General features: G+C 59.0%; 6 pseudogenes; all 6 read right to left on the bottom strand.

Annotated features, from left to right (window-relative positions):
* Window positions 1-38663: 38663 nt before the first annotated feature.
* Window positions 38664-38836, bottom strand: LOC143341494 (U2 spliceosomal RNA; annotated as a pseudogene).
* A 6380-nt stretch (window positions 38837-45216) lies between these two features.
* On the bottom strand, window positions 45217-45397 carry LOC143341485 (U2 spliceosomal RNA; annotated as a pseudogene).
* A 5931-nt stretch (window positions 45398-51328) lies between these two features.
* On the bottom strand, window positions 51329-51509 carry LOC143341487 (U2 spliceosomal RNA; annotated as a pseudogene).
* Window positions 51510-57388: 5879 nt separating this feature from the next.
* LOC143341486 (U2 spliceosomal RNA) lies at window positions 57389-57569 on the bottom strand (annotated as a pseudogene).
* A 5901-nt stretch (window positions 57570-63470) lies between these two features.
* LOC143341484 (U2 spliceosomal RNA) lies at window positions 63471-63651 on the bottom strand (annotated as a pseudogene).
* A 5883-nt stretch (window positions 63652-69534) lies between these two features.
* On the bottom strand, window positions 69535-69715 carry LOC143341483 (U2 spliceosomal RNA; annotated as a pseudogene).
* Between the last annotated feature and the right edge of the window lie 321 nt (window positions 69716-70036).

Here is a 70036-nt window from a genome sequence, read left to right as displayed (position 1 = left end):
TCCCTTGTTCACCCCGTCCCCCATTTGGCCCGTTTTCGCTGGACGACCCGCCTTTCCTATTCGCCCCATCTTCGTCATGCCCCTCGTCCCTTGTTCGCCCCGTGTACGTCATTTGCCCCGACCCCTTATTCGACCCGCTTTCGCGGGTCGCCCCGACATTCCTATTCGCCCCATTCTCGTTGTTAGCCCCGTTTTCGTAAATTGCCCCTTCACCCATTCGGCCCGTTTTCTCTGGTCGCCCCGACCCCCATTTGGCCCGTTTTCGCTTGTCGCATCGTCGTTCCTATTCGCCCCATCTTCGTCATGCCCCTTGACCCTTGTTCACCCCGTCTACACCATTTGCCCCGTTCCTTTATTCGACCCGCTTTCGCTGGTCGCCCCGTCCCCCATTTGGCCCGTTTTCGCTGGACGCCACGTCATTCCTATTCGCCCCAATTTCTTTATTCGCCGCATCTTCGTCATGCCCCTCGCCCCTTGTTCACCCCGTCACGCCATTTGTCCCGTCCCTTTATTCGGCCCGTTTTCGCTGGTCGCCCCGTCCCCCCATTCGACCCGCTTTCGCTGGTCGCCCCGACATTCCTATTCGCCCCATTCTCGTTGTTAGCCCCGATTTCGTAAATTGCCCCGTCACCCATTCGGCCCGTTTTCGCTGGTCGCCCCGTCCCCCATTTGGCCCGTTTTTGCTGGACGCCCCGTCTTGCATATTCGCCCCATCTTCGTCATGCCCCTCGTCCCTTGTTCACCCCGTCTACACCATTTGCCCCGTCCCTTTATTCGACCCGCTTTCACTGGTCGCGCCGTCTTGTTTGTTCGCCCCGTCCCCCATTTGGCCCGTTTTCGCTGGACGCACCGTCATTCCTATTCGCCGCAATTTCTTTATTCGCCCCATCTTCGTCATGCCCCTCGTCCCTTGTTCACCCCGTCTACACCATTTGCCCCGTCCCATTATTCGACCCGCTTTCGCAAGTCGTCCCGACATTCCTATTCGCCCCATTTTCATTGTTAGCCCCGTCATTGTCAATCGCCCCGTCACCCATTCGACCCGTTTTCGCTGGTCGCCCCGTCCCCCATTTGGCCCGTTTTCGCTGGACGCCCCGTCATTCCTATTCGCCGCAATTTCTTTATTCGCCCCATCTTCGTCATGCCCCTCGTCCCTTGTTCACCCCGTCTACACCATTTGCCCCGTCCCTTTATTCGATCCGCTTTCGCTGGTCGCCCCGACATTCCTATTCGCCCCATTTTCATTGTTAGCCCCGTCATTGTCAATCGCCCCGTCACCCATTCGGCCCGTTTTCGCTGGTCGCCCCGTCCCCCATTTGGCCCGTTTTCGCTGGACGCCCCGACATTCCTATTCGCCCCATTTTCATTGTTAGCCCCGTCATTGTCAATCGCCCCGTCACCCATTCGGCCCGTTTTCTCTGGTCGCCTCGACCCCCATTTGGCCCGTTTTCGCTGGTCGCACCGTCGTTCCTATTCGCCCCATCTTCGTCATGCCCCTCGTCCTTTGTTCACCCCGTCTACACCATTTGTCCCGTCCCTTTAATCGGCCCGTTTTCGCTGGTCGCCCCGTCCCCCATGTGGCCCGTTTACGCTGTACGCCCCGTCATTCCTATTCGCCCCATCTTCGTCATGCCCCTCGTCGCTTGTTCACCCCGTCACGCCATTTGTCCCGTCCCATTATTCGACCCGCTTTCGTTGGTCGCCCCGACATTCCTATTCGCCCCATTTTCGTTGTTAGCCCCGTCTTTGTCAATCGCCCCGTCACCCATTCGTCCCGTTTTCGCTGGTCGCACCGTCGTTCCTATTCGCCCCATCTTCGTCATGCCCCTCGTCCTTTGTTCACCCCGTCTACACCATTTGTCCCGTCCCATTATTCGACCCGCTTTCGCTGGTCGCCCCGTCTTGTTTGTTCGCACCTTCCCCCATTTGGCCCGTTTTCGCTGGACGCCCCGTCATTCCTATTCGCCGCAATTTCTTTATTCGCCCCATCTTCGTCATGCCCCTCGTCCCTTGTTCACCCCTTCACGCCATTTGTCCCGTCCCATTATTCGACCCGCTTTCGCTGGTCGCCGCGTCATCCTTATTAGCCCCATTTTCGTTGTAAGCCCCGTCTTCGTCAATCGCTCCGTCACCCATTCCGCCCGTTTTCGCTGGTCGCCCCGTCCCCCATTTGGCCCGTTTTCGCTGGACGCCCCGTCATTCCTATTCGCCCCATCTTCGTCATGCCCCTCGACCCTTGTTCACCCCGTCACGCCATTTGTCCCGTCCCATTATTCGACCCGCTTTCGCTGGTCGCCCCGACATTCCTATTCGCCCCGTTTTCGTTGTTAGCCTCGTCTTTGCCAATCGCCCCGTCACCCGTTCGGCCCGTTTTCGCTGGTCGCCCCGTCCCCCATTTGGCCCGTTTTCGCTGGACGCCCCGTCAGTCCTATTCGCCCCATCTTCGTCATGCCCCGCGCCCCTTGTTCACCCCGTCTACACCATTTGCCCCGTCCCTTTATTCGACCCGCTTTCGCTGGTCGCCCCGTCTTGTTTGTTCGCACCGTCCCCCATTTGGCCCGTTTTCGCTGGACGCCCCGTCATTCCTATTCGCCCCATCTTCGTCTTGCCCCTCGTCCCTTGTTCACCCCGTCTACACCATTTGCCCTGTCCCATTATTCGACCCGTTTTCGCTGGTCGCCCCGACATTCCTATTCGCCCCATTTTCGTTGTTAGCCCCGTCTTTGTCAATCGCCCCGTCACCCATTCGTCCCGTTTTCGCTGGTCGCACCGTCGTTCCTATTCGCCCCATCTTCGTCATGCCCCTCGTCCTTTGTTCAACCCGTCTACACCATTTGTCCCGTCCCTTTAATCGGCCCGTTTTCGCTGGTCGCCCCGTCCCCCATGTGGCCCGTTTTCGCTGTACGCCCCGTCATTCCTATTCGCCCCATCTTCGTCATGCCCCTCGTCCCTTGTTCACCCCGTCACGCCATTTGTCCCGTCCCATTATTCGACCCGCTTTCGTTGGTCGCCCCGACATTCCTATTCGCCCCATTTTCGTTGTTAGCCCCGTCTTTGTCAATCGCCCCGTCACCCATTCGGCCCGTTTTCGCTGGTCGGACCGTCGTTCCTATTCGCCCCATCTTCGTCATGCCCCGCGCCCCTTGTTCACCCCGTCTACACCATTTGCCCCGTCCCTTTATTCGACCCGCTTTCGCTGGTCGCCCCGTCTTGTTTGTTCGCACCGTCCCCCATTTGGCCCGTTTTCGCTGGTCGCACCGTCGTTCCTATTCGCCCCATCTTCGTCATGCCCCTCGTCCTTTGTTCAACCCGTCTACACCATTTGTCCCGTCCCTTTAATCGGCCCGTTTTCGCTGGTCGCCCCGTCCCCCATGTGGCCCGTTTTCGCTGTACGCCCCGTCATTCCTATTCGCCCCATCTTCGTCATGCCCCTCGCCCCTTGTTCACCCCGTCTACACCATTTGCCCCGTCCCTTTATTCGACCCGCTTTCGCTGGTCGCCCCGTCTTGTTTGTTCGCACCTTCCCCCATTTGGCCCGTTTTCGCTGGACGCCCCGTCATTCCTATTCGCCCCATCTTCGTCAGGCCCCTCGTCCCTTGTTCACCCCTTCACGCCATTTGTCCCGTCCTATTATTCGACCCGCTTTCGCTGGTCGCCGCGTCATCCTTATTCGCCCCATTTTCGTTGTTAGCCCCGTCTTCGTCAATCGCTCCGTCACCCATTCGGCCCGTTTTCGCTGGTCGCCCCGTCCCCTATTTGGCCCGTTTTCGCTGGACGCCCCGTCATTCCTATTCGCCCCATCTTCGTCATGCCCCTCGTCCCTTGTTCACCCCGTCACGCCATTTGTCCCGTCCCATTATTCGACCCGCTTGCGCTGGTCGCCCCGACATTCCTATTCGCCCCGTTTTCGTTGTTAGCCTCGTCTTTGTCAATCGCCCCGTCACCCATTCGGCCCGTTTTCGCTGGTCGCACCGTCCCCCATTTGGCCCGTTTTCGCTGGACGCCCCGTCATTCCTATTCGCCCCATCTTCGTCATGCCCCTCGCCCCTTGTTCACCCCGTCTACACCATTTGCCCCGTCCCTTTATTCGACCCGCTTTCGCTGGTCGCCCCGTCTTGTTTGTTCGCACCGTCCCCCACTTGGCCCGTTTTCGCTGGACGCCCCGTCATTCCTATTCGCCCCATCTTCGTCATGCCCCTCGTCCCTTGTTCACCCCGTCTACACCATTTGCCCCGTCCCTTTATTCGACCCGCTTTCGCTGGTCGCCCCGTCTTGTTTGTTCGCACCGTCCCCCATTTGGCCCGTTTTCGCTGGACGCCCCCTCATTCCTATTCGCCCCAATTTCTTTATTCGCCCCATCTTCGTCATGCCCCTCGTCCCTTGTTCGCCCCGTCACGCCATTTGTCCCGTCCCATTATTCGACCCGCTTTCGCTGGTCGCCCCGTCTTGTTTGTTCGCACCTTCCCCCATTTGGCCCGTTTTCGCTGGACGCCCCGTCATTCCTATTCGCCCCAATTTCATTATTCGCCCCATCTTCGTCATGCCCCTCGTCCCTTGTTCACCCCGTCTACACCATTTGCCCCGTCCTATTTTTCGACCCGCTTTCGCTCGTCGCCCCGACATTCCTATTCGCCCCATTTTCGTTGTTAGCCCCGTCTTTGTCAATCGCTCCGTCACCCATTCGGCCCGTTTTCGCTGGTCGCCCCGTCCCCCATTTGGCCCGTTTTCGCTGGACGCCCCGTCATTCCTATTCGCCCCATCTTCGTCATGCCCCTCGTCCCTTGTTCACCCCGTCTAGACCATTTGCCCCGTCCCTTTATTCGACCCGCTTTCGCTGGTCGCCCCGTCTTGTTTATTCGCCCCGTCCCCCATTTGGCCCGTTTTCGCTCGTCGCCCCGTCTTTCCTATTCGCCCCAATTTCTTTATTCGCCCCATCTTCGTCATGCCCCTCGACCCTTGTTCACCCCGTCACGCCATTTGTCCCGTCCCTTTATTCGGCCCGTTTTCGCTGGTCGCACCGTCGTTCGTATTCGCCCCATCTTCGTCATGCCCCGCGTCCCTTGTTCACCCCGTCTACACCATTTGCCCCGTCCCTTTATTCGACCCGCTTTCGCTGGTCGCCCCGTCTTGTTTATTCGCCCCGTCCCCCATTTGGCCCGTCTTCGCTGGACGCCCCGTCATTCCTATTCGCCCCATCTTCGTCAGGCCCCTCGTCCCTTGTTCACCCCTTCACGCCATTTGTCCCGTCCCATTATTCGACCCGCTATCGCTGGTCGCGCCGTCTTGTTTGTTCGCCCCGTCCCCCATTTGGCCCGTTTTCGCTGGACGCACCGTCATTCCTATTCGCCGCAATTTCTTTATTCGCCCCATCTTCGTCATGCCCCTCGTCCCTTGTTCACCCCGTCTACACCATTTGCCCCGTCCCATTATTCGACCCGCTTTCGCTGGTCGCCCCGACATTCCTATTCGCCCCATTTTCATTGTTAGCCCCGTCATTGTCAATCGCCCCGTCACCCATTCGACCCGTTTTCGCTGGTCGCCCCGTCCCCCATTTGGCCCGTTTTCGCTGGACGCCCCGTCATTCCTATTCGCCGCAATTTCTTTATTCGCCCCATCTTCGTCATGCCCCTCGTCCCTTGTTCACCCCGTCTACACCATTTGCCCCGTCCCTTTATTCGATCCGCTTTCGCTGGTCGCCCCGACATTCCTATTCGCCCCATTTTCATTGTTAGCCCCGTCATTGTCAATCGCCCCGTCACCCATTCGGCCCGTTTTCGCTGGTCGCCCCGTCCCCCATTTGGCCCGTTTTCGCTGGACGCCCCGACATTCCTATTCGCCCCATTTTCATTGTTAGCCCCGTCATTGTCAATCGCCCCGTCACCCATTCGGCCCGTTTTCTCTGGTCGCCTCGACCCCCATTTGGCCCGTTTTCGCTGGTCGCACCGTCGTTCCTATTCGCCCCATCTTCGTCATGCCCCTCGTCCTTTGTTCACCCCGTCTACACCATTTGTCCCGTCCCTTTAATCGGCCCGTTTTCGCTGGTCGCCCCGTCCCCCATGTGGCCCGTTTACGCTGTACGCCCCGTCATTCCTATTCGCCCCATCTTCGTCATGCCCCTCGTCGCTTGTTCACCCCGTCACGCCATTTGTCCCGTCCCATTATTCGACCCGCTTTCGTTGGTCGCCCCGACATTCCTATTCGCCCCATTTTCGTTGTTAGCCCCGTCTTTGTCAATCGCCCCGTCACCCATTCGTCCCGTTTTCGCTGGTCGCACCGTCGTTCCTATTCGCCCCATCTTCGTCATGCCCCTCGCCCTTTGTTCACCCCGTCTACACCATTTGTCCCGTCCCATTATTCGACCCGCTTTCGCTGGTCGCCCCGTCTTGTTTGTTCGCACCTTCCCCCATTTGGCCCGTTTTCGCTGGACGCCCCGTCATTCCTATTCGCCGCAATTTCTTTATTCGCCCCATCTTCGTCATGCCCCTCGTCCCTTGTTCACCCCTTCACGCCATTTGTCCCGTCCCATTATTCGACCCGCTTTCGCTGGTCGCCGCGTCATCCTTATTAGCCCCATTTTCGTTGTAAGCCCCGTCTTCGTCAATCGCTCCGTCACCCATTCCGCCCGTTTTCGCTGGTCGCCCCGTCCCCCATTTGGCCCGTTTTCGCTGGACGCCCCGTCATTCCTATTCGCCCCATCTTCGTCATGCCCCTCGACCCTTGTTCACCCCGTCACGCCATTTGTCCTGTCCCATTATTCGACCCGCTTTCGCTGGTCGCCCCGACATTCCTATTCGCCCCGTTTTCGTTGTTAGCCTCGTCTTTGTCAATCGCCCCGTCACCCGTTCGGCCCGTTTTCGCTGGTCGCCCCGTCCCCCATTTGGCCCGTTTTCGCTGGACGCCCCGTCAGTCCTATTCGCCCCATCTTCGTCATGCCCCGCGCCCCTTGTTCACCCCGTCTATACCATTTGCCCCGTCCCTTTATTCGACCCGCTTTCGCTGGTCGCCCCGTCTTGTTTGTTCGCACCGTCCCCCATTTGGCCCGTTTTCGCTGGACGCCCCGTCATTCCTATTCGCCCCATCTTCGTCTTGCCCCTCGTCCCTTGTTCACCCCGTCTACACCATTTGCCCTGTCCCATTATTCGACCCGTTTTCGCTGGTCGCCCCGACATTCCTATTCGCCCCATTTTCGTTGTTAGCCCCGTCTTTGTCAATCGCCCCGTCACCCATTCGTCCCGTTTTCGCTGGTCGCACCGTCGTTCCTATTCGCCCCATCTTCGTCATGCCCCTCGTCCTTTGTTCACCCCGTCTACACCATTTGTCCCGTCCCTTTAATCGGCCCGTTTTCGCTGGTCGCCCCGTCCCCCATGTGGCCCGTTTTCGCTGTACGCCCCGTCATTCCTATTCGCCCCATCTTCGTCATGCCCCTCGTCCCTTGTTCACCCCGTCACGCCATTTGTCCCGTCCCATTATTCGACCCGCTTTCGTTGGTCGCCCCGACATTCCTATTCGCCCCATTTTCGTTGTTAGCCCCGTCTTTGTCAATCGCCCCGTCACCCATTCGGCCCGTTTTCGCTGGTCGGACCGTCGTTCCTATTCGCCCCATCTTCGTCATGCCCCTCGTCCTTTGTTCACCCCGTCTACACCATGTGTCCCGTCCCTTTAATCGGCCCGTTTTCGCTGGTCGCCCCGTCCCCCATGTGGCCCGTTTTCGCTGTACGCCCCGTCATTCCTATTCGCCCCATCTTCGTCATGCCCCTCGCCCCTTGTTCACCCCGTCTACACCATTTGCCCCGTCCCTTTATTCGACCCGCTTTCGCTGGTCGCCCCGTCTTGTTTGTTCGCACCTTCCCCCATTTGGCCCGTTTTCGCTGGACGCCCCGTCATTCCTATTCGCCCCATCTTCGTCAGGCCCCTCGTCCCTTGTTCACCCCTTCACGCCATTTGTCCCGTCCTATTATTCGACCCGCTTTCGCTGGTCGCCGCGTCATCCTTATTCGCCCCATTTTCGTTGTTAGCCCCGTCTTCGTCAATCGCTCCGTCACCCATTCGGCCCGTTTTCGCTGGTCGCCCCGTCCCCTATTTGGCCCGTTTTCGCTGGACGCCCCGTCATTCCTATTCGCCCCATCTTCGTCATGCCCCTCGTCCCGTGTTCACCCCGTCACGCCATTTGTCCCGTCCCATTATTCGACCCGCTTGCGCTGGTCGCCCCGACATTCCTATTCGCCCCGTTTTCGTTGTTAGCCTCGTCTTTGTCAATCGCCCCGTCACCCATTCGGCCCGTTTTCGCTGGTCGCACCGTCCCCCATTTGGCCCGTTTTCGCTGGACGCCCCGTCATTCCTATTCGCCCCATCTTCGTCATGCCCCTCGCCCCTTGTTCACCCCGTCTACACCATTTGCCCCGTCCCTTTATTCGACCCGCTTTCGCTGGTCGCCCCGTCTTGTTTGTTCGCACCGTCCCCCACTTGGCCCGTTTTCGCTGGACGCCCCGTCATTCCTATTCGCCCCATCTTCGTCATGCCCCTCGTCCCTTGTTCACCCCGTCTACACCATTTGCCCCGTCCCTTTATTCGACCCGCTTTCGCTGGTCGCCCCGTCTTGTTTGTTCGCACCGTCCCCCATTTGGCCCGTTTTCGCTGGACGCCCCCTCATTCCTATTCGCCCCAATTTCTTTATTCGCCCCATCTTCGTCATGCCCCTCGTCCCTTGTTCGCCCCGTCACGCCATTTGTCCCGTCCCATTATTCGACCCGCTTTCGCTGGTCGCCCCGTCTTGTTTGTTCGCACCTTCCCCCATTTGGCCCGTTTTCGCTGGACGCCCCGTCATTCCTATTCGCCCCAATTTCTTTATTCGCCCCATCTTCGTCATGCCCCTCGTCCCTTGTTCACCCCGTCTACACCATTTGCCCCGTCCTATTTTTCGACCCGCTTTCGCTCGTCGCCCCGACATTCCTATTCGCCCCATTTTCGTTGTTAGCCCCGTCTTTGTCAATCGCTCCGTCACCCATTCGGCCCGTTTTCGCTGGTCGCCCCGTCCCCCATTTGGCCCGTTTTCGCTGGACGCCCCGTCATTCCTATTCGCCGCAATTTCTTTATTCGCCCCATCTTCGTCATGCCCCTCGTCCCTTGTTCACCCGGTCTACACCATGTGCCCCGTCCCATTATTCGACCCGCTTTCGCTGGTCGCCCCGACATTCCTATTCGCCCCATTTTCATTGTTAGCCCCGTCATTGTCAATCGCCCCGTCACCCATTCGACCCGTTTTCGCTGGTCGCCCCGTCCCCCATTTGGCCCGTTTTCGCTGGACGCCCCGTCATTCCTATTCGCCCCATCTTCGTCATGCCCCTCGTCCCTTGTTCACCCCGTCTACACCATTTGCCCCGTCCCTTTATTCGACCCGCTTTCGCTGGTCGCCCCGTCTTGTTTGTTCGCACCTTCCCCCATTTGGCCCGTTTTCGCTGGACGCCCCGTCATTCCTATTCGCCCCAATTTCTTTATTCGCCCCATCTTCGTCATGCCCCTCGTCCCTTGTTCACCCCGTCTAGACCATTTGCCCCGTCCCTTTATTCGACCCGCTTTCGCTGGTCGCCCCGTCTTGTTTATTCGCCCCGTCCCCCATTTGGCCCGTTTTCGCTCGTCGCCCCGTCTTTCCTATTCGCCCCAATTTCTTTATTCGCCCCATCTTCGTCATGCCCCTCGACCCTTGTTCACCCCGTCACGCCATTTGTCCCGTCCCTTTATTCGGCCCGTCTTCGCTGGACGCCCCGTCATTCCTATTCGCCCCATCTTCGTCAGGCCCCTCGTCCCTTGTTCACCCCTTCACGCCATTTGTCCCGTCCCATTATTCGACCCGCTTTCGCTGGTCGCCGCGTCATCCTTATTCGCCCCATTTTCGTTGTTAGCCCCGTCTTCGTCAATCGCTCCGTCACCCATTCGGCCCGTTTTTGCTGGTCGCCCCGTCCCCCATTTGGCCCGTTTTCGCTGGACGCCCCGTCATTCCTATTCGCCCCATCTTCGTCATGCCCCTCGTCCCTTGTTCACCCCGTCACGCCATTTGTCCCGTCCCATTATTCGACCCGCTTTCGCTGGTCGCCCCGACATTCCTATTCGCCCCGTTTTCGTTGTTAGCCTCGTCTTTGTCAATCGCCCCGTCACCCATTCGGCCCGTTTTCGCTGGTCGCCCCGTCCCCCATTTGGCCCGTTTTGCTGGACGCCCCGTCAGTCCTATTCGCCCCATCTTCGTCATGCCCCTCGCCCCTTGTTCACCCCGTCTACACCATTTGCCCCGTCCCTTTATTCGACCCGCTTTCGCTGGTCGCCCCGTCTTGTTTGTTCGCACCGTCCCCCATTTGGCCCGTTTTCGCTGGACGCCCCGTCATTCCTAGTCGCCCCATCTTCGTCTTGCCCCTCGACCCTTGTTCACCCCGTCTACAGCATTTGCCCTGTCCCATTATTCGACCCGTTTTCGCTGGTCGCCCCGACATTCCTATTCGCCCCATTTTCGTTGTTAGCCCCGTCTTTGTCAATCGCCCCGTTTTCGCTGGTCGCACCGTCGTTCCTATTCGCCCCATCCTCGTCATGCCCCTCGTCCTTTGTTCACCCCGTCTACACCATTTGTCCCGTCCCTTTAATCGGCCCGTTTTGGCTGGTCGCCCCGTCCCCCATGTGGCCCGTTTTCGCTGTACGCCCCGTCATTCCTATTCGCCCCATCTTCGTCATGCCCCTCGTCCCTTGTTCACCCCGTCACGCCATTTGTCCCGTCCCATTATTCGACCCGCTTTCGTTGGTCGCCCCGACATTCCTATTCGCCCCATTTTCGTTGTTAGCCCCGTCTTTGTCAATCGCCCCGTCACCCATTCGGCCCGTTTTCGCTGGTCGCACCGTCGTTCCTATTCGCCCCATCTTCGTCATGCCCCTCGTCCTTTGTTCACCCCGTCTACACCATTTGTCCCGTCCCTTTAATCGGCCCGTTTTCGCTGGTCGCCCCGTCCCCCATGTGGCCCGTTTTCGCTGTACGCCCCGTCATTCCTATTCGCCCCATCTTCGTCATGCCCCTCGCCCCTTGTTCACCCCGTCTACACACATTTGCCCCGTCCCTTTATTCGACCCGCTTTCGCTGGTCGCCCCGTCTTGTTTGTTCGCACCGTCCCCCATTTGGCCCGTTTTCGCTGGACGCCCCGTCATTCCTAGTCGCCCCATCTTCGTCTTGCCCCTCGACCCTTGTTCACCCCGTCTACAGCATTTGCCCTGTCCCATTATTCGACCCGTTTTCGCTGGTCGCCCCGACATTCCTATTCGCCCCATTTTCGTTGTTAGCCCCGTCTTTGTCAATCGCCCCGTTTTCGCTGGTCGCACCGTCGTTCCTATTCGCCCCATCCTCGTCATGCCCCTCGTCCTTTGTTCACCCCGTCACGCCATTTGTCCCGTCCCTTTATTCGGCCCGTTTTCGCTGGTCGCACCGTCGTTCGTATTCGCCCCATCTTCGTCATGCCTCGCGTCCCTTGTTCACCCCGTCTACACCATTTGCCCCGTCCCTTTATTCGACCCGCTTTCACTGGTCGCCCCGTCTTGTTTATTCGCCCCGTCCCCCATTTGGCCCGTTTTCGCTGGACGCCCCGTCATTCCTATTCGCCCCATCTTCGTCATGCCCCTCGTCCCTTGCTCACCCCGTCACGCCATTTGTCCCGTCCCATTATTCGACCCGCTTTCGCTGGTCGCCCCGACATTCCTATTCGCCCCGTTTTCGTTGTTAGCCTCGTCTTTGTCAATCGCCCCGTCACCCGTTCGGCCCGTTTTCGCTGGTCGCCCCGTCCCCCATTTGGCCCGTTTTCGCTGGACGCCCCGTCAGTCCTATTCGCCCCATCTTCGTCATGCCCCTCGCCCCTTGTTCACCCCGTCTACACCATTTGCCCCGTCCCTTTATTCGACCCGCTTTCGCTGGTCGCCCCGTCTTGTTTGTTCGCACCGTCCCCCATTTGGCCCGTTTTCGCTGGACGCCCCGTCATTCCTATTCGCCCCATCTTCGTCTTGCCCCTCGTCCCTTGTTCACCCCGTCTACAGCATTTGCCCTGTCCCATTATTCGACCCGTTTTCGCTGGTCGCCCCGACATTCCTATTCGCCGCATTTTCGTTGTTAGCCCCGTCTTTGTCAATCGCCCCGTCACCCATTCGTCCCGTTTTCGCTGGTCGCACCGTCGTTCCTATTCGCCCCATCTTCGTCATGCCCCTCGTCCTTTGTTCACCCCGTCTACACCATTTGTCCCGTCCCTTTAATCGGCCCGTTTTAGCTGGTCGCCCCGTCCCCCATGTGGCCCGTTTTCGCTGTACGCTCCGTCATTCCTATTCGCCCCATCTTCGTCATGCCCCTCGTCCCTTGTTCACCCCGTCACGCCATTTGTCCCGTCCCATTATTCGACCCGCTTTCGTTGGTCGCCCCGACATTCCTATTCGCCCCATTTTCGTTGTTAGCCCCGTCTTTGTCAATCGCCCCGTCACCCATTCGGCCCGTTTTCGCTGGTCGCACCGTCGTTCCTATTCGCCCCATCTTCGTCATGCCCCTCGTCCTTTGTTCACCCCGTCTACACCATTTGTCCCGTCCCTTTAATCGGCCCGTTTTCGCTGGTCGCCCCGTCCCCCATGTGGCCCGTTTTCGCTGTACGCCCCGTCATTCCTATTCGCCCCATCTTCGTCATGCCCCTCGCCCCTTGTTCACCCCGTCTACACCATTTGCCCCGTCCCTTTATTCGACCCGCTTTCGCTGGTCGCCCCGTCTTGTTTGTTCGCACCTTCCCCCATTTGGCCCGTTTTCGCTGGACGCCCCGTCATTCCTATTCGCCCCAATTTCTTTATTCGCCCCATCTTCGTCATGCCCCTCGTCCCTTGTTCACCCCGTCTACACCATTTGCCCCGTCCCTTTATTCGACCCGCTTTCGCTGGTCGCCCCGTCTTGTTTATTCGCCCCGTCCCCCATTTGGCCCGTTTTCGCTAGACGCCCCGTCTTTCCTATTCGCCCCATCTTCGTCATGCCCCTCGACCCTTGTTCACCCCGTCACGCCATTTGTCCCGTCCCTTTATTCGGCCCGTTTTCGCTGGTCGCACCGTCGTTCGTATTCGCCCCATCTTCGTCATGCCCCGCGTCCCTTGTTCACCCCGTCTACACCATTTGCCCCGTCCCTTTATTCGACCCGCTTTCGCTGGTCGCCCCGTCTTGTTTATTCGCCCCGTCCCCCATTTGGCCCGTTTTCGCTGGACGCCCCGTCATTCCTATTCGCCCCATCTTCGTCAGGCCCCTCGTCCCTTGTTCACCCCTTCACGCCATTTGTCCCGTCCCATTATTCGACCCGCTTTCGCTGGTCGCCGCGTCATCCTTATTCGCCCCATTTTCGTTGTTAGCCCCGTCTTCGTCAATCGCTCCGTCACCCATTCGGCCCGTTTTCGCTGGTCGCCCCGTCCCCCATTTGGCCCGTTTTCGCTGGACGCCCCGTCATTCCTATTCGCCCCATCTTCGTCATGCCCCTCGCCCCTTGTTCACCCCGTCTACACCATTTGCCCCGTGCCTTTATTCGACCCGCTTTCGCTGGTCGCCCCGTCTTGTTTGTTCGCACCGTCCCCCATTTGGCCCGTTTTCGCTGGACGCCCCGTCATTCCTATTCGCCCCAATTTCTTTATTCGCCCCATCTTCGTCATGCCCCTCGTCCCTTGTTCACCCCGTCTACACCATTTGCCCCGTCCCATTTTTCGACCCGCTTTCGCTCGTCGCCCCGACATTCTTATTCGCCCCATTTTCGTTGTTAGCCCCGTCTTTGTCAATCGCTCCATCACCCATTCGGCCCGTTTTCGCTGGTCGCCCCGTCCCCCATTTGGCCCGTTTTCGCTGGACGCCCCGTCATTCCTATTCGCCGCATCTTCGTCATGCCCCTCGTCCCTTGTTCACCCCGTCTACACCATTTGCCCCGTCCCTTTATTCGACCCGCTTTCATTGGTCGCCCCGATATTCCTATTCGCCCCATTCTCGTTGTTAGCCCCGTTTTCGTAAATCGCCCCGTCACCCATTGGGCCCGTTTTCGCTGGTCGCCCCGTCCCCCATTTGGCCCGTTTTCGCTGGACGCCCCGTCTTTCCTATTCGCCCCAATTTCTTTATTCGCCCCATCTTCGTCATGCCCCTCGTCCCTTGTTCACCCCGTCTACACCATTTGCCCCGTCCCTTTATTCGACCCGCTTTCGCTGGTCGCCCCGTCCCCCATTTGGCCCGTTTTCGCTGGACGCCCCGTCATTCCTATTCGCCGCAATTTCTTTATTCGCCCCATCTTCGTCATGCCCCTCGTCCCTTGTTCACCCCGTCTACACCATGTGCCCCGTCCCATTATTCGACCTGCTTTCGCTGGTCGCCCCGACATTCCTATTCGCCCCATTTTCATTGTTAGCCCCGTCATTGTCAATCGCCCCGTCACCCATTCGACCCGTTTTCGCTGGTCGCCCCGTCCCCCATTTGGCCCGTTTTCGCTGGACGCCCCGTCATTCCTATTCGCCGCATCTTCGTCATGCCCCTCGTCCCTTGTTCACCCCCTCTAGACCATTTGCCCCGTCCCTTTATTCGACCCGCTTTCGCTGGTCGCCCCGTCTTGTTTATTCGCCCCGTCCCCCATTTGGCCCGTTTTCGCTGGACGCCCCGTCTTTCCTATTCGCCCCAATTTCTTTATTCGCCCCATCTTCGTCATGCCCCTCAACCCTTGTTCACCCCGTCACGCCATTTGTCCCATCCCTTTATTCGGCCCGTTTTCGCTGGTCGCACCGTCGTTCGTATTCGCCCCATCATCGTCATGCCCCGCGTCCCTTGTTCACCCCGTCTACACCATTTGCCCCGTCCCTTTATTCGACCCGCTTTCGCTGGTCGCCCCGTCCCCCATTTGGCCCGTTTTCGATGGACGCCCCGTCATTCCTATTCGCCCCATCTTCGTCAGGCCCCTCGTCCCTTGTTCACTCCTTCACGCCATTTGTCCCGTCCCATTATTCGACCCGCTTTCGCTGGTCGCCGCGTCATCCTTATTCGCCCCATTTTCGTTGTTAGCCCCGTCTTCGTCAATCGCTCCGTCACCCATTCGGCCCGTTTTCGCTGGTCGCCCCGTCCCCCATTTGGCCCGTTTTCGCTGGACGCCCCGTCATTCCTATTCGCCCCATCTTCGTCATGCCCCTCGTCCCTTGTTCACCCCGTCACGCCATTTGTCCCGTCCCATTATTCGACCCGCTTTCGCTGGTCGCCCCGACATTCCTATTCGCCCCGTTTTCGTTGTTAGCCTCGTCTTTGTCAATCGCCCCGTCACCCATTCGGCCCGTTTTCGCTGGTCGCCCCGTCCCCCATTTGGCCCGTGTTCGCTGGACGCCCCGTCATTCCTATTCGCCCCATCTTCGTCATGCACCTCGTCCCTTGTTCACCCCGTCTACACCATTTGCCCCGTCCCTTTATTCGACCCGCTTTCGCTGGTCGCCCCGTCTTGTTTGTTCGCACCGTCCCCCATTTGGCCCGTTTTCGCTGGACGCCCCGTCATTCCTATTCGCCCCATCTTCGTCATGCCCCTCGTCCCTTGTTCACCCCGTCACGCCATTTGTCCCGTCCCATTATTCGACCCGCTTTCGCTGGTCGCCCCGACATTCCTATTCGCCCCATTTTCGTTGTTAGCCCCGTCTTTGTCAATCGCCCCGTCACCCATTCGTCCCGTTTTCGCTGGACGCCCCGTCATTCCTATTCGCCGCATCTTCGTCATGCCCCTCGTCCCTTGTTCACCCCCTCTAGACCATTTGCCCCGTCCCTTTATTCGACCCGCTTTCGCTGGTCGCCCCGTCTTGTTTATTCGCCCCGTCCCCCATTTGGCCCGTTTTCGCTGGACGCCCCGTCTTTCCTATTCGCCCCAATTTCTTTATTCGCCCCATCTTCGTCATGCCCCTCGACCCTTGTTCACCCCGTCACGCCATTTGTCCCATCCCTTTATTCGGCCCGTTTTCGCTGGTCGCACCGTCGTTCGTATTCGCCCCATCATCGTCATGCCCCGCGTCCCTTGTTCACCCCGTCTACACCATTTGCCCCGTCCCTTTATTCGACCCGCTTTCGCTGGTCGCCCCGTCTTGTTTATTCGCCCCGTCCCCCATTTGGCCCGTTTTCGATGGACGCCCCGTCATTCCTATTCGCCCCATCTTCGTCAGGCCCCTCGTCCCTTGTTCACTCCTTCACGCCATTTGTCCCGTCCCATTATTCGACCCACTTTCGCTGGTCGCCCCGACATTCCTATTCGCCCCGTTTTCGTTGTTAGCCTCGTCTTTGTCAATCGCCCCGTCACCCATTCGGCCCGTTTTCGCTGGTCGCCCCGTCCCCCATTTGGCCCGTGTTCGCTGGACGCCCCGTCATTCCTATTCGCCCCATCTTCGTCATGCCCCTCGTCCCTTGTTCACCCCGTCTACACCATTTGCCCCGTCCCTTTATTCGACCCGCTTTCGCTGGTCGCCCCGTCTTGTTTGTTCGCACCGTCCCCCATTTGGTCCGTTTTCGCTGGACGCCCCGTCATTCCTATTCGCCCCATCTTCGTCATGCCCCTCGTCCCTTGTTCACCCCGTCACGCCATTTGTCCCGTCCCATTATTCGACCCGCTTTCGCTGGTCGCCCCGACATTCCTATTCGCCCCATTTTCGTTGTTAGCCCCGTCTTTGTCAATCGCCCCGTCACCCATTCGTCCCGTTTTCGCTGGTCGCACCGTCGTTCCTATTCGCCCCATCTTCGTCATGCCCCTCGTCCTTTGTTCACCCCGTCTACACCATTTGTCCCGTCCCTTTAATCGGCCCGTTTTCGCTGGTCGCCCCGTCCCCCATGTGGCCCGTTTTCGCTGTACGCCCCGTCATTCCTATTCGCCCCATCTTCGTCATGCCCCTCGTCCCTTGTTCACCCCGTCACGCCATTTGTCCCATCCCTTTATTCGGCCCGTTTTCGCTGGTCGCACCGTCGTTCGTATTCGCCCCATCTTCGTCATGCCCCTCAACCCTTGTTCACCCCGTCACGCCATTTGTCCCATCCCTTTATTCGGCCCGTTTTCGCTGGTCGCACCGTCGTTCGTATTCGCCGCATCTTCGTCATGCCCCTCGTCCCTTGTTCACCCCCTCTAGACCATTTGCCCCGTCCCTTTATTCGACCCGCTTTCGCTGGTCGCCCCGTCTTGTTTATTCGCCCCGTCCCCCATTTGGCCCGTTTTCGCTGGACGCCCCGTCTTTCCTATTCGCCCCAATTTCTTTATTCGCCCCATCTTCGTCAGGCCCCGCGTCCCTTGTTCACCCCGTCTACACCATTTGCCCCGTCCCTTTATTCGACCCGCTTTCGCTGGTCGCCCCGTCCCCCATTTGGCCCGTTTTCGCTGGACGCCCCGTCATTCCTATTCGCCGCATCTTCGTCATGCCCCTCGTCCCTTGTTCACCCCCTCTAGACCATTTGCCCCGTCCCTTTATTCGACCCGCTTTCGCTGGTCGCCCCGTCTTGTTTATTCGCCCCGTCCCCCATTTGGCCCGTTTTCGCTGGACGCCCCGTCTTTCCTATTCGCCCCAATTTCTTTATTCGCCCCATCTTCGTCATGCCCCTCAACCCTTGTTCACCCCGTCACGCCATTTGTCCCATCCCTTTATTCGGCCCGTTTTCGCTGGTCGCACCGTCGTTCGTATTCGCCCCATCATCGTCATGCCCCTCGTCCCTTATTCACCCCGTCTACACCATTTGCCCCGTCCCTTTATTCGACCCGCTTTCGCTGGTCGCCCCGTCCCCCATTTGGCCCGTTTTCGCTGGACGCCCCGTCATTCCTATTCGCCGCAATTTCTTTATTCGCCCCATCTTCGTCATGCCCCTCGTCCATTGTTCACCCCGTCTACACCATTTGCCCCGTCCCTTTATTCGACCCGCTTTCGCTGGTCGCCCCGTCCCCCATTTGGCCCGTTTTCGCTGGACGCCCCGTCATTCCTATTCGCCGCAATTTCTTTATTCGCCCCATCTTCGTCATGCCCCTCGTCCCTTGTTCACCCCGTCTACACCATGTGCCCCGTCCCATTATTCGACCTGCTTTCGCTGGTCGCCCCGACATTCCTATTCGCCCCATTTTCATTGTTAGCCCCGTCATTGTCAATCGCCCCGTCACCCATTCGACCCGTTTTCGCTGGTCGCCCCGTCCCCCATTTGGCCCGTTTTCGCTGGACGCCCCGTCATTCCTATTCGCCCCATCTTCGTCATGCCCCTCGTCCCTTGTTCACCCCGTCACGCCATTTGTCCCGTCCCATTATTCGACCCGCTTTCGCTGGTCGCCCCGACATTCCTATTCGCCCCGTTTTCGTTGTTAGCCTCGTCTTTGTCAATCGCCCCGTCACCCATTCGGCCCGTTTTCGCTGGTCGCCCCGTCCCCCATTTGGCCCGTGTTCGCTGGACGCCCCGTCATTCCTATTCGCCCCATCTTCGTCATGCACCTCGTCCCTTGTTCACCCCGTCTACACCATTTGCCCCGTCCCTTTATTCGACCCGCTTTCGCTGGTCGCCCCGTCTTGTTTGTTCGCACCGTCCCCCATTTGGCCCGTTTTCGCTGGACGCCCCGTCATTCCTATTCGCCCCATCTTCGTCATGCCCCTCGTCCCTTGTTCACCCCGTCACGCCATTTGTCCCGTCTCATTATTCGACCCGCTTTCGCTGGTCGCCCCGACATTCCTATTCGCCCCATTTTCGTTGTTAGCCCCGTCTTTGTCAATCGCCCCGTCACCCATTCGTCCCGTTTTCGCTGGACGCCCCGTCATTCCTATTCGCCGCATCTTCGTCATGCCCCTCGTCCCTTGTTCACCCCCTCTAGACCATTTGCCCCGTCCCTTTATTCGACCCGCTTTCGCTGGTCGCCCCGTCTTGTTTATTCGCCCCGTCCCCCATTTGGCCCGTTTTCGCTGGACGCCCCGTCTTTCCTATTCGCCCCAATTTCTTTATTCGCCCCATCTTCGTCATGCCCCTCGACCCTTGTTCACCCCGTCACGCCATTTGTCCCATCCCTTTATTCGGCCCGTTTTCGCTGGTCGCACCGTCGTTCGTATTCGCCGCATCATCGTCATGCCCCGCGTCCCTTGTTCACCCCGTCTACACCATTTGCCCCGTCCCTTTATTCGACCCGCTTTCGCTGGTCGCCCCGTCTTGTTTATTCGCCCCGTCCCCCATTTGGCCCGTTTTCGATGGACGCCCCGTCATTCCTATTCGCCGTATCTTCGTCAGGCCCCTCGTCCCTTGTTCACTCCTTCACGCCATTTGTCCCGTCCCATTATTCGACCCACTTTCGCTGGTCGCCCCGACATTCCTATTCGCCCCGTTTTCGTTGTTAGCCTCGTCTTTGTCAATCGCCCCGTCACCCATTCGGCCCGTTTTCGCTGGTCGCCCCGTCCCCCATTTGGCCCGTGTTCGCTGGACGCCCCGTCATTCCTATTCGCCCCATCTTCGTCATGCCCCTCGTCCCTTGTTCACCCCGTCTACACCATTTGCCCCGTCCCTTTATTCGACCCGCTTTCGCTGGTCGCCCCGTCTTGTTTGTTCGCACCGTCCCCCATTTGGCCCGTTTTCGCTGGACGCCCCGTCATTCCTATTCGCCCCATCTTCGTCATGCCCCTCGTCCCTTGTTCACCCCGTCACGCCATTTGTCCCGTCCCATTATTCGACCCGCTTTCGCTGGTCGCCCCGACATTCCTATTCGCCCCATTTTCGTTGTTAGCCCCGTCTTTGTCAATCGCCCCGTCACCCATTCGTCCCGTTTTCGCTGGTCGCACCGTCGTTCCTATTCGCCCCATCTTCGTCATGCCCCTCGTCCTTTGTTCACCCCGTCTACACCATTTGTCCCGTCCCTTTAATCGGCCCGTTTTCGCTGGTCGCCCCGTCCCCCATGTGGCCCGTTTTCGCTGTACGCCCCGTCATTCCTATTCGCCCCATCTTCGTCATGCCCCTCGTCCCTTGTTCACCCCGTCACGCCATTTGTCCCGTCCCATTATTCGACCCGCTTTCGTTGGTCACCCCGACATTCCTATTCGCCCCATTTTCGTTGTTAGCCCCGTCTTTGTCAATCGCCCTGTCACCCATTCGGCCCGTTTTAGCTGGTCGCACCGTCGTTTCTATTCGCCCCATCTTCGTCATGCCCCTCGACCCTTGTTCACCCCGTCACGCCATTTGTCCCGTCCCTTTATTCGGCCCGTTTTCGCTGGTCGCACCGTCGTTTGTATTCGCCCCATCTTCGTCATGCCCCGCGTCCCTTGTTCACCCCGTCTACACCATTTGCCCCGTCCCTTTATTCGACCCGCTTTCGCTGGTCGCCCCGTCTTGTTTATTCGCCCCGTCCCCCATTTGGCCCGTTTTCGCTGGACGCCCCGTCATTCCTATTCGCCCCATCTTCGTCAGGCCCCTCGTCCCTTGTTCACCCCTTCACGCCATTTGTCCCGTCCCATTATTCGACCCGCTTTCGCTGGTCGCCCCGACATTCCTATTCGCCCCGTTTTCGTTGTTAGCCTCGTCTTTGTCAATCGCCCCGTCACCCATTCGGCCCGTTTTCGCTGGTCTCACCGTCCCCCATTTGGCCCGTTTTCGCTGGACGCCCCGTCATTCCTATTCGCCCCATCTTCGTCATGCCCCTCGCCCCTTGTTCACCCCGTCTACACCATTTGCCCCGTCCCTTTATTCGACCCGCTTTCGCTGGTCGCCGCGTCTTGTTTGTTCGCACCGTCCCCCATTTGGCCCGTTTTCGCTGGACGCCTCGTCATTCCTATTCGCCCCATCTTCGTCTTGCCCCTCGTCCCTTGTTCACCCCGTCTACACCATGTGCCCTGTCCCATTATTCGACCCGCTTTCGCTGGTCGCCCCGACATTCCTATTCGCCCCATTTTCGTTGTTAGCCCCGTCTTTGTCAATCGCCCCGTCACCCATTCGGCCCGTTTTCGCTGGTCGCACCGTCCCCCATTTGGCCCGTTTTCGCTTGACGCCCCGTCATTCCTATTCGCCCCATCTTCGTCATGCCCCTCGCCCCTTGGTCACCCCGTCTACACCATTTGCCCCGTCCCTTTATTCGACCCGCTTTCGCTGGTCGCCCCGTCTTGTTTGTTCGCACCGTCCCCCATTTGGCCCGTTTTCGCTGGACGCCCCGTCATTCCTATTCGCCCCATCTTCGTCTTGCCCCTCGTCCCTTGTTCACCCCGTCTACACCATTTGCCCTGTCCCATTATTCGACCCGCTTTCGCTGGTCGCCCCGACATTCCTATTCGCCCCATTTTCGTTGTTAGCCCCGTCTTTGTCAATCGCCCCGTCACCCATTCGTCCCGTTTTCGCTGGTCGCACCGTCATTCCTATTCGCCCCATCTTCGTCATGCCCCTCGTCCCTTGTTCACCCCGTCACGCCATTTGTCCCGTCCCATTATTCGACCCGCTTTCGCTGGTCGCCCCGACACTCCTATTCGCCCCATTTTCGTTGTTAGCCCCGTCTTCGTTAATCGCCCCGTCCCTTTATTCGGCCCGTTGTCGCTGGTCGCCCCGTCCCCCATATGGCCCGTTTTCGCTGGACGCCCCGTCATTCCTATTCGCCCCATCTTCGTCATGCCCCTCGTCCCTTGTTCACCCCGTCACGCCATTTGTCCCGTCCCATTATTCGACCCGCTTTCGCTGGTCGCCCCGACACTCCTATTCGCCCCATTTTCGTTGTTGGCCCCGTCTTCGTTAATCGCCCCGTCCCTTTATTCGGCCCGTTGTCGCTGGTCGCCCCGTCCCCCATATGGCCCGTTTTCGCTGGACGCCCCGTCATTCCTATTCGCCCCATCTTCGTCATGCCCCTCGTCCCTTGTTCACCCCTTCACGCCATTTGTCCCGTCCCATTATTCGACCCGCTTTCGCTGGTCGCCCCGACACTCCTATTCGCCCCATTTTCGTTGTTAGCCCCGTCTTCGTTAATCGCCCCGTCCCTTTATTCGGCCCGTTTTCGCTGGTCGCTCCGTCCCCCATTTGGCCCGTTTTCGCTGGACGCCTCCGTCTTTCCTATTCGCCCCATCTTCGTCATGCCCCTCGTCCCTTGTTCACCCCGTCTTCACCATTTGCCCCGTCCCTTTATTCGACCCGCTTCCGCTGGTCGCCCCGTCTTGTTTGTTCGCACCGTCCCCCATTTGGCCCGTTTTCGCTGGACGTCCCCTCATTCCTATTCGCCCCAATTTCTTTATTCGCCCCATCTTCGTCATGCCCCTCGTCCCTTGTTCGCCCCGTCACGCCATTTGTCCCGTCCCATTATTCGACCCGCTTTCGCTGGTCGCCCCGTCTTGTTTGTTCGCACCTTCCCCCATTTGGCCCGTTTTCGCTGGACGCCCCGTCATTCCTATTCGCCCCAATTTCTTTATTCGCCCCATCTTCGTCATGTCCCTCGTCCCTTGTTCACCCCGTCTACACCATTTGCCCCGTCCCATTTTTCGACCCGCTTTCGCTCGTCGCCCCGACATTCCTATTCGCCCCATTTTCGTTGTTAGCCCCGTCTTTGTCAATCGCTCCGTCACCCATTCGGCCCGTTTTCGCTGGTCGCCCCGTCCCCCATTTGGCCCGTTTTCGCTGGACGCCCCGTCATTCCTATTCGCCGCATCTTCGTCATGCCCCTCGTCCCTTGTTCACCCCGTCTACACCATTTGCCCCGTCCCTTTATTCGACCCGCTTTCATTGGTCGCCCCGATATTCCTATTCGCCCCATTCTCGTTGTTAGCCCCGTTTTCGTAAATCGCCCCGTCACCCATTCGGCCCGTTTTCGCTGGTCGCCCCGTCTCCCATTTGGCCCGTTTTCGCTGGACGCCCCGTCTTTCCTATTCGCCCCAATTTCTTTATTCGCCCCATCTTCGTCATGCCCCTCGTCCCTTGTTCACCCCGTCTACACCATTTGCCCCGTCCCTTTATTCGACCCGCTTTCGCTGGTCGCCCCGTCCCCCATTTGGCCCGTTTTCGCTGGACGCCCCGTCATTCCTATTCGCCGCAATTTCTTTATTCGCCCCATCTTCGTCATGCCCCTCGTCCCTTGTTCACCCCGTCTACACCATGTGCCCCGTCCCATTATTCGACCCGCTTTCGCTGGTCGCCCCGACATTCCTATTCGCCCCATTTTCATTGTTAGCCCCGTCATTGTCAATCGCCCCGTCACCCATTCGACCCGTTTTCGCTGGTCGCCCCGTCCCCCATTTGGCCCGTTTTCGCTGGACGCCCCGTCATTCCTATTCGCCCCATCTTCGTCATGCCCCTCGTCCCTTGTTCACCCCGTCTACACCATTTGCCCCGTCCCTTTATTCGACCCGCTTTCGCTGGTCGCCCCGTCTTGTTTGTTCGCACCTTCCCCCATTTGGCCCGTTTTCGCTGGACGCCCCGTCATTCCTATTCGCCCCAATTTCTTTATTCGCCCCATCTTCGTCATGCCCCTCGTCCCTTGTTCACCCCGTCTAGACCATTTGCCCCGTCCCTTTATTCGACCCGCTTTCGCTGGTCGCCCCGTCTTGTTTATTCGCCCCGTCCCCCATTTGGCCCGTTTTCGCTGGACGCCCCGTCTTTCCTATTCGCCCCAATTTCTTTATTCGCCCCATCTTCGTCATGCCCCTCGACCCTTGTTCACCCCGTCACGCCATTTGTCCCGTCCCTTTATTCGGCCCGTTTTCGCTGGTCGCACCGTCGTTCGTATTCGCCCCATCTTCGTCATGCCCCGCGTCCCTTGTTCACCCCGTCTACACCATTTGCCCCGTCCCTTTATTCGACCCGCTTTCGCTGGTCGCCCCGACATTCCTACTTGCCCCATTTTCGTTGTTAGCCCCGTCTTTGTCAATCGCCCCGTCCCTTTATTCGGCCCGTTGTCGCTGGTCGCCCCGTCCCCCATATGACCCGTTTTCGTTGGACGCCCGTCATTCCTATTCGCCCCATCTTCGTCATGCCCCTCGTCCCATGTTCACCCCGTCACGCCATTTGTCCCGTCCCATTATTCGACCCGCTTTCGCTGGTCGCCCCGACACTCCTATTCGCCCCATTTTCGTTGTTAGCCCCGTCTTCGTTAATCGCCCCGTCCCTTTATTCGGCCCGTTGTCGCTGGTCGCCCCGTCCCCCATATGGCCCGTTTTCGCTGGACGCCCCGTCATTCCTATTCGCCCCATCTTCGTCATGCCCCTCGTCCCTTGTTCACCCCGTCACGCCATTTGTCCCGTCCCATTATTCGACCCGCTTTCGCTGGTCGCCCCGACATTCCTATTTGCCCCATTTTCGTTGTTAGCCCCGTCTTTGTCAATCGCCCCGACACCCATTCGGCCCGTTTTCGCTGGTCGTCCCGTCCCCCATTTGGCCCGTTTTCGCTGGACGCCCCGTCTTTCCTATTCGCCCCATCTTCGTCATGCCCCTCGTCCGTTGTTCACCCCGTCTACACCATTTGCCCCGTCCCTTTATTCGACCCGCTTTCGCTGGTCGCCCCGCCTTGTTTGTTCGCACCGTCCCCCATTTGGCCCGTTTTCGCTGGACGCCCCGTCATTCCTATTCGCCCCATCTTCGTCATGCCCCTCGTCCCTTGTTCACCCCGTCACGCCATTTGTCCCGTCCCATTAATCGACCCGCTTTCGCTGGTCGCCCCGACATTCCTATTCGCCCCATTTTCGTTGTTAGCCCCGTCTTTGTCAATCGCCCCGTCACCCATTCGGCCCGTTTTCGCTGGTCGTCCCGTCCCCCATTTGGCCCATTTTCGCTGGACGCCCCGTCTTTCCTATTCGCCCCATCTTCGTCATGCCCCTCGTCCCTTGTTCACCCCGTCACGCCATTTGTTCCGTCCCATTATTCGACCCGCTTTCGCTGGTCGCCCCGACATTCCTATTCGCCCCATTTTCGTTGTTAGCCCCGTCTTTGTCAATCGCCCCGTCACCCATTCGTCCCGTTTTCGCTGGTCGCACCGTCGTTCCTATTCGCCCCATCTTCGTCATGCCCCTCGTCCTTTGTTCACCCCGTCTACACCATTTGTCCCGTCCCTTTAATCGGCCCGTTTTAGCTGGTCGCCCCGTCCCCCATGTGGCCCGTTTTCGCTGTACGCTCCGTCATTCCTATTCGCCCCATCTTCGTCATGCCCCTCGTCCCTTGTTCACCCCGTCACGCCATTTGTCCCGTCCCATTATTCGACCCGCTTTCGTTGGTCGCCCCGACATTCCTATTCGCCCCATTTTCGTTGTTAGCCCCGTCTTTGTCAATCGCCCCGTCATCCATTCGGCCCGTTTTCGCTGGTCGCACCGTCGTTCCTATTCGCCCCATCTTCGTCATGCCCCTCGTCCTTTGTTCACCCCGTCTACACCATTTGTCCCGTCCCTTTAATCGGCCCGTTTTCGCTGGTCGCCCCGTCCCCCATGTGGCCCGTTTTCGCTGTACGCCCCGTCATTCCTATTCGCCCCATCTTCGTCATGCCCCTCGCCCCTTGTTCACCCCGTCTACACCATTTGCCCCGTCCCTTTATTCGACCCGCTTTCGCTGGTCGCCCCGTCTTGTTTGTTCGCACCTTCCCCCATTTGGCCCGTTTTCGCTGGACGCCCCGTCATTCCTATTCGCCCCAATTTCTTTATTCGCCCCATCTTCGTCATGCCCCTCGTCCCTTGTTCACCCCGTCTACACCATTTGCCCCGTCCCTTTATTCGACCCGCTTTCGCTGGTCGCCCCGTCCCCCATGTGGCCCGTTTTCGCTGGACGCCCCGTCATTCCTATTCGCCCCAATTTCTTTATTCGCCCCATCTTCGTCATGCCCCTCGTCCCTTGTTCACCCCGTCTACACCATTTGCCGTGTCCCATTATTCGGCCCGTTTTCGCTGGTCGTCCCGTCCCCCATTTGGCCCATTTTCGCTGGACGCCCCGTCTTTCCTATTCGCCCCATCTTCGTCATGCCCCTCGTCCCTTGTTCACCCCGTCACGCCATTTGTTCCGTCCCATTATTCGACCCGCTTTCGCTGGTCGCCCCGACATTCCTATTCGCCCCATTTTCGTTGTTAGCCCCGTCTTTGTCAATCGCCCCGTCACCCATTCGTCCCGTTTTCGCTGGTCGCACCGTCGTTCCTATTCGCCCCATCTTCGTCATGCCCCTCGTCCTTTGTTCACCCCGTCTACACCATTTGTCCCGTCCCTTTAATCGGCCCGTTTTAGCTGGTCGCCCCGTCCCCCATGTGGCCCGTTTTCGCTGTACGCTCCGTCATTCCTATTCGCCCCATCTTCGTCATGCCCCTCGTCCCTTGTTCACCCCGTCACGCCATTTGTCCCGTCCCATTATTCGACCCGCTTTCGTTGGTCGCCCCGACATTCCTATTCGCCCCATTTTCGTTGTTAGCCCCGTCTTTGTCAATCGCCCCGTCATCCATTCGGCCCGTTTTCGCTGGTCGCACCGTCGTTCCTATTCGCCCCATCTTCGTCATGCCCCTCGTCCTTTGTTCACCCCGTCTACACCATTTGTCCCGTCCCTTTAATCGGCCCGTTTTCGCTGGTCGCCCCGTCCCCCATGTGGCCCGTTTTCGCTGTACGCCCCGTCATTCCTATTCGCCCCATCTTCGTCATGCCCCTCGCCCCTTGTTCACCCCGTCTACACCATTTGCCCCGTCCCTTTATTCGACCCGCTTTCGCTGGTCGCCCCGTCTTGTTTGTTCGCACCTTCCCCCATTTGGCCCGTTTTCGCTGGACGCCCCGTCATTCCTATTCGCCCCAATTTCTTTATTCGCCCCATCTTCGTCATGCCCCTCGTCCCTTGTTCACCCCGTCTACACCATTTGCCCCGTCCCTTTATTCGACCCGCTTTCGCTGGTCGCCCCGTCCCCCATGTGGCCCGTTTTCGCTGGACGCCCCGTCATTCCTATTCGCCCCAATTTCTTTATTCGCCCCATCTTCGTCATGCCCCTCGTCCCTTGTTCACCCCGTCTACACCATTTGCCCTGTCCCATTATTCGGCCCGTTTTCGCTGGTCGGCCCGTCCCCCATGTGGCCCGTTTTCGCTGTACGCCCCGTCATTCCTATTCGCCCCATCTTCGTCATGCCCCTCGTCCCTTGTTCACCCCGTCTACACCATTTGCCCTGTCCCATTATTCGACCCGCTTTCGCTGGTCGCCCCGACATTCCTATTCGCCCCATTTTCGTTGTTAGCCCCGTCTTTGTCAATCGCCCCGTCACCCATTCGGCCCGTTTTCGCTGGTCGCCCCGTCCCCCATGTGGCCCGTTTTCGCTGTACGCCCCGTCATTCCTATTCGCCCCATCTTCGTCATGCCCCTCGCCCCTTGTTCACCCCGTCTACACCATTTGCCCCGTCCCTTTATTCGACCCGCTTTCGCTGGTCGCCCCGTCTTGTTTGTTCGCACCTTCCCGCATTTGGCCCGTTTTCGCTGGACGCCCCGTCATTCCTATTCGCCCCAATTTCTTTATTCGCCCCATCTTCGTCATGCCCCTCGTCCCTTGTTCACCCCGTCTACACCATTTGCCCCGTCCCTTTATTCGACCCGCTTTCGCTGGTCGCCCCGTCTTGTTTATTCGCCCCGTCCCCCATTTGGCCCGTTTTCGCTAGACGCCCCGTCTTTCCTATTCGCCCCATCTTCGTCATGCCCCTCAACCCTTGTTCACCCCGTCACGCCATTTGTCCCGTCCCTTTATTCGGCCCGTTTTCGCTGGTCGCACCGTCGTTCGTATTCGCCCCATCTTCGTCATGCCCCGCGTCCCTTCTTCACCCCGTCTACACCATTTGCCCCGTCCCTTTATTCGACCCGCTTTCGCTGGTCGCCCCGTCTTGTTTATTCGCCCCGTCCCCCATGTGGCCCGTTTTCGCTGGACGCCCCGTCATTCCTATTCGCCCCATCTTCGTCAGGCCCCTCGTCCCTTGTTCACCCCTTCACGCCATTTGTCCCGTCCCATTATTCGACCCGCTTTCGCTGGTCGCCGCGTCATCCTTATTCGCCCCATTTTCGTTGTTAGCCCCGTCTTCGTCAATCGCTCCGTCACACATTCGGCCCGTTTTCGCTGGTCGCCCCGTCCCCCATTTGGCCCGTTTTCGCTGGACGCCCCGTCATTCCTATTCGCCCCATCTTCGTCATGCCCCTCGTCCCTTGTTCACCCCGTCACGTCATTTGTCCCGTCTCATTATTCGACCAGCTTTCGCTGGTCGCCCCGACATTCCTATTCGCCCCGTTTTCGTTGTTAGCCTCGTCTTTGTCAATCGCCCCGTCTCCCATTCGGCCCGTTTTCGCTGGTCGCACCGTCCCCCATTTGGCCCGTTTTCGCTGGACGTCCCGTCATTCCTATTCGCCCCATCTTCGTCATGCCCCTCGCCCCTTGTTCACCCCGTCTACACCATTTGCCCCGTGCCTTTATTCGACCCGCTTTCGCTGGTCGCCCCGTCTTGTTTGTTCGCACCGTCCCCCATTTGGCCCGTTTTCGCTGGACGCCCCGTCATTCCTATTCGCCCCAATTTCTTTATTCGCCCCATCTTCGTCATGCCCCTCGTCCCTTGTTCACCCCGTCTACACCATTTGCCCCGTCCCATTTTTCGACCCGCTTTCGCTCGTCGCCCCGACATTCTTATTCGCCCCATTTTCGTTGTTAGCCCCGTCTTTGTCAATCGCTCCATCACCCATTCGGCCCGTTTTCGCTGGTCGCCCCGTCCCCCATTTGGCCCGTTTTCGCTGGACGCCCCGTCTTTCCTATTCGCCCCAATTTCTTTATTCGCCCCATCTTCGTCATGCCCCTCGTCCCTTGTTCACCCCGTCTACACCATGTGCCCCGTCCCATTATTCGACCTGCTTTCGCTGGTCGCCCCGACATTCCTATTCGCCCCATTTTCATTGTTAGCCCCGTCATTGTCAATCGCCCCGTCACCCATTCGACCCGTTTTCGCTGGTCGCCCCGTCCCCCATTTGGCCCGTTTTCGCTGGACGCCCCGTCATTCCTATTCGCCGCATCTTCGTCATGCCCCTCGTCCCTTGTTCACCCCGTCTACACCATTTGCCCCGTCCCTTTATTCGACCCGCTTTCATTGGTCGCCCCGATATTCCTATTCGCCCCATTCTCGTTGTTAGCCCCGTTTTCGTAAATCGCTCCGTCACCCATTCGGCCCGTTTTCGCTGGTCGCCCCGTCCCCCATTTGGCCCGTTTTCGCTGGACGCCCCGTCATTCCTATTCGCCCTATCTTCGTCATGCCCCTCGTCCCTTGTTCACCCCGTCACGCCATTTGTCCCGTCCCATTATTCGACCCGCTTTCGCTGGTCGCCCCGACATTCCTATTCGCCCCGTTTTCGTTGTTAGCCTCGTCTTTGTCAATCGCCCCGTCACCCATTCGGCCCGTTTTCGCTGGTCGCCCCGTCCCCCATTTGGCCCGTGATCGCTGGACGCCCCGTCATTCCTATTCGCCCCATCTTCGTCATGCACCTCGTCCCTTGTTCACCCCGTCTACACCATTTGCCCCGTCCCTTTATTCGACCCGCTTTCGCTGGTCGCCCCGTCTTGTTTGTTCGCACCGTCCCCCATTTGACCCGTTTTCGCTGGACGCCCCGTCATTCCTATTCGCCCCATCTTCGTCATGCCCCTCGTCCCTTGTTCACCCCGTCACGCCATTTGTCCCGTCCCATTATTCGACCCGCTTTCGCTGGTCGCCCCGACATTCCTATTCGCCCCATTTTCGTTGTTAGCCCCGTCTTTGTCAATCGCCCCGTCACCCATTCGTCCCGTTTTCGCTGGTCGCACCGTCGTTCCTATTCGCCCCATCTTCGTCATGCCCCTCGTCCTTTGTTCACCCCGTCTACACCATTTGTCCCGTCCCTTTAATCGGCCCGTTTTCGCTGGTCGCCCCGTCCTCCATGTGGCCCGTTTTCGCTGTATGCCCCGTCATTCCTATTCGCCCCATCTTCGTCATGCCCCTCGTCCCTTGTTCACCCCGTCACGCCATTTGTCCCGTCCCATTATTCGACCCGCTTTCGTTGGTCACCCCGACATTCCTATTCGCCCCATTTTCGTTGTTAGCCCCGTCTTTGTCAATCGCCCTGTCACCCATTCGGCCCGTTTTCGCTGGTCGCACCGTCGTTTCTATTCGCCCCATCTTCGTCATGCCCCTCGACCCTTGTTCACCCCGTCACGCCATTTGTCCCGTCCCTTTATTCGGCCCGTTTTCGCTGGTCGCACCGTCGTTTGTATTCGCCCCATCTTCGTCATGCCCCGCGTCCCTTGTTCACCCCGTCTACACCATTTGCCCCGTCCCTTTATTCGACCCGCTTTCGCTGGTCGCCCCGTCTTGTTTATTCGCCCCGTCCCCCATTTGGCCCGTTTTCGCTGGACGCCCCGTCATTCCTATTCGCCCCATCTTCGTCAGGCCCCTCGTCCCTTGTTCACCCCTTCACGCCATTTGTCCCGTCCCATTATTCGACCCGCTTTCGCTGGTCGCCCCGACATTCCTATTCGCCCCGTTTTCGTTGTTAGCCTCGTCTTTGTCAATCGCCCCGTCACCCATTCGGCCCGTTTTCGCTGGTCGCACCGTCCCCCATTTGGCCCGTTTTCGCTGGACGCCCCGTCATTCCTATTCGCCCCATCTTCGTCATGCCCCTCGCCCCTTGTTCACCCCGTCTACACCATTTGCCCCGTCCCTTTATTCGACCCGCTTTCGCTGGTCGCCGCGTCTTGTTTGTTCGCACCGTCCCCCATTTGGCCCGTTTTCGCTGGACGCCTCGTCATTCCTATTCGCCCCATCTTCGTCTTGCCCCTCGTCCCTTGTTCACCCCGTCTACACCATGTGCCCTGTCCCATTATTCGACCCGCTTTCGCTGGTCGCCCCGACATTCCTATTCGCCCCATTTTCGTTGTTAGCCCCGTCTTTGTCAATCGCCCCGTCACCCATTCGGCCCGTTTTCGCTGGTCGCACCGTCCCCCATTTGGCCCGTTTTCGCTTGACGCCCCGTCATTCCTATTCGCCCCATCTTCGTCATGCCCCTCGCCCCTTGTTCACCCCGTCTACACCATTTGCCCCGTCCCTTTATTCGACCCGCTTTCGCTGGTCGCCCCGTCTTGTTTGTTCGCACCGTCCCCCATTTGGCCCGTTTTCGCTGGACGCCCCGTCATTCCTATTCGCCCCATCTTCGTCTTGCCCCTCGTCCCTTGTTCACCCCGTCTACACCATTTGCCCTGTCCCATTATTCGACCCGCTTTCGCTGGTCGCCCCGACATTCCTATTCGCCCCATTTTCGTTGTTAGCCCCGTCTTTGTCAATCGCCCCGTCACCCATTCGTCCCGTTTTCGCTGGTCGCACCGTCATTCCTATTCGCCCCATCTTCGTCATGCCCCTCGTCCCTTGTTCACCCCGTCACGCCATTTGTCCCGTCCCATTATTCGACCCGCTTTCGCTGGTCGCCCCGACACTCCTATTCGCCCCATTTTCGTTGTTAGCCCCGTCTTCGTTAATCGCCCCGTCCCTTTATTCGGCCCGTTGTCGCTGGTCGCCCCGTCCCCCATATGGCCCGTTTTCGCTGGACGCCCCGTCATTCCTATTCGCCCCATCTTCGTCATGCCCCTCGTCCCTTGTTCACCCCGTCACGCCATTTGTCCCGTCCCATTATTCGACCCGCTTTCGCTGGTCGCCCCGACACTCCTATTCGCCCCATTTTCGTTGTTGGCCCCGTCTTCGTTAATCGCCCCGTCCCTTTATTCGGCCCGTTGTCGCTGGTCGCCCCGTCCCCCATATGGCCCGTTTTCGCTGGACGCCCCGTCATTCCTATTCGCCCCATCTTCGTCATGCCCCTCGTCCCTTGTTCACCCCTTCACGCCATTTGTCCCGTCCCATTATTCGACCCGCTTTCGCTGGTCGCCCCGACACTCCTATTCGCCCCATTTTCGTTGTTAGCCCCGTCTTCGTTAATCGCCCCGTCCGTTTATTCGGCCCGTTTTCGCTGGTCGCCCCGTCCCCCATTTGGCCCGTTTTCGCTGGACGCCTCCGTCTTTCCTATTCGCCCCATCTTCGTCATGCCCCTCGTCCCTTGTTCACCCCGTCTTCACCATTTGCCCCGTCCCTTTATTCGACCCGCTTCCGCTGGTCGCCCCGTCTTGTTTGTTCGCACCGTCCCCCATTTGGCCCGTTTTCGCTGGACGTCCCCTCATTCCTATTCGCCCCAATTTCTTTATTCGCCCCATCTTCGTCATGCCCCTCGTCCCTTGTTCGCCCCGTCACGCCATTTGTCCCGTCCCATTATTCGACCCGCTTTCGCTGGTCGCCCCGTCTTGTTTGTTCGCACCTTCCCCCATTTGGCCCGTTTTCGCTGGACGCCCCGTCATTCCTATTCGCCCCAATTTCTTTATTCGCCCCATCTTCGTCATGTCCCTCGTCCCTTGTTCACCCCGTCTACACCATTTGCCCCGTCCCATTTTTCGACCCGCTTTCGCTCGTCGCCCCGACATTCCTATTCGCCCCATTTTCGTTGTTAGCCCCGTCTTTGTCAATCGCTCCGTCACCCATTCGGCCCGTTTTCGCTGGTCGCCCCGTCCCCCATTTGGCCCGTTTTCGCTGGACGCCCCGTCATTCCTATTCGCCGTATCTTCGTCATGCCCCTCGTCCCTTGTTCACCCCGTCTACACCATTTGCCCCGTCCCTTTATTCGACCCGCTTTCATTGGTCGCCCCGATATTCCTATTCGCCCCATTCTCGTTGTTAGCCCCGTTTTCGTAAATCGCCCCGTCACCCATTCGGCCCGTTTTCGCTGGTCGCCCCGTCTCCCATTTGGCCCGTTTTCGCTGGACGCCCCGTCTTTCCTATTCGCCCCAATTTCTTTATTCGCCCCATCTTCGTCATGCCCCTCGTCCCTTGTTCATCCCGTCTACACCATTTGCCCCGTCCCTTTATTCGACCCGCTTTCGCTGGTCGCCCCGTCCCCCATTTGGCCCGTTTTCGCTGGACGCCCCGTCATTCCTATTCGCCGCAATTTCTTTATTCGCCCCATCTTCGTCATGCCCCTCGTCCCTTGTTCACCCCGTCTACACCATGTGCCCCGTCCCATTATTCGACCCGCTTTCGCTGGTCGCCCCGACATTCCTATTCGCCCCATTTTCATTGTTAGCCCCGTCATTGTCAATCGCCCCGTCACCCATTCGACCCGTTTTCGCTGGTCGCCCCGTCCCCCATTTGGCCCGTTTTCGCTGGACGCCCCGTCATTCCTATTCGCCCCATCTTCGTCATGCCCCTCGTCCCTTGTTCACCCCGTCTACACCATTTGCCCCGTCCCTTTATTCGACCCGCTTTCGCTGGTCGCCCCGTCTTGTTTGTTCGCACCTTTCCCCCATTTGGCCCGTTTTCGCTGGACGCCCCGTCATTCCTATTCGCCCCAATTTCTTTATTCGCCCCATCTTCGTCATGCCCCTCGTCCCTTGTTCACCCCGTCTAGACCATTTGCCCCGTCCCTTTATTCGACCGGCTTTCGTTGGTCGCCCCGTCTTGTTTATTCGCCCCGTCCCCCATTTGGCCCGTTTTCGCTGGACGCCCCGTCTTTCCTATTCGCCCCAATTTCTTTATTCGCCCCATCTTCGTCATGCCCCTCGACCCTTGTTCACCCCGTCACGCCATTTGTCCCGTCCCTTTATTCGGCCCGTTTTCGCTGGTCGCACCGTCGTTCGTATTCGCCCCATCTTCGTCATGCCCCGCGTCCCTTGTTCACCCCGTCTACACCATTTGCCCCGTCCCTTTATTCGACCCGCTTTCGCTGGTCGCGCCGACATTCCTACTTGCCCCATTTTCGTTGTTAGCCCCGTCTTTGTCAATCGCCCCGTCCCTTTATTCGGCCCGTTGTCGCTGGTCGCCCCGTCCCCCATATGGCCCGTTTTCGTTGGACGCCCGTCATTCCTATTCGCCCCATCTTCGTCATGCCCCTCGTCCCATGTTCACCCCGTCACGCCATTTGTCCCGTCCCATTATTCGACCCGCTTTCGCTGGTCGCCCCGACACTCCTATTCGCCCCATTTTCGTTGTTAGCCCCGTCTTCGTTAATCGCCCCGTCCCTTTATTCGGCCCGTTGTCGCTGGTCGCCCCGTCCCCCATATGGCCCGTTTTCGCTGGACGCCCCGTCATTCCTATTCGCCCCATCTTCGTCATGCCCCTCGTCCCTTGTTCACCCCGTCACGCCATTTGTCCCGTCCCATTATTCGACCCGCTTTCGCTGGTCGCCTCGACATTCCTATTTGCCCCATTTTCGTTGTTAGCCCCGTCTTTGTCAATCGCCCCGTCACCCATTCGGCCCGTTTTCGCTGGTCGTCCCGTCCCCCATTTGGCCCGTTTTCGCTGGACGCCCCGTCTTTCCTATTCGCCCCATCTTCGTCATGCCCCTCGTCCGTTGTTCACCCCGTCTACACCATTTGCCCCGTCCCTTTATTCGACCCGCTTTCGCTGGTCGCCCCGCCTTGTTTGTTCGCACCGTCCCCCATTTGGCCCGTTTTCGCTGGACGCCCCGTCATTCCTATTCGCCCCATCTTCGTCATGCCCCTCGTCCCTTGTTCACCCCGTCACGCCATTTGTCCCGTCCCATTAATCGACCCGCTTTCGCTGGTCGCCCCGACATTCCTATTCGCCCCATTTTCGTTGTTAGCCCCGTCTTTGTCAATCGCCCCGTCACCCATTCGGCCCGTTTTCGCTGGTCGTCCCGTCCCCCATTTGGCCCATTTTCGCTGGACGCCCCGTCTTTCCTATTCGCCCCATCTTCGTCATGCCCCTCGTCCCTTGTTCACCCCGTCACGCCATTTGTTCCGTCCCATTATTCGACCCGCTTTCGCTGGTCGCCCCGACATTCCTATTCGCCCCATTTTCGTTGTTAGCCCCGTCTTTGTCAATCGCCCCGTCACCCATTCGGCCCGTTTTCGCTGGTCGTCCCGTCCCCCATTTGGCCCGTTTTCGCTGGACGCCCCGTCTTTCCTATTCGCCCCATCTTCGTCATGCCCCTCGTCCGTTGTTCACCCCGTCTGCACCATTTGCCCCGTCCCTTTATTCGACCCGCTTTCGCTGGTCGCCCCGCCTTGTTTGTTCGCACCGTCCCCCATTTGGCCCGTTTTCGCTGGACGCCCCGTCGTTCCTATTCGCCCCGTCTTCGTCATGCCTCTCGTCCTTTGTTCACCCCGTCTACACTATTTGCCCCGTCCGTTTATTCGGCCCGCATTCGCTGGTCGTCCCGTCCCCCATTTGGCCCGTTTTCGCTGGACGCCTCCGTCTTTCCTATTCGCCCCATCTTCGTCATGCCCCTCGTCCCTTGTTCACCCCGTCTACACCATTTGCCCCGTCCCTTTATTCGACCCGCTTTCGCTGGTCGCCCCGTCATTCCTATTCGCACCAATTTTTTTATTTGCCGCATCTTCGTCATGCCCCTCGCCCCTTGCTCACCCCATCACGCCATTTGTCCCGTCCCTTTATTCGGCCCGTTTTCGCTGGTCGCCCCGTCCCCCATTTGTCCCGTTTTCGCTGGACGCCTCCGTCTTTCCTATTCGCCCCATCTTCGTCATGCCCCTCGTCCCTTGTTCACCCCGTCTACACCATTTGCCCCGTCCCTTTATTCGACCCGCTTTCGCTGGTCGCCCCGACATTCCAATTTGCCCCATTTTCGTTGTTAGCCCCGTCTTTGTCAATCGCCCCGTCACCCATTCGGCCCGTTTTCGCTGGTCGCCCCGTCCCCCATTTGGCCCGTTTTCGCTGGACGCCCCGTCATTCCTATTCGCCCCATCTTCGTCATGCCCCTCGTCCCTTGTTCACCCTGTCACGCCATTTGTCCCGTCCCATTATTCGACCCGTTTTCGCTGGACGCCCCGTCTTTCCTATTCGCCCCAATTTCTTTATTCGCCCCATCTTCGTCATGCCCCTCGTCCCTTGTTCACCCCGTCACGCCATTTGCCCCGTCCCTTTATTCGACCCGCTTTCGCTGGTCGCCCCGTCTTACTTATTCGCCCCGTCCCCCTTTTGGCCCGTTTTCGCTGGTCTCCCCGTCGTTCCTATTCGCCCCATCTTCGTCATGCCCCTCGTCTCTTGTTCACCCCGTCTACGCCATTTGCCCCGTCCCTTTATTCGACCCGCTTTTGCTGGTCGCCCCGTCATGCTTATTCGCCCCGACATTGCTATTCGCCCCGTCTCCGTTACTCGCCCCTCTTCGTCAAACGCCCCGTCCCTTATTCGGCCCGTTTTCGCTGGTCGCCCCGTCCCTCATTTGGCCCGTTTTTCTGGTCGCCGCGTCGTTCCTATTCGCCCCATATTCGTTGTTCGCCCCGTCTCTGTTAAGGCTCCCTCCCCTTGTTCGCCACGTCTGCGACATTTGCCCCGTCCCGTTATGCGACCCACTTTCGCTGGTCGCCCCGACATTCCTATACGCCCCATTCTCGTTGATCGCTCCGTCTTCGTCATGGGCTTCGTCCCTTGTTCGTCCCGTCTTCGCCATTCGCCCCGTCTTCGACAAACGCCGCTTCCCCCGATTCGGCCCGTTTACGTCTTCGTTAGTCGCCTAGTCCCCCTATGCGTCCCGTTTTTGCTGGTCGCTCCGTCATTCCTATTCGCCCTATTTTCTTTGTTCGCCCTGTTTTCGACAATCGCCACGTCCCCCTATTCGGCACGGTTTCGGTGGTTGCCTCGTCTTCCTTATTCGCCTCTTTTTCGTTGTTCGCGTCTTCTTCGCCATTCGTCCCGTCCCCCTGTACGCCCCGTCTTCGTCCTTCGTCACGTCCTTCTATTCGGCCCGATTTTGCTGGTCGTCCGGTCTTCCTTATTCGCCCCGTCTTTGCTATTCGTCTCGTCTTCGCTATTTGCTCCGTCTTCGTTATTGGCCCCGTCTTCGCTATGCGCCATTCCCCACGTCTTTGCTGTTCTCTCTGTCTTCTCAATTTGCCCCGTCTTCGACATTCGTCCCGTCTTCATTATTCGTGCCGCCTGCGCTGTTCTACCGGGGTTCGTTCCGCACCCCGCCTCGCGTCGGCCGGGCCCTTCGGCTGAACTAAGTTGTGCTCGGGACAGCTCTCGTATGGCACCACGCACCCGTTTGGTTGTCCACGCGGCAGGGGAGGTGAGCCCCTCCGTGGCGCTTCCCCAGGTGGTGGATAGGGGCAGCCGTTGGGATGGGATGCGGTGATGAGGTCGCCAACCTGAGAAGGGACATTTGCCGCGAGTTTTACCTATGGCTGAAGGTTGACGGTTGACTGCGGATGAATTCTGCGGGCAACGTAGCCACGCGGTCGGCGTCTTAGTCCCATGTCACGGGGCCGCGGATGCTGGTGCCCAAGCGGCTGCGGGTGAGTGGGAATACGGTGGGAGGAGTGCCTCTCACCCGGAGGAGCCTGAAAAGGCACTACGCTGCGGGAGACTGTGATGTGTCATTAGAGTTCCCGGTCCCTTGCCAGGCGTCTGTGGATGGTCACCGTGGGGTTTTAGCCCTTCGGGTGGGCCCGCAGGTGTTCATGAGGATTTCCCCACGTACACAAAGAAAAAAGAAAAGAAAGGGCAGTGGTGTTACGACAGGTATCGGAATTGACCCCCGAACCACCGAGGTCGTCGTCGTTGCCGTTGTCATCGTCGTCGCCGCCGTTGTCCTCGCCGTCGTCGTTGTTATGGGGGGAGGAATTTGTCCTGCAGCGGGTGGTCGATACCGCCAGCGCTGGTAAGCGTCTTCTCACGCATGGCGGTTCGCCTCCTTGCACAGTCGGTCAACCTGCTTCGTCAGGTTGCTGGGCCTCGCTTCTCGCGCCCTTCTAGCCCCCCCCCCCCCGCAGGTCCGCTGGCCGGGGATGCAGATCCGGTGTACCACTAGTATGGTTTGCAGCGTGGTGTTACTTCACCTTCTTCAGTGCATAAGCACTGTCGTCGGTGAAGCCGCACTCACCGCATACAAGCCTCCGCGTTATACCTGGGTGGCGAAGTTTAAGATGTTTACCCAGATTCTCGTGCCGCTGGTACACCGCCGCTCCTCTTCGCAACGTCGTGGTCCTATAGTGACAGTGTGGAGAATTAAATTCCGGGGGAACGGAAATCGCACAATGGCCGTGCCTGTAATTTAAATCAAAAAGAGAAAAGGCCAAGAGAAGAATGATTTAAAGGTAGTTGTTGAGCGTCGTTCGGTTGACGGGTTGTAAGACCGTCGACACTCTGTTGCGAATCCGCAAACGTGCTCGCAGATGCGCTATCTCCACGAACAAATTAATAATGCGGAGTTGCGTGGAAAAATACGGATAAATAGGCGAATGATTGAAGCACTGATATTATGTAATTCGAAACTGTTTATTGTGGTGTGATATATATGCTGGTAACAGAAGGACTCAGATTTCAAAAGTGTTAGTCGGTGGTGTCGGAGTAACTGCCCTTGTTTGGCAAGCGCAGGGATGCGCTCGCGTGGGGGTCGTGGAAAATTCCACTGCGAAAACTCCTTGACTATGCCCAAATATGGGCATAATGCCGTTTTATGGCCTTGCCTGGGTCAGCGCAGGACCCAGCGTTGTACCCTTCGATGAATCTTGTTGCGTTACGAAAATCGCGTGTTTTTGACTTGGGACGCAACAGTAGTAGAAATGAAAAACTTGAGAAATTTTGAAAAGTTGAAAAATTGGTGAATTGAAAAAGTAAATAAATAAATGAATAAATAAATAAATAAATAAATGAGATAGTTGTATATTAAGCTAATGAGCCAATCCTGGCGGCACTGCAATGCTAGGCTGACTCGCGACAGAGGTAGATCAGGCTTCTATTGATCCGTCAATTTCAAACAGTCAGATTAATATTCTGACTCTTCAATGGGGAGTATATTAAGCTGATAAGAACAGATAAAAGCAGTTTATTTCAATAAATGTTTCCACGGGGCTCTGCCCCGGGGATCAAGTACAGAGTATACATATATGTATATAAATCATATAGCATAACTAGTAAAATTTTAAAGGGCGCAGAGACAGTCCCCCTGCGGCCTTATCGTCGTAACATTTTCACATTTGATTTTCGCACTGGTCGTCCAGCTAATGTGTGTATAAGGTAGTCCATTTTAGTTCCTTCCTTGTCAGATCATCATGCGAATTTGACAATATATATATTAACGTGAATGCTAGATAAATAAATAAATAAATAATTAAATAAATAACAACAAAGTTAAAGAAGAGGGTAAATCATAATAACAACGGAGAACAAGAACAGAAACAGAAATATAAGAAAGTACAGCAATTCGACGGTGTATAGGGCCACAAAAAGAAAGAAAAAAGGGAAGTATAAGCAAGCAAAGAAATATTAATATAAAATATAAAATAGCATACAGTCGACTAGAATAAAGTAAAATGGGATCGAGTCGGGTATGGTGGACTGCGTGGAGTGCCATACATAGAGTGACTAGACTAAAATAAAGTATACTAAAATAGGACGAAATAAAGCGTAGCATATAAAAGTATATAATGTCGCTGGCCAGATGGGACGCCCACTACTCGTCCTCTCGAGCTCGGGGCAGTCCGCTGGTACTATTACTTCCGACCCCTCGTTCCCCACGGTCCTCTTGCAAGACAATCAATCTTCTCGACGCCACCGCGTTCTCGGGGGCCGTGATTGGAGCGGGGTACTGCCGGATCCCAGAGACGTGCTGCACGTATATGTCCCTGGACCAGGCTATGATCTCTGATACCATGAGCAGTCTCATGGTTCTCGCGTAGAACCGTGAGACGCGCAGCGTTTTAAGAAGGGACTCATTGTCCGGATGCCAGGTGCCCAGTGCCCCGACGATGAACGTGTCCACGTGGATGGTGTAACCACGCCGGCGGAGGGTACACGCTATGGGCACGTATTTGCGTAACTTCTTCGCCTTGGCTTCTTCGAAGGCCATCGAGGTATTCTCAATGGGCACGGTCACGTCGACCAGGTGAACGGTCCGTGACGGCTCATGCGTCACGACTATGTCAGGACGCAAGGCCGTCAGTTTGTCAGGGACACCCGGGATACGCCGTTCAATCCGGAGGTCGCCCGGAAGACGGGTCGCCCTCGCAACCACGCACCCGTTTGGTTGTCCAGGCGGCAGGGGAGGTGAACCCCTACGTGGCGCGTCCCCAGGTGGCGGATAGGGGTAGCCGCTGGGATGGGATGCGGGGATGGGGTCACCAACCTGAGGAGGCTGGTGATCGCATCCTCGCATGGCATCTCGGAGGTTGGAGCGAAAGCTCCCGCGGACCAAACACCGGTATGAATGCTTTGCGTGTTTGAATGTGTGTGTGAGTGGCCCGGGACATGGGATATTTGCCGCGGGTGTTACCTAAGGCTGTTGGTAGGCCCGTTGGCTGCGGATGAGTCCAGCGGCCAACGTGGCCACCCAGTCGGCGGCTTAGTCCTATGTCACGGGGCCGTGGGCGCTGGTGACCAGGCGCCTGCGGTTGAGTGGGAATGCGGTGGGAGGAGTGCCTCTCACCGGGAGGGGCCTGAAAAGGCACGACGCGGCGGGGGACTCTGTGATGTCTCACTAGAGCTCCCGGTCCCTCGCCTGGCGTCTGAGGATGGTCACCGTGGGGTTTTAGTCGGTAAGAGTCCATGAGGATTTCCCCACGTACAAAAAAAAAAAAAAAAAGGGGTCGCCCTCGCAAGCCTGCGGACCAGACCGTGGTGTCGGAGCTGGCGAGCCGCCGAATGAACGCTGCAATGTCCGAGCACGTGAGGAAGGCTCTCGAGCTTAAACCCGCACCGCCGACATCGTTTATCGCCCTCCCCCCATCGGATTGCTCCATTGAGTGGGAGGACATCAAAGCGCGTGCGATGAATAAAGCACCAGTCGGTGAAGCGAGTAAATGACCCCCCACGCATGAAGTGATTGCTCACCACATGGCGGGAGGTCACGCCGAAAACCTTCCCCTGGTCTGGTTTCCGGACCAGTGTCGTTCTGTAGTGCTCAGCCACTGCCACCCTCATCCGGCGGATTGTCTCTAACCGCACCCGTGACCAGAATGAGGCACATCCGTTGGTTGGCCACGCGAAGTCCCCGGTCAAACGACCCGACAGGTACTCCGCGAGGTCCCCCTCTGTCGCAGGCCGACGCAGCTTGTCCCGCGCCGCTGTATTAAGGGACGGCCTTGCTAGTGATGCAACGACCGGGTCCCGCGCGTTCAGAAGCCTGAACGCATGGACCACGGTCATCACATCAGCCAGGTCAGCCAGCGGGAGGAGTCCACATCCTCCCCACGAAGGGGGAATGTAAACTACCTCCGCGCTGGCCCGCTGTGGCAAATTGAGCTATCCCTTGACCGCACGCCTAACAGCCTTGTCTACCTCCGCCAATGCCGACTTCCTCACGCTGGCGCCCCGTAGCAGGAAATCCATCCGTGGAATTATAACCGATCTTAGGGTTTCCACCTTCTGCCACGGAGCTAGCAGGGAGCGGTCCACCGCTCCCAGGTCCCTCAGCACATCCCGGATCGTGGAGTAGGGCGTCTGGTCGATCCGAACCCCGGTGGGAATGCCCAGGTGCTCATAGGCGTCTCCGTCTCCGAGCGCTGGAACGGGTCCCTCGTTGAGGCCAAACTCGGTCCGGGCCACCGCGCCGCTTCCAAGGACGTGCAGCGTCGCGCACTTCCCCGGATTGAACGCGAGGCCCAGACTCCGCGCCGTGGCCTCTGCTGCAACCAGTAGCCCTCTCATGCCCTCGGGGGACGTCGCGATCAATGCGATATCATCCGCGTAAGCCAGGGCTGCTACCTTAAAGCCCGCCATCTCGTACCCGGCCCTCGACTCCGCGGCTTGATGAACCACGGGTTCGATTGCCAGGTTAAAGAGTATAGGACTCAAGGGGCAGCCCTGTCTTACTCCCGACTGCATGGGGATCCTATCAGTGAATCCTTCGGCAGTACGGACCCTCGTCGTGCAATCGGTGTATAGACACCGGACGAGGTTGACGATCGCGTGGGGGGCACCGGCACCGGCCAGTGCGTTTAAGATGGCGGCGTGGGGGACCGATCCAAAGGCATTGGAAAGGTCCAGCCACGCCACCACCAACTCCCTCCGCCGTCGCTTCGCGTCGGTAAGGGCCTCCCGCAGCACGAAGTTGTGCTCAAGGCACCCCTCATACGGCAGAAAGCCCTTTTGTGCCGGGGAGAGCCGTCGATTTTGGACGGCCCAGCGGGTAAGGCGGTCAGCCATCACGGCCGCGAAGAGCTTGGGGATTACGTCACCCATGGCGATAGGACGCCAGTTGCTGAGGTCATCCCTCTCACCTTTCTTGTAAATCAAGATGGTATTTGACTCCTTCCACAGGGAGGGAATCAACTCCATCCGACGGCACGCATTGTATGCCGCCGTCAGGACCTCGGCTCCCGGATCGGCCCCCCTCAGGTCGGCGTAGGTGATTCCATCCGGTCCGGGGGATGATTTTTTCATCCTCCGGAGGCGGTTGAACACCTCGGCCGACCCGAAGGGCCTCTCCAGTGCCTCATTGGTGCCTTCATCCGGCTGGTCGTGGTGGAGCGCCGGGAAGTGCTCCGAACGGTCCCGAGCCGCATATATAGAACTAAAGTGCCCTTGGACAATGTCCTTGGGCACTTGGCAGTGCGGAGATTGCTCGGCCAGCACCTCCTGCACTGCTCGCTTGCGGTTCGTTCGGAACAGACGCTGTATTCGCGTGGCTTCCCGGACGTGTTCCGTCCGTGTAGAAGGAGCCCCGGTCGCTCCGTTGCAACTGGCATCCCCTCGGGGACGCACCCCCAAACTCTCCGCCGCATCCGGCCTTCCTCCTCCCCCCCCCCCAGTGGCTCTTGCGGCACCCCCCCTTCCGCGAGCGGAACGCCTCGAACCAAAGAAGTCCGCCACAAGGGCGGCAAGGGCCTCTAAGCCCTCCGCTGTCTCCACCGCCTCCGCAGCCGCGACGATTCGCGCCCTTTCGGACGCTTCCTCGGCGCCGCGGCGTCGGCGGGGGGCAGCCATTGGCGTCCGCTCGCCCCGGGTGGGTCCGCGCCCTCTCCCTGGACGCTCCACGATTGCTTCGGGATTCCGCCCCGGCCCATGTCTGAGCCCCCCACACGCTCGCTGCGTCCGCTTACCTCCGGTCACCATCGGGTCACTCCGTGTGCACGTTCCTGGATCGACACCACTCCCTCTCCCCCTCGTCGCCGTCTGCCTCCGGTCCACGGCGGCGTTCCCTCTACTGACCGCAGGGGTTGCACCACTCGGGGCCGCGGTCCTTCTACAAACAGAGCCCCGGTTTGACCCGGGGGCATTAGTCGGACTGCCCCGGCTCGCGTCGGTTATATTACGATTTAACATCCCTTGCTGGTCGTCCGAAGTAAAATTGCTATTAAAATTTATAGGGCTCGTGGCCCTGTCACAGTACCTTTTTATACTGCTAAAATCTTTAGTCTTGTTGTTAAAATCAGTCTTATAATTGTTACCCTTATTACTAGTTGGGCCCTGGTCCGTATTTCGGCCCCGTTCCGCCTCCACGGAGGGACCGACCATTCCCGCGCTGCCGGGGGGCATTACTCCTTCCTCTGTTGCATCCTGCTCCCCCGGCACGGGGGTCTGCAGCCCAGCCCTCTTCCTTCCTCTTCTGGGGGCCGCCACTATCCAATCTTCATTCGGTGGCGACGACGACGGGGCCGCTGTCGTTGCCTCCTCTCCTGACGACGACTCCTCGATGGCCGGGAGTCTCTTCCTCCTCCCTCTTCTTGTCGTCCCCACCCCTGGGGATGTGGGGGCGGTGGTATTGCCCCCTTTCGTCCCCCTCCCGGGCGGGAGGGACACGGCCCGGGCGCTTCTTCCTCTCCTTGGGGTGGGGCATCCTAGCGCCGCCGGAGATGTCGTCGGCGGTGTCCTTCTCCCGGCCGCGACTGGTACCACCGCCTGGGGAGTGCCGCGAATCCTCCTGCCTCGTCGTGGTGTACCCGGGGTCTGCTGGGGGGGCTCGGTGGCGGCTCTCCTGGCTCGCGCCCTCGTCCTGGGCGCGAGTGCCGGCGGCGAGGTGGAATTGCCGCCGGCTGTCCCCCTCGGCGATGGAGTTGGACCCCGGGTAGGCGGTGGTGTCACGACCGGTGCGGGTATTGACCCCCGCACCACCGAGGTCGTCGTCGTGGTCGTCGTGATCGTCGTCGTCGTCGTCGTCGTGGCCGCCGTGGATGTTACGACCACCGGGGCAATCCTACCGGCCGACGACAGATTGCCGGAGTTGGTCTGGGTTAGTTGTCCGGCGGGGGGGGGGCGGCTGGGTGGTGGTGGTCCCCCCCACTGTCGTCGGTCCGGCCGGCGAGGGCGTCTTGGGCGTTGTCCTCTTCGTTTCCCTCGCCGTGGCTGTCGTCGTTACCCCGGTGGTGGCGGCCGGTGGCCCCCGGGTGACCTCCGCGAAGGTGGTGGTCGGAGTCACCCTTCTGCTGCACCCCCTCGGTGCAGCCGTTGCGGGCTCGGGCTGCGACCCGCTGCGTCTGGCGGCGACGGTAACAAAGTTCTTCAGTGTGGCGGTGGCGGGCTTCTTTCCCGCCACCGTCGCCGCCGTTGTCCTCCGCCCTGTCGTTGTCCTCGCCGTCGTCGTTGTGGGGGCGGAGGACTTTGACTTACCACGGGAGGTCGACGCCGCCACCGCTGGCACGTTTCTTCTCGCGCATGGCGGCTCGCCTCCTCGCGTGGTCGATCGATCCGTTTCGGCGGATCGCGGGGCCTCGCTTCTCGCGCCCTCGCGGAGGGAGCCCGTCCCCCCCGCGGGTCCGCTGGCCGGGGATGCAGATGCGTCGCCCGGGGCGGCCGATGGTGCACCAGCGGCAGGAGGATTCGGTGCACCATTCGCGTGGCTTGCAGCGTGATGCTGCTTCACCTTCTTCAGTGCATAAGCACTGTTGTCGGTGAAGCCGCAATCACCGCATACAAACCTACGCGTAATACCAGAATGGTGAAGTTTAAGGTGTTTACCTAAATCCTCGTGCCGCCGGTACACCGCCGCTCCTCTTTGCAGCGCCGTAGTCCCTCGATGGCAGTAGGGACAGTTGAAATGGTCCGGGAACGGGAACTTAACGATTACCTCGTTTCCTCGGGCGACGCATCCGGATCCTTCGGCCATGCCTAAAACTTAGAAAATAAAACGAAAAACAGAGAGAGAGCAAAAGGAAGAGTCAAAGTGTATATAGGAAGTCAGAATAAAAGTTTTAAAAGTTAAAAGTTAAAAGTTAAAAGTCAAAAGTCAAAAGTTAAAAGATTAATAAATAAATAAATAAAATACTTAAAATCTGATTTTTCGTGTAGTTATTGAGCCAATCCTGGCGGCACTGCAATGCCAGGCTGACTCGCGACAGAGGTGGAGCAAGCTCCAACTGCTCCGTCAATTTCCAAAAATCAGATTAATATTCTGACTCCCCGATGGGGAGTGTATCAGATATTAAGCTGATAAGAACAGATAAAAGCAGTTTTATTTCAATAAATGTTTCCCCGGGGCGAAGCCCCGGGGATCAGGTACAGAGTATACATATATATCGGTCATATGACAAAATTAATATAATTTTAAAGGGCGCAGGGACAGTCCCCCTGCGCCCTTATCGTCGTAGCACTTTCACATTAATTATCGCACTGGGCGTCCAACTGATGCGTGTATGTAGTAGTCCGTTATGGCTCCTTCCTTGTCAAGTCATCATGTGGATTTTGACCATAAGTATGTTAACATGAATAACAGGCAACTAAATAAATAAATAAATAAATAAATAAGTAAGTAATAAAATAAGTAACAACAAGGAAGAGGAGAGTAGATCATAATACCAGCAAATAGCAAGAACAGAAACAAGAATATAGAAAAGTACAGCAATTTGACGGTGTATAGGGCCGCAAAAAGAAAGAAAAGGAATATAAATGAGCAAAGAAATATAACTGTAGAACAAAATGGCATGCAGTGAACTAGAATGAGGTATAACGAGATCGAGTTTGGACTAGAATACGAGTGAGATAGAATTAAGTATATGCAGTATAGCACTTAAGAAAAATATATATAATACTGATGGCCAAAAGGAACGCCCACTACTCGTCTTCTCGAGCTCGGGGCAGTCCGCTGGTGCTATTGTTACCAGCCCCTCGACCCCCACGGTCCTCTTGCACGCTAATCCATCTTCTTGGCGCCACCGCGTTCTCGTCAGCTTCGGGCGCCGCGGTCGGAGCGGGGTACTGCCGGATCCCAGAGACGTGTTCCACGTAAATGTCCCTGGACCAGGCTATGGTCTCTGATACCATGAGCCGTCTCATGGTCCTCGCGTAGAACCGTGAGACGCGCAGCGTTTTCAGGAGGGACTCGTTGTCCGGGTGCCAGGCGCCCAGGGCCCCGACGATGAACGCGTCCACGTGGACGGTGTAGCCGCGCCGGCGGAGAGCACACGCTATAGGCGCGTATTTTTGCAGTTTCTCCGCCTTGGCGTCTTCGAAGGCCATGAAGGTGTTTTCAAATGGCACGGCCACATCGACCAGGTGGACGGTCCGTGACGGCTCGTGCGTCACGACTATGTCGGGACGCAAGGCCGCCAGTTCGTCGGGGACACCCGGGACACGTCGGTCAACCCGGAGGTCGCCCGGGAGACGGGTCGCCCTCGCAAGCCTGCGAACCAAGCCGTGGTGCCGGAGCTGGCGAGCCGCCGAGTGAACGCCGCAGTGCCCGAGCACGTGAGGAAGGCTCTCGAGCTTAAACCCGCATCGCCGACATCGTTTATCGCCCTCCCCCCAACGGATTGCTCCATTGAGTGGGAGGACATCAAGGCGCGCGCGATGGATAAAGCGCCAGTCGGCGAAGCGAGTAAATGACCCCCCACGCATGAAGTGATTGCTCACCGCATGGCGGGAGGTCACGCCGAAAACCTTCCCCTGGTCAGGTTTCCGGACCAGTGTCATCCTGTAGTGCTCAGCCACTGCCGCCCTCATCCGGCGGATTATCTCCGCCTTCGCTCCTGGTGACACCACGACCGGTTCGCCCCGCGAGGCGATCTCCACCGAGAGCTCGGCCCGACCATCGTCCCACTTCCACCGAAAACCGAAACGCGCCGCGGACCTGAGCGCGGCGGACCGCACCCGCGACCAGAATGAGGCACATCCGCTGGTTGGCCACGCGAAGTCCCCGGTCAAACGACCCGACAGGTACTCCGCGAGGTCCCCCTCTGTCGGAGGCCGACGCAGCTTGTCCCGCGCCGCTGTATCAAGGGATGCCCTTGCCAGTGATGCAACGACCGGGTCCCGTGCGTTCAGAAGCCTGAACGCATGGGCCACGGTCGTCACATCAGCCAGGTCAGCCAGTGGGAGGAGTCCGCATCCTCCCCACGAAGGGGGGATGTAAACCACCTCCGCACTGGCCCGCTGTGGCAAATTGAGCCATCCCTTGACCACGCGCCTGACAGCCTTGTCTACCTCCGCCAGTGCCGACTTCCTCACGCTGGCGCCCCGTAGCAGGAAATCCACCCGTGGAATTATAACCGATCTTAGGGTTTCCACCTTCTGCCACGGAGCTAGCAGGGAGCGGTCCACCGCTCCCAGGTCCCTCAGCACATCCCGGATCGTGGAGTAGGGCGTCTGGTCGATCCGAACCCCGGTGGGAATGCCCAGGTGCTCATAGGCGTCTCCGTCTCCGAGCGCTGGAACGGGTCCCTCGTTGAGGCCAAACTCGGTCCGGGCCACCGCGCCGCTTCCAAGGACGTGCAGCGTCGCGCACTTCCCCGGATTGAACGCGAGGCCCAGACTCCGCGCCGTGGCCTCTGCTGCAACCAGTAGCCCTCTCATGCCCTCGGGGGACGTCGCGATCAATGCGATATCATCCGCGTAAGCCAGGGCTGCTACCTTAAAGCCCGCCATCTCGTACCCGGCCCTCGACTCCGCGGCTTGACGAACCACGGGTTCGATTGCCAGGTTAAAGAGTATAGGACTCAAGGGGCAGCCCTGTCTTACTCCCGACTGCATGGGGATCCTATCAGTGAATCCTTCGGCAGTACGGACCCTCGTCGTGCAATCGGTGTATAGACACCGGACGAGGTTGACGATCGCGTGGGGGGCACCGGCACCGGCCAGTGCGTTTAAGATGGCGGCGTGGGGGACCGATCCAAAAGCATTGGAAAGGTCCAGCCACGCCACCACCAACTCCCTCCGCCGTCGCTTCGCGTCGGTAAGGGCCTCCCGCAGCACGAAGTTGTGCTCAAGGCACCCCTCATACGGCAGAAAGCCCTTTTGTGCCGGGGAGAGCCGTCGATTTTGGACGGCCCAGCGGGTAAGGCGGTCAGCCATCACGGCCGCGAAGAGCTTGGGGATTACGTCACCCATGGCGATGGGACGCCAGTTGCTGAGGTCATCCCTCTCACCTTTCTTGTAAATCAAGATGGTATTAGACTCCTTCCACAGGGAGGGAATCAACTCCATCCGACGGCACGCATTGTATGCCGCCGTCAGGACCTCGGCTCCCGGATCGGCCCCCCTCAGGTCGGCGTAGGTGATTCCATCCGGTCCGGGGGATGATTTTTTCATCCTCCGGAGGCGGTTGAACACCTCGGCCGACCCGAAGGGCCTCTCCAGTGCCTCATTGGTGCCTTCATCCGGCTGGTCGTGGTGGAGCGCCGGGAAGTGCTCCGAACGGTCCCGAGCCGCATATATAGAACTAAAGTGCCCTTGGACAATGTCCTTGGGCACTTGGCAGTGCGGAGATTGCTCGGCCAGCACCTCCTGCACTGCTCGCTTGCGGTTCGTTCGGAACAGACGCTGTATTCGCGTGGCTTCCCGGACGTGTTCCGTCCGTGTAGAAGGAGCCCCGGTCGCTCCGTTGCAACTGGCATCCCCTCGGGGACGCACCCCCAAACTCTCCGCCGCATCCGGCCTTCCTCCTCCCCCCCCAGTGGCTCTTGCGGCACCCCCCCTTCCGCGAGCGGAACGCCTCGAACCAAAGAAGTCCGCCACAAGGGCGGCAAGGGCCTCTAAGCCCTCCGCTGTCTCCACCGCCTCCGCAGCCGCGACGATTCGCGCCCTTTCGGACGCTTATTCGGCGCCGCCGCGTCGGCGGGGGGCAGCCATTGGCGTCCGCTCGCCCCGGGTGGGTCCGCGCCCTCTCCCTGGACGCTCCACGATTGCTTCGGGATTCCGCCCCGGCCCATGTCTGAGCCCCCCACACGCTCGCTGCGTCCGCTTACCTCCGGTCACCATCGGGTCACTCCGTGTGCACGTTCCTGGGTCGACACCACTCCCTCTCCCCCTCGTCGCCGTCTGCCTCCGGTCCACGGCGGCGTTCCCTCTACTGACCGCAGGGGTTGCACCACTCGGGGCCGCGGTCCTTCTACAAACAGAGCCCCGGTTTGACCCGGGGGCATTAGTCGGACTGCCCCGGCTCGCGTCGATTGCGTTAAAATTTAAATCCCATCGCTGGTCGTCTTGGTTAGGATTGTCATAACTGCTGTTAAAATTAATGGGGCTCGTGGCCCTATCACAGTACCTTTTAATCCTGCTAAAATCTTTAGTCCTGCTACTAAAATCAACATTATTATTATTATTATTACCATTAATACTACTAATATTAGGTGGGCCCTGGTCCGTATTTCGGCCCCGTTCCGCCTCCACGGAGGGACCGACCATTTCTGCGCTGCCGGGGGGCGTTATTCTTCTCTCCGTGGCTCCCTGGCCCCCCGGCTCGGGGGTCTGCAGCCCAGCCCTCCTCCTTCCTCTTCTGGGGGCCGCCACTGTCCAATCTACCCTCGGCGACGACGACGACGGAGCCGCTGTCGCTTCCGCATCTTCGTCCACTCCTGACGACGACTCCTCGATGGCCGGGAGTCTCCTCCTTCTCCCTCTTCTTGTCGTCCCCACCCCTGGGGATGTGGGGGCGGTGGTGTTGCCCCCTTTCGTCCCCCTCCCGGGCGGGAGGGACACGGCCCGGGCACTTCTTCCTCTCCTTGGGGTGGGGCATCCTAGCGCCGCCGGAGAAGTCGTCGGCGGCGTCCTCCTCTCGGCCGCGACTGGTTCCACCGCCTGGGGGGTGCCGCGGATCCTCCTACTGCGCCGAAATGTACCCGGGGTCTGCTGGGGGGGCTCGGTGGCGGCTCTCCTGGCTCGCGCCCTCGTCCTGGCCGCGAGTGCCGGCGGCGAGGTGGAATTGCCGCCGGCTGTCCCCCTCGGTGATGGAGTTGGGCCCCGGGTGGGCGGTGGTGTCACGACCGGTGCGGGTATTGACCCCCGCACCACCGAGGTCGTCGTCGTGGTCGTCGTGATCGTCGTCGTCGTCGTCGTCGTGGCCGCCGTGGATGTTACGACCACCGGGGCAATCCTACCGGCCGACGACAGATTGCCGGAGTTGGTCTGGGTTAGTTGTCCGGCGGGGGGGGGCGGCTGGGTGGTGGTGGTCCCCCCCACTGTCATCGGTCCGGCCGGCGAGGGCGTCTTGGGCGTTGTCCTCTTCGTTTCCCTCGCCGTGGCTGTCGTCGTTACCCCGGTGGTGGCGGCCGGTGGCCCCCGGGTGACCTCCGCGAAGGTGGTGGTCGGAGTCACCCTTCTGCTGCACCCCCTCGGTGCAGCCGTTGCGGGCTCGGGCTGCGACCCGCTGCGTCTGGCGGCGACGGTAACAAAGTTCTTCAGTGTGGCGGTGGCGGGCTTCTTTCCCGCCACCGTCGCCGCCGTTGTCCTCCGCCCTGTCGTTGTCCTCGCCGTCGTCGTTGTGGGGGCGGAGGACTTTGACTTACCGCGGGAGGTCGACGCCGCCACCGCTGGCACGTTTCTTCTCGCGCATGGCGGCTCGCCTCCTCGCGTGGTCGATCGATCCGTTTCGGCGGATCGCGGGGCCTCGCTTCTCGCGCCCTCGCGGAGGGAGCCCGTCCCCCCCGCGGGTCCGCTGGCCGGGGATGCAGATGCGTCACCCGGGGCGGCCGATGGTGCACCAGCGGCAGGAGGATTCGGTGCACCATTCGCGTGGCTTGCAGCGTGATGCTGCTTCACCTTCTTCAGTGCATAAGCACTGTTGTCGGTGAAGCCGCAATCACCGCATACAAACCTACGCGTAATACCCGAATGGTGAAGTTTAAGGTGTTTACCTAAATCCTCGTGCCGCTGGTACACCGCCGCTCCCCTTCGCAGCGCCGTAGTCCCTCGATGGCAGTAGGGACAGATAAATTGGTCGGGGAACGGGAACTTAACGATTACCTCGTTTCCTCGGGCGACGCATCCGGATCCTTCGGCCATGCCTAAAACTTAGAAAATAAAACGAAAAACAGAGAGAGAGCAAAAGTAAGAGTCAAAGTGTATATAGAAGTCAGAATAAAAGTTAAAAGTTAAAAGTTAAAAGTTAAAAGTTAAAAGTTGAAAGTCAAAAGTTAAAAGATCAATAAATAAATAAATAAAATACTTAAAATCTGATTTTCGTGTAGTTATTGTGAGCCAATCCTGGCGGCACTGCAATGCCAGGCTGACTCGCGACAGAGGTGGAGCAAGCTCCAACTGCTCCGTCAATTTCCAAAAATCAGATTAATATTCTGACTCCCCGATGGGGAGTGTATCAGATATTAAGCTGATAAGAACAGATAAAAGCAGTTTTATTTCAATAAATGTTTCCCCGGGGCGAAGCCCCGGGGATCAGGTACAGAGTATACATATGTTTTTACAGGTTTCATGGCTAATTATTATAATTTCAAAGTGCGCAGGGACAGTCCCCCTGCGCCCTTGTCGTCATAGTACTTTCACATTTAATATCGCACTGGGCGTCCATATGATATGTGTGTAGGGTAATCCACTTTAGTTTCCTCCTTATCAGATCCTCATACGAATTTTAACGTTGTATAAGTTGACGTGACTAGATAGCTAAAAGAAATAAATAAATATAGATAACAGTAACATAAACAAAATATAACGGAGTATAACAATTCGACGGTGTATAGGGCCGCAAAAAGAAAGAAAGAAAGGAGGTATAAACAGACGAGGAGTTGTTATATAACATAAAGCAAAGTAAAATAAAGTAAAATAGCATACAGTAATCTAGGATTAGGTATTATATGGTCAAGTCGAGTGCCATGTATAGGGTGGCTTGACTAGAATATAAATAGCAACACAAGAAAGAAGAGTATCGCCTCTAGAAGTGCATGCTGCAGATTGCCGGCTAGGACGCCCACTACTCGTCCTCTTGAGCTCGGGGCAGTCCGCTGGTGCTATTATTTCCGGCCCCTCGTCCCCCACGGTCCTCTTGCTCGCTAGTCAATCCTCTTGACGCCACCGCGTTCTCGTCAGCTTCGGGCGCCGCGGTCGGAGCGGGGTACTGCCGGATCCCAGAGACGTGTTCCACGTAAATGTCCCTGGACCAGGCTATGGTCTCTGATACCATGAGCCGTCTCATGGTCCTCGCGTAGAACCGTGAGACGCGCAGCGTTTTCAGGAGGGACTCGTTGTCCGGGTGCCAGGCGCCCAGGGCCCCGACGATGAACGCGCCCACGTGGACGGTGTAGCCGCGCCGGCGGAGAGCACACGCTATAGGCGCGTATTTTCGCAGTTTCTCCGCCTTGGCATCTTCGAAGGCCATGAAGGTGTTTTCAAATGGCACGGCCACATCGACCAGGTGGACGGTCCGTGACGGCTCGTGCGTCACGACTATGTCGGGACGCAAGGCCGCCAGTTCGTCGGGGACACCCGGGACACGTCGGTCAACCCGGAGGTCGCCCGGAAGACGGGTCGCCCTCGCAAGCCTGCGAACCAAGCCGTGGTGTCGGAGCTGGCGAGCCGCCGAGTGAACGCCGCAGTGCCCGAGCACGTGAGGAAGGCTCTCGAGCTTAAACCCGCATCGCCGACATCGTTTATCGCCCTCCCCCCAACGGATTGCTCCATTGAGTGGGAGGACATCAAGGCGCGCGCGATGGATAAAGCGCCAGTCGGCGAAGCGAGTAAATGACCCCCCACGCATGAAGTGATTGCTCACCGCATGGCGGGAGGTCACGCCGAAAACCTTCCCCTGGTCAGGTTTCCGGACCAGTGTCATTCTGTAGTGCTCAGCCACTGCCGCCCTCATCCGGCGGATTATCTCCGCCTTCGCCCCTGGTGACACCACGACCGGTTCGCCCCGCGAGGCGATCTCCACCGAGAGCTCGGCCCGACCATCGTCCCACTTCCACCGAAAACCGAAACGCGCCGCAGACCTGAGCGCGGCGGACCGCACCCGCGACCAGAATGAGGCACATCCGCTGGTTGGCCACGCGAAGTCCCCGGTCAAACGACCTGACAGGTACTCCGCGAGGTCCCCCTCTGTCGGAGGCCGACGCAGCTTGTCCCGCGCCGCTGTATCAAGGGATGCCCTTGCCAGTGATGCAACGACCGGGTCCCGTGCGTTCAGAAGCCTGAACGCATGGGCCACGGTCGTCACATCAGCCAGTTCAGCCAGCGGGAGGAGTCCGCATCCTCCCCATGAAGGGGGGATGTAAACTACCTCCGCACTGGCCCGCTGTGGCAAATTGAGCCATCCCTTGACCACGCGCCTAACAGCCTTGTCTACCTCCGCCAGTGCCGACTTCCTCACGCTGGCGCCCCGTAGCAGGAAATCCACCCGTGGAATTATAACCGATCTTAAGGTTTCCACCTTCTGCCACGGAGCTAGCAGGGAGCGATCCACCGCCCCCAGGTCCCTCAGCACATCCCGGATCGTGGAGTAGGGCGTCTGGTCGATCCGAACCCCGGTGGGAATGCCCAGGTGCTCATAGGCGTCTCCGTCTCCGAGCGCTGGAACGAGTCCCTCGTTGAGGCCAAACTCGGTCCGGGCCACCGCGCCGCTTCCAAGGACGTGTAGCGTCGCGCACTTCCCCGGATTGAACGCGAGGCCCAGACTCCGCGCCGTGGCCTCTGCTGCTCCCAGTAGCCCTCTCATGCCCTCGGGGGACGTCGCGATCAATGCGATATCATCCGCGTAAGCTAGGGCTGCTACCTTAAAGCCCGCCATCTCATACCCGGCCCTCGACTCCGCGGCTTGTCGAACCACGGGTTCGATTGCCAGGTTAAAGAGTATAGGGCTCAAGGGGCAGCCCTGTCTTACTCCCGACTGCATGGGGATCCTATCAGTGAATCCTTCGGCCGTACGGACCCTCGTCGTGCAATCGGTGTATAGACACCGGACGAGGTTGACGATCGCGTGGGGGGCACCGGCACCGGCCAGCGCGTTTAGGATGGCGGCGTGGGGGACCGAACCAAAAGCATTGGAAAGGTCCAGCCACGCAACCACCAACTCCCTCCGCCGTCGCTTTGCGTCGATAAGGGCCTCCCGCAGCACGAAGTTGTGCTCAAGGCACCCCTCGTACGGCAGAAAGCCCTTTTGTGCCGGGGAGAGCCGTCGATTTTGGACGGCCCAGCGGGTAAGGCGGTCGGCCATCACGGCCGCGAAGAGCTTGGGGATTACGTCACCCATGGCGATGGGACGCCAGTTGCTGAGGTCATCCCTCTCACCTTTCTTGTAAATCAAGATGGTATTTGACTCCTTCCACAGGGAGGGAATCAACTCCACCCGACGGCACGCATTGTATGCCGCCGTCAGGACCTCGGCTCCCGGATCGGCCCCCCTCAGGTCAGCGTAGGTGATTCCATCCGGTCCGGGGGATGATTTTTTCATCCTCCGGAGGCGGTTGAACACCTCGGCCGACCCGAAGGGCCTCTCCAGTGCCTCATTGGTTCCTTCATCCGGCTGGTCGTGGTGGAGCGCCGGGAAGTGTTCCGAACGGTCCCGAGCCGCATATATAGAACTAAAGTGCCCTTGGACAATGTCCTTGGGCACTTGGCAGTGCGGAGATTGCTCGGCTAGCACCTCCTGCACTGCCCGCTTGCGGTTCGTTCGGAACAGACGCTGTATTCGCGTGGCTTCCCGGACGTGTTCCGTCCGTGTGGAAGGAGCCCCGGTCGCTCCGTTGCAACTGGCATCCCCCCGGGGACGCACCCTCAAACTCTCCGCCGCATCCGGCCTTCCTCCTCCCCCCCCAGTGGCCCTTGCGGCACCCCCCCTTCCACGAGCGGAACGCCTCGAACCAAAGAAATCCGCCACAAGGGCGGCAAGGGCCTCTAAGCCCTCCGCTGTCCCCACCGCCTCCGCAGCCGCGACGATTCGCGCCCTTTCGGACGCTTCCTCGGCGCCGCCGCGTCGGCGGGGGGCAGCCATTGGCGTCCGCTCGCTCCGGGTGGGTCCGCGCCCTCTCCCTGGACGCTCCACGATTGCATCGGGATTCCGCTCCGGCCCATGTCTGAGCCCCCCACACGTCCGCTGCGTCCGCTTACCTCCGGTCACCGTCGGGTCACTCCATGCGCACGTTCCTGGGTCGACACCACTCCCTCTCCCCCTCGTCGCCGTCTGCCTTCGGTCCGCGGCGGCGTTTCCTCTACTGACCGCAGGGGTTGCACCACTCGGGGCCGCGGTCCTTCTACAAACAGAGCCCCGGTTTGACCCGGGGGCATTAGTCGGACTGCCCCGGCTCGCGTCGATTGTAACGTAATTTCGCATCCCTTGCTGGTCGTCCCGGATAAAATTGCCATTCGAGATAAAATTAAAATTGATGGGGCTCGTGGCCCTGTCACAGTACCTTTTCTTACTGCTCTTATCATTAGTCCTGCTGTTAAAATTGATATTGCTACCCTTACTACTATTTGGGCCCTGGTCCGTATTTCGGCCCCGTTCCGCCTCCACGGAGGGACCGACCATTTCTGCGCCGCCGGGGGGCGTTATTCTTCTCTCCGTGGCTCCCTGACCCCCCGGCACGGGGGTCTGCAGCCCAGCCCTCCTCCATCCTCTTCTGGGGGCCGCCACTGTCCAATCTACCCTCGGCGACGACGACGACGAAGCCGCTGTCGCTTCCACCTCTTCGTCCTCTCCTGACGACGACTCCTCGATGGCCGGGAGTCTCCTCCTTCTCCCTCTTCTTGTCGTCCCCACCCCTGGGGATGTGGGGGCGGTGGTGTTGCCCCCTTTCGTCCCCCTCCCGGGCGGGAGGGACACGGCCCGGGCGCTTCTTCCTCTCCTTGGGGTGGGGCATCCTAGTGCCGCCGGAGATGTCGTCGGCGGCGTCCTTCTCCCGGCCGCGACTGGTACCACCGCCTGGGGGGTGCCGCGGATCCTCCTACTGCGCCGTAATGCACCCGGGGTCTGCTGGGGGGGCTCGGTGGCGGCTCTCCTGGCTCGCGCCCTCGTCCTGGGCGCGAGTGCCGGCGGCGAGGTGGAATTGCCGCCGGCTGTCCCCCTCGGCGATGGAGTTGGGCCCCGGGTGGGCGGTGGTGTCACGACCGGTGCGGGTATTGACCCCCGCACCACCGAGGTCGTCGTTGTGGTCGTCGTAATCGTCGTCGTCGTCGTCGTCGTGGCCGCCGTGGATGTTACGACCACCGGGGCAATCCTACCGGCCGACGACAGATTGCCGGAGTTGGTCTGGGTTAGTTGTCCGGCGGGGGGGGGCGGCTGGGTGGTGGTGGTCCCCCCCACTGTCGTCGGTCCGGCCGGCGAGGGCGTCTTGGGCGTTGTCCTCTTCGTCTCCCTCGCCGTGGCTGTCGTCGTTACCCCGGTGGTGGCGGCCGGTGGCCCCCGGGTGACCTCCGCGAAGGTGGTGGTCGGAGTCACCCTTCTGCTGCACCCCCTCGGTGCAGCCGTTGCGGGCTCGGGCTGCGACCCGCTGCGTCTGGCGGCGACGGTAACAAAGTTCTTCAGTGTGGCGGTGGCGGGCTTCTTTCCCGCCACCGTCGCCGCCGTTGTCCTCCGCCCTGTCGTTGTCCTCGCCGTCGTCGTTGTGGGGGCGGAGGACTTTGACTTACCGCGGGAGGTCGACGCCGCCACCGCTGGCACGTTTCTTCTCGCGCATGGCGGCTCGCCTCCTCGCGTGGTCGATCGATCCGTTTCGGCGGATCGCGGGGCCTCGCTTCTCGCGCCCTCGCGGAGGGAGCCCGTCCCCCCCGCGGGTCCGCTGGCCGGGGATGCAGATGCGTCACCCGGGGCGGCCGATGGTGCACCAGCGGCAGGAGGATTCGGTGCACCATTCGCGTGGCTTGCAGCGTGATGCTGCTTCACCTTCTTCAGTGCATAAGCACTGTTGTCGGTGAAGCCGCAATCACCGCATACAAACCTACGCGTAATACCCGAATGGTGAAGTTTAAGGTGTTTACCTAAATCCTCGTGCCGCTGGTACACCGCCGCTCCCCTTCGCAGCGCCGTAGTCCCTCGATGGCAGTAGGGACAGATAAATTGGTCGGGGAACGGGAACTTAACGATTACCTCGTTTCCTCGGGCGACGCATCCGGATCCTTCGGCCATGCCTAAAACTTAGAAAATAAAACGAAAAACAGAGAGAGAGCAAAAGTAAGAGTCAAAGTGTATATAGAAGTCAGAATAAAAGTTAAAAGTTAAAAGTTAAAAGTTAAAAGTTGAAAGTCAAAAGTTAAAAGATCAATAAATAAATAAATAAAATACTTAAAATCTGATTTTCGTGTAGTTATTGTGAGCCAATCCTGGCGGCACTGCAATGCCAGGCTGACTCGCGACAGAGGTGGAGCAAGCTCCAACTGCTCCGTCAATTTCCAAAAATCAGATTAATATTCTGACTCCCCGATGGGGAGTGTATCAGATATTAAGCTGATAAGAACAGATAAAAGCAGTTTTATTTCAATAAATGTTTCCCCGGGGCGAAGCCCCGGGGATCAGGTACAGAGTATACATGTATATAGCATTATATGACATAATTATTATAATTTTAAAGGGCGCAGAGACAGTCCCCCTGCGCCCTTATCGTCGTAACACTTTCGCGTTTAATTTTCGCACTGGGCGTCCAACTGGTATGTGCAAGTGGTAGTCCATTTTGGCTCCTTCCTTGTCAGGTCATCATATGGATTTTAACCGTATATATTCACATAAATAACAGATAAATAAATAAATAAATAAATAAATAAGTAACAACAAGGAACAGAAATAACAATATAAAAGAGTACAGCAATTTGACGGTGTATAGGGCCGCAAAAGGAACGAAAAGAAGTATCAGTGAGCAGAACAAAGAAAAAAAAAGAGAAAAGAAAGAAGTATAAATATAGAATGAAATAGCATAAAATGGACTAGAATAAGGAATAACGAGATCGAATCCGGACTAGCATCCCGGTAGGATAAAGTTAGGTCAGAACGGTAAAAGAAAAATAAAAGAGCGTAGTATATAAAACACTTTGTGCTGCTAGTGGCCAGATGGAACGCCCACTACTCGTCTTCTCGAGCTCGGGGCAGTCCGCTGGTGCTATTATTTCCGGCCCCTTGACCCCCACGGTCCTCTTGCACGCTAGTCAATCTTCTTGACGCCACCGCGTTCTCGTCAGCTTCGGGCGCCGCGGTCGGAGCGGGGTACTGCCGGATCCCAGAGACGTGTTCCACGTAAATGTCCCTGGACCAGGCTATGGTCTCTGATACCATGAGCCGTCTCATGGTCCTCGCGTAGAACCGTGAGACGCGCAGCGTTTTCAGGAGGGACTCGTTGTCCGGGTGCCAGGCGCCCAGGGCCCCGACGATGAACGCGTCCACATGGACGGTGTAGCCGCGCCGGCGGAGAGCACACGCTATAGGCGCGTATTTTCGCAATTTCTCCGCCTTGGCGTCTTCGAAGGCCATGAAGGTGTTTTCGAATGGCACGGCCACATCGACCAGGTGGACGGTCCGTGACGGCTCGTGCGTCACGACTATGTCGGGACGCAAGGCCGCCAGTTCGTCGGGGACACCCGGGACACGTCGGTCAACCCGGAGGTCGCCCGGAAGACGGGTCGCCCTCGCGAGCCTGCGGACCAAGCCGTGGTGCCGGAGCTGGCGAGCCGCCGAGTGAACGCCGCAGTGCCCGAGCACGTGAGGAAGGCTCTCGAGCTTAAACCCGCATCGCCGACATCGTTTATCGCCCTCCCCCCAACGGATTGCTCCATTGAGTGGGAGGACACCAAGGCGCGCGCGATGGATAAAGCGCCAGTCGGCGAAGCGAGTAAATGACCCCCCACGCATGAAGTGATTACTCACCGCATGGCGGGAGGTCACGCCGAAAACCTTCCCCTGGTCAGGTTTCCGGACCAGTGTCATTTTGTAGTGCTCAGCCACTGCCGCCCTCATCCGGCGGATTATCTCCGCCTTCGCTCCTGGTGACACCACGACCGGTTCGCCCCGCGAGGCGATCTCCACCGAGAGCTCGGCCCGACCATCGTCCCACTTCCACCGAAAACCGAAGCGCGCCGCCGACCTGAGCGCGGCGGACCGCACCCGCGACCAGAATGAGGCACATCCGCTGGTTGGCCACGCGAAGTCCCCGGTCAAACGACCCGACAGGTACTCCGCGAGGTCCCCCTCTGTCGGAGGCCGACGCAGCTTGTCCCGCGCCGCTGTATCAAGGGATGCCCTTGCCAGTGATGCAACGACCGGGTCCCGTGCGTTCAGAAGCCTGAACGCATGGGCCACGGTCGTCACATCAGCCAGGTCAGCCAGGGGGAGGAGTCCGCATCCTCCCCACGACGGGGGGATGTAAACTACCTCCGCACTGGCCCGCTGTGGCAAATTGAGCCATCCCTTGACCACGCGCCTGACAGCCTTGTCTACCTCCGCCAGTGCCGACTTCCTCACGCTGGCGCCCCGTAGCAGGAAATCCACCCGTGGAATTATAACCGATCTTAGGGTTTCCACCTTCTGCCACGGAGCTAGCAGGGAGCGGTCCACCGCTCCCAGGTCCCTCAGCACATCCCGGATCGTGGAGTAGGGCGTCTGGTCGATCCGAACCCCGGTGGGAATGCCCAGGTGCTCATAGGCGTCTCCGTCTCCGAGCGCTGGAACGGGTCCCTCGTTGAGGCCAAACTCGGTCCGGGCCACCGCGCCGCTTCCAAGGACGTGCAGCGTCGCGCACTTCCCCGGATTGAACGCGAGGCCCAGACTCCGCGCCGTGGCCTCTGCTGCAACCAGTAGCCCTCTCATGCCCTCGGGGGACGTCGCGATCAATGCGATATCATCCGCGTAAGCCAGGGCTGCTACCTTAAAGCCCGCCATCTCGTACCCGGCCCTCGACTCCGCGGCTTGACGAACCACGGGTTCGATTGCCAGGTTAAAGAGTATAGGACTCAAGGGGCAGCCCTGTCTTACTCCCGACTGCATGGGGATCCTATCAGTGAATCCTTCGGCAGTACGGACCCTCGTCGTGCAATCGGTGTATAGACACCGGACGAGGTTGACGATCGCGTGGGGGGCACCGGCACCGGCCAGTGCGTTTAAGATGGCGGCGTGGGGGACCGATCCAAAAGCATTGGAAAGGTCCAGCCACGCCACCACCAACTCCCTCCGCCGTCGCTTCGCGTCGGTAAGGGCCTCCCGCAGCACGAAGTTGTGCTCAAGGCACCCCTCATACGGCAGAAAGCCCTTTTGTGCCGGGGAGAGCCGTCGATTTTGGACGGCCCAGCGGGTAAGGCGGTCAGCCATCACGGCCGCGAAGAGCTTGGGGATTACGTCACCCATGGCGATGGGACGCCAGTTGCTGAGGTCATCCCTCTCACCTTTCTTGTAAATCAAGATGGTATTTGACTCCTTCCACAGGGAGGGAATCAACTCCATCCGACGGCACGCATTGTATGCCGCCGTCAGGACCTCGGCTCCCGGATCGGCCCCCCTCAGGTCGGCGTAGGTGATTCCATCCGGTCCGGGGGATGATTTTTTCATCCTCCGGAGGCGGTTGAACACCTCGGCCGACCCGAAGGGCCTCTCCAGTGCCTCATTGGTGCCTTCATCCGGCTGGTCGTGGTGGAGCGCCGGGAAGTGCTCCGAACGGTCCCGAGCCGCATATATAGAACTAAAGTGCCCTTGGACAATGTCCTTGGGCACTTGGCAGTGCGGAGATTGCTCGGCCAGCACCTCCTGCACTGCTCGCTTGCGGTTCGTTCGGAACAGACGCTGTATTCGCGTGGCTTCCCGGACGTGTTCCGTCCGTGTAGAAGGAGCCCCGGTCGCTCCGTTGCAACTGGCATCCCCTCGGGGACGCACCCCCAAACTCTCCGCCGCATCCGGCCTTCCTCCTCCCCCCCCAGTGGCTCTTGCGGCACCCCCCCTTCCGCGAGCGGAACGCCTCGAACCAAAGAAGTCCGCCACAAGGGCGGCAAGGGCCTCTAAGCCCTCCGCTGTCTCCACCGCCTCCGCAGCCGCGACGATTCGCGCCCTTTCGGACGCTTCCTCGGCGCCGCCGCGTCGGCGGGGGGCAGCCATTGGCGTCCGCTCGCCCCGGGTGGGTCCGCGCCCTCTCCCTGGACGCTCCACGATTGCTTCGGGATTCCGCCCCGGCCCATGTCTGAGCCCCCCACACGCTCGCTGCGTCCGCTTACCTCCGGTCACCATCGGGTCACTCCGTGTGCACGTTCCTGGATCGACACCACTCCCTCTCCCCCTCGTCGCCGTCCGCCTCCGGTCCACGGCGGCGTTCCCTCTACTGACCGCAGGGGTTGCACCACTCGGGGCCGCGGTCCTTCTACAAACAGAGCCCCGGTTTGACCCGGGGGCATTAGTCGGACTGCCCCGGCTCGCGTCGATTGCGTTAAAATTTAAATCCCATCGCTGGTCGTCTTGGTTAGGATTGTCATAGCTGCTGTTAAAATTAATGGGGCTCGTGGCCCTATCACAGTACCTTTTAATCCTGCTAAAATCTTTAGTCCTGCTACTAAAATCAACATTATTATTATTGTCATTACTATTAATATTACTAATATTAGATGGGCCCTGGTCCGTATTTCGGCCCCGTTCCGCCTCCACGGAGGGACCGACCATTTCTGCGCTGCCGGGGGGCGTTATTCTTCTCTCCGTGGCTCCCTGGCCCCCCGGCACGGGGGTCTGCAGCCCAGCCCTCCTCCTTCCTCTTCTGGGGGCCGCCACTGTCCAGTCTACCCTCGGCGACGACGACGACGGAGCCGCTGTCGCTTCCGCATCTTCGCCCTCTCCTGACGACGACTCCTCGATGGCCGGGAGTCTCCTCCTTCTCCCTCTTCTTGTCGTCCCCACCCCTGGGGATGTGGGGGCGGTGGTGTTGCCCCCTTTCGTTCCCCTCCCGGGCGGGAGGGACACGGCCCGGGCACTTCTTCCTCTCCTTGGGGTGGGGCATCCTAGCGCCGCCGGAGAAGTCGTCGGCGGCGTCCTCCTCCCGGCCGCGACTGGTTCCACCGCCTGGGGGGTGCCGCGGATCCTCCTACTGCGCCGTAATGTACCCGGGGTCTGCTGGGGGGGCTCGGTGGCGGCTCTCCTGGCTCGCGCCCTCGTCCTGGGCGCGAGTGCCGGCGGCGAGGTGGAATTGCCGCCGGCTGTCCCCCTCGGTGATGGAGTTGGGCCCCGGGTGGGTGGTGGTGTCACGACCGGTGCGGGTATTGACCCCCGCACCACCGAGGTCGTCGTCGTGGTCGTCGTGATCGTCGTCGTCGTCGTCGTCGTGGCCGCCGTGGATGTTACGACCACCGGGGCAATCCTACCGGCCGACGACAGATTGCCGGAGTTGGTCTGGGTTAGTTGTCCGGCGGGGGGGGGCGGCTGGGTGGTGGTGGTCCCCCCTACTGTCGTCGGTCCGGCCGGCGAGGGCGTCTTGGGCGTTGTCCTCTTCGTTTCCCTCGCCGTGGCTGTCGTCGTTACCCCGGTGGTGGCGGCCGGTGGCCCCCGGGTGACCTCCGCGAAGGTGGTGGTCGGAGTCACCCTTCTGCTGCACCCCCTCGGTGCAGCCGTTGCGGGCTCGGGCTGCGACCCGCTGCGTCTGGCGGCGACGGTAACAAAGTTCTTCAGTGTGGCGGTGGCGGGCTTCTTTCCCGCCACCGTCGCCGCCGTTGTCCTCCGCCCTGTCGTTGTCCTCGCCGTCGTCGTTGTGGGGGCGGAGGACTTTGACTTACCGCGGGAGGTCGACGCCGCCACCGCTGGCACGTTTCTTCTCGCGCATGGCGGCTCGCCTCCTCGCGTGGTCGATCGATCCGTTTCGGCGGATCGCGGGGCCTCGCTTCTCGCGCCCTCGCGGAGGGAGCCCGTCCCCCCCGCGGGTCCGCTGGCCGGGGATGCAGATGCGTCGCCCGGGGCGGCCGATGGTGCACCAGCGGTAGGAGGATTCGGTGCACCATTCGCGTGGCTTGCAGCGTGATGCTGCTTCACCTTCTTCAGTGCATAAGCACTGTTGTCGGTGAAGCCGCAATCACCGCATACAAACCTACGCGTAATACCCGAATGGTGAAGTTTAAGGTGTTTACCTAAATCCTCGTGCCGCTGGTACACCGCCGCTCCCCTTCGCAGCGCCGTAGTCCCTCGATGGCAGTAGGGACAGATAAATTGGTCGGGGAACGGGAACTTAACGATTACCTCGTTTCCTCGGGCGACGCATCCGGATCCTTCGGCCATGCCTGAAACTTAGAAAATAAAACGAAGAACAGAGAGAGAGCAAAAGGAAGAGTCAAAGTGTATATAAAAGTTAGAAGTTAAAAGTTAAAAGTTAAAAGTTAAAAGTTAAAAGTCAAAAGTCAAGAGTTAAAAGATAGATAAATAAAATACTTAAAATCTGATTTTTGTGTAGTTATTGAGCCAATCCTGGCGGCACTGCAATGCCAGGCTGACTCGCGACAGAGGTGGAGCAAGCTCCAACTGCTCCGTCAATTTCCAAAAATCAGATTAATATTCTGACTCCCCGATGGGGAGTGTATCAGATATTAAGCTGATAAGAACAGATAAAAGCAGTTTTATTTCAATAAATGTTTCCCCGGGGCGAAGCCCCGGGGATCAGGTACAGAGTATACATATATATCGGTCATATGACAAAATTAATATAATTTTAAAGGGCGCAGGGACAGTCCCCCTGCGCCCTTATCGTCGTAGCACTTTCACATTAATTATCGCACTGGGCGTCCAACTGATGCGTGTATGTGGTAGTCCGTTATGGCTCCTTCCTTGTCAAGTCATCATGTGGATTTTGACCATAAGTATGTTAACATGAATAACAGGCAACTAAATAAATAAATAAATAAATAAATAAATAAGTAATAAAATAAGTAACAACAAGGAAGAGAAGAGTAGATCATAATACCAGCAAATAGCAAGAACAGAAACAAGAATATAGAAAAGTACAGCAATTTGACGGTGTATAGGGCCGCAAAAAGAAAGAAAAGGAATATAAATGAGCAAAGAAATATAACTGTAGAACAAAATGGCATGCAGTGAACTAGAATGAGGTAGAACGAGATCGAGTTTGGACTAGAATACGAGTGAGATAGAATTAAGTATATGCAGTATAGCACTTAAGAAAAATATATATAATACTGATGGCCAAAAGGAACGCCCACTACTCGTCTTCTCGAGCTCGGGGCAGTCCGCTGGTGCTATTGTTACCGGCCCCTCGACCCCCACGGTCCTCTTGCACGCTAATCCATCTTCTTGGCGCCACCGCGTTCTCGTCAGCTTCGGGCGCCGCGGTCGGAGCGGGGTACTGCCGGATCCCAGAGACGTGTTCCACGTAAATGTCCCTGGACCAGGCTATGGTCTCTGATACCATGAGCCGTCTCATGGTCCTCGCGTAGAACCGTGAGACGCGCAGCGTTTTCAGGAGGGACTCGTTGTCCGGGTGCCAGGCGCCCAGGGCCCCGACGATGAACGCGTCCACGTGGACGGTGTAGCCGCGCCGGCGGAGAGCACACGCTATAGGCGCGTATTTTTGCAGTTTCTCCGCCTTGGCGTCTTCGAAGGCCATGAAGGTGTTTTCAAATGGCACGGCCACATCGACCAGGTGGACGGTCCGTGACGGCTCGTGCGTCACGACTATGTCGGGACGCAAGGCCGCCAGTTCGTCGGGGACACCCGGGACACGTCGGTCAACCCGGAGGTCGCCCGGGAGACGGGTCGCCCTCGCAAGCCTGCGAACCAAGCCGTGGTGCCGGAGCTGGCGAGCCGCCGAGTGAACGCCGCAGTGCCCGAGCACGTGAGGAAGGCTCTCGAGCTTAAACCCGCATCGCCGACATCGTTTATCGCCCTCCCCCCAACGGATTGCTCCATTGAGTGGGAGGACATCAAGGCGCGCGCGATGGATAAAGCGCCAGTCGGCGAAGCGAGTAAATGACCCCCCACGCATGAAGTGATTGCTCACCGCATGGCGGGAGGTCACGCCGAAAACCTTCCCCTGGTCAGGTTTCCGGACCAGTGTCATCCTGTAGTGCTCAGCCACTGCCGCCCTCATCCGGCGGATTATCTCCGCCTTCGCTCCTGGTGACACCACGACCGGTTCGCCCCGCGAGGCGATCTCCACCGAGAGCTCGGCCCGACCATCGTCCCACTTCCACCGAAAACCGAAACGCGCCGCGGACCTGAGCGCGGCGGACCGCACCCGCGACCAGAATGAGGCACATCCGCTGGTTGGCCACGCGAAGTCCCCGGTCAAACGACCCGACAGGTACTCCGCGAGGTCCCCCTCTGTCGGAGGCCGACGCAGCTTGTCCCGCGCCGCTGTATCAAGGGATGCCCTTGCCAGTGATGCAACGACCGGGTCCCGTGCGTTCAGAAGCCTGAACGCATGGGCCACGGTCGTCACATCAGCCAGGTCAGCCAGTGGGAGGAGTCCGCATCCTCCCCACGAAGGGGGGATGTAAACCACCTCCGCACTGGCCCGCTGTGGCAAATTGAGCCATCCCTTGACCACGCGCCTAACAGCCTTGTCTACCTCCGCCAGTGCCGACTTCCTCACGCTGGCGCCCCGTAGCAGGAAATCCACCCGTGGAATTATAACCGATCTTAAGGTTTCCACCTTCTGCCACGGAGCTAGCAGGGAGCGGTCCACCGCCCCCAGGTCCCTCAGCACATCCCGGATCGTGGAGTAGGGCGTCTGGTCGATCCGAACCCCGGCGGGAATGCCCAGGTGCTCATAGGCGTCTCCGTCTCCGAGCGCTGGAACGGGTCCCTCGTTGAGGCCAAACTCGGTCCGGGCCACCGCGCCGCTTCCAAGGACGTGCAGCGTCGCGCACTTCCCCGGATTGAACGCGAGGCCCAGACTCCGCGCCGTGGCCTCTGCTGCACCCAGTAGCCCTCTCATGCCCTCGGGGGACGTCGCGATCAATGCGATATCATCCGCGTAAGCTAGGGCTGCTACCTTAAAGCCCGCCATCTCGTACCCGGCCCTCGACTCCGCGGCTTGTCGAACCACGGGTTCGATTGCCAGGTTAAAGAGTATAGGGCTCAAGGGGCAGCCCTGTCTTACTCCCGACTGCATGGGGATCCTATCAGTGAATCCTTCGGCAGTACGGACCCTCGTCGTGCAATCGGTGTATAGACACCGGACGAGGTTGACGATCGCGTGGGGGGCACCGGCACCGGTCAGCGCGTTTAAGATGGCGGCGTGGGGGACCGAACCAAAAGCATTGGAAAGGTCCAGCCACGCAACCACCAACTCCCTCCGCCGTCGCTTCGCGTCGATAAGGGCCTCCCGCAGCACGAAGTTGTGCTCAAGGCACCCCTCGTACGGCAGAAAGCCCTTTTGTGCCGGGGAGAGCCGTCGATTTTGGACGGCCCAGCGGGTAAGGCGGTCGGCCATCACGGCCGCGAAGAGCTTGGGGATTACGTCACCCATGGCGATGGGACGCCAGTTGCTGAGGTCATCCCTCTCACCTTTCTTGTAAATCAAGATGGTATTTGACTCCTTCCACAGGGAGGGAATCAACTCCACCCGACGGCACGCATTGTATGCCGCCGTCAGGACCTCGGCTCCCGGATCGGCCCCCCTCAGGTCGGCGTAGGTGATTCCATCCGGTCCGGGGGATGATTTTTTCATCCTCCGGAGGCGGTTGAACACCTCGGCCGACCCGAAGGGCCTCTCCAGTGCCTCATTGGTTCCTTCCTCCGGCTGGTCGTGGTGGAGCGCCGGGAAGTGTTCCGAACGGTCCCGAGCCGCATATATAGAACTAAAGTGCCCTTGGACAATGTCCTTGGGCACTTGGCAGTGCGGAGATTGCTCGGCTAGCACCTCCTGCACTGCCCGCTTGCGGTTCGTTCGGAACAGACGCTGTATTCGCGTGGCTTCCCGGACGTGTTCCGTCCGTGTGAAAGGAGCCCCGGTCGCTCCGTTGCAACTGGCATCCCCTCGGGGACGCACCCCCAAACTCTCCGCCGCATCCGGCCTTCCTCCTCCCCCCCCAGTGGCCCTTGCGGCACCCCCCCTTCCACGAGCAGAACGCCTCGAACCAAAGAAGTCCGCCACAAGGGCGGCAAGGGCCTCTAAGCCCTCCGCTGTCTCCACCGCCTCTGCAGCCGCGACGATTCGCGCCCTTTCGGACGCTTCCTCGGCGCCGCCGCGTCGGCGGGGGGCAGCCATTGGCGTCCGCTCGCTCCGGGTGGATCCGCGCCCTCTCCCTGGACGCTCCACGATTGCATCAGGATTCCGCTCCGGCCCATGTCTGAGCCCCCCACACGTCCGCTGCGTCCGCTTACCTCCGGTCACCGTCGGGTCACTCCGTGCGCACGTTCCTGGGTCGACACCACTCCCTCTCCCCCTCGTCGCCGTCTGCCTCCGGTCCACGGCGGCGTTTCCTCTACTGACCGCAGGGGTTGCACCACTCGGGGCCGCGGTCCTTCTACAAACAGAGCCCCGGTTTGACCCGGGGGCATTAGTCGGACTGCCCCGGCTCGCGTCGGTTATATTACGATTTAACATCCCTTGCTGGTCGTCCGAAATAAAATTGCTATTAAAATTTATAGGGCTCGTGGCCCTGTCACAGTACCTTTTTATACTGCTAAAATCTTTAGTCTTGTTGTTAAAATCAGTCTTATAATTGTTACCCTTATTACTAGTTGGGCCCTGGTCCGTATTTCGGCCCCGTTCCGCCTCCACGGAGGGACCGACCATTCCCGCGCTGCCGGGGGGCATTACTCCTTCCTCTGTTGCATCCTGCTCCCCCGGCACGGGGGTCTGCAGCCCAGCCCTCTTCCTTCCTCTTCTGGGGGCCGCCACTATCCAATCTTCATTCGGTGGCGACGACGACGGGGCCGCTGTCGTTGCCTCCTCTCCTGACGACGACTCCTCGATGGCCGGGAGTCTCTTCCTCCTCCCTCTTCTTGTCGTCCCCACCCCTGGGGATGTGGGGGCGGTGGTATTGCCCCCTTTCGTCCCCCTCCCGGGCGGGAGGGACACGGCCCGGGCGCTTCTTCCTCTCCTTGGGGTGGGGCATCCTAGCGCCGCCGGAGATGTCGTCGGCGGTGTCCTTCTCCCGGCCGCGACTGGTACCACCGCCTGGGGAGTGCCGCGAATCCTCCTGCCTCGTCGTGGTGTACCCGGGGTCTGCTGGGGGGGCTCGGTGGCGGCTCTCCTGGCTCGCGCCCTCGTCCTGGGCGCGAGTGCCGGCGGCGAGGTGGAATTGCCGCCGGCTGTCCCCCTCGGCGATGGAGTTGGACCCCGGGTAGGCGGTGGTGTCACGACCGGTGCGGGTATTGACCCCCGCACCACCGAGGTCGTCGTCGTGGTCGTCGTGATCGTCGTCGTCGTCGTCGTCGTGGCCGCCGTGGATGTTACGACCACCGGGGCAATCCTACCGGCCGACGACAGATTGCCGGAGTTGGTCTGGGTTAGTTGTCCGGCGGGGGGGGGCGGCTGGGTGGTGGTGGTCCCCCCCACTGTCGTCGGTCCGGCCGGCGAGGGCGTCTTGGGCGTTGTCCTCTTCGTTTCCCTCGCCGTGGCTGTCGTCGTTACCCCGGTGGTGGCGGCCGGTGGCCCCCGGGTGACCTCCGCGAAGGTGGTGGTCGGAGTCACCCTTCTGCTGCACCCCCTCGGTGCAGCCGTTGCGGGCTCGGGCTGCGACCCGCTGCGTCTGGCGGCGACGGTAACAAAGCTCTTCAGTGTGGCGGTGGCGGGCTTCTTTCCCGCCACCGTCGCCGCCGTTGTCCTCCGCCCTGTCGTTGTCCTCGCCGTCGTCGTTGTGGGGGCGGAGGACTTTGACTTACCACGGGAGGTCGACGCCGCCACCGCTGGCACGTTTCTTCTCGCGCATGGCGGCTCGCCTCCTCGCGTGGTCGATCGATCCGTTTCGGCGGATCGCGGGGCCTCGCTTCTCGCGCCCTCGCGGAGGGAGCCCGTCCCCCCCGCGGGTCCGCTGGCCGGGGATGCAGATGCGTCGCCCGGGGCGGCCGATGGTGCACCAGCGGCAGGAGGATTCGGTGCACCATTCGCGTGGCTTGCAGCGTGATGCTGCTTCACCTTCTTCAGTGCATAAGCACTGTTGTCGGTGAAGCCGCAATCACCGCATACAAACCTACGCGTAATACCCGAATGGTGAAGTTTAAGGTGTTTACCTAAATCCTCGTGCCGCTGGTACACCGCCGCTCCCCTTCGCAGCGCCGTAGTCCCTCGATGGCAGTAGGGACAGATAAATTGGTCGGGGAACGGGAACTTAACGATTACCTCGTTTCCTCGGGCGACGCATCCGGATCCTTCGGCCATGCCTGAAACTTAGAAAATAAAACGAAGAACAGAGAGAGAGCAAAAGGAAGAGTCAAAGTGTATATAAAAGTTAGAAGTTAAAAGTTAAAAGTTAAAAGTTAAAAGTTAAAAGTCAAAAGTCAAGAGTTAAAAGATAGATAAATAAAATACTTAAAATCTGATTTTTGTGTAGTTATTGAGCCAATCCTGGCGGCACTGCAATGCCAGGCTGACTCGCGACAGAGGTGGAGCAAGCTCCAACTGCTCCGTCAATTTCCAAAAATCAGATTAATATTCTGACTCCCCGATGGGGAGTGTATCAGATATTAAGCTGATAAGAACAGATAAAAGCAGTTTTATTTCAATAAATGTTTCCCCGGGGCGAAGCCCCGGGGATCAGGTACAGAGTATACATATGTTTTTACAGGTCGCGTGGCTAATTATTATAATTTCAAAGTGCGCAGGGACAGTCCCCCTGCGCCCTTGTCGTCATAGTACTTTCACATTTAATATCGCACTGGGCGTCCATATGATATGTTTGTAGGGTAATCCACTTTAGTTTCCTCCTTATCAGATCCTCATACGAATTTTAACGTTGTATAAGTTGACGTGACTAGATAGCTAAAAGAAATAAATAAATATAGATAACAGTAACATAAACAAAATATAACGGAGTATAACAATTCGACGGTG

The sequence above is a fragment of the Colletes latitarsis genome, chromosome 4, assembly GCF_051014445.1.
Source record: "Colletes latitarsis isolate SP2378_abdomen chromosome 4, iyColLati1, whole genome shotgun sequence".
Lineage (NCBI taxonomy): Eukaryota > Metazoa > Arthropoda > Insecta > Hymenoptera > Colletidae > Colletes > Colletes latitarsis.
The sequence above is the reverse complement of the archived record's forward strand: the minus strand, read 5'-3'. Positions and strand labels throughout refer to the sequence as shown.